Below are 71,411 nucleotides of genomic sequence, written 5' to 3' on the forward strand. Positions count from 1 at the left end.
GGTGAGAAGCCTGGCACAGGGCAAGAGCTTAAATCACTTTGAAATTGCTTAAAAGTGTAATTTTATTTCTTTTTAGTGCATTGCTTGAGGGATCATCCTCTTCCACCTGCACCATGTGCCTTATGTTGTCCCAGCACCAAGAAAGCTCCTCCTGGGCACTGCTGCAGCCAGACAGAAGCCAAGGGAGGGCATGAGCAGGGGGGTCACAGGGCTTGTTTTTAAAGCTTCACTGAGCCACAGGGACTGGGAGGAGCAGCTAGGGCTGGGTGGTTTTGGCAGGGCAGCCCTGGCAGCACCATCTGCTTGGCAGGTTCCAGGGCTGGGACCAGCCTGGGGGGCCAGACCTTGTCCTGGGCACATCCCCGTGGCCATGCTGGCAGCTGACCTGGCCCAGGCCACCTCTCAGCAGCTGTGCCCACATGCCCAGTCATTTGCATGACAAATTCGAACCTTTTTAATGGGAAAACATCACACTGGGGCTATCAGGGGGAGCTTTGGCTCGTGTGGGCTAGGGCACATGCAGCCCCTCTGCTGTCACAGGGACATGTCACCATAAATACCAGTGCTGGGGTGCTGCACATCATCTGGGGGAGCCCAGCCAAGGTCTGGCATCAAGTCCTGGCATCACCTCCCTTCCCTACAGACAGCCCTGTACCCCAGGTGGCTGTGCCACAGCCTCCCCACCTGCCTGCCATGGAAGGGGATGGTTGGCAGTGAGATTTCTGCCCTTCCCAGGCACTCCCTCCCCTGGGGTGTCCCCTGTCACAGAGGCACAGCCAAGGGCTCTGCTGCCAGCGGCTGCTGAATCTGCTGGTGATAAGGAGCAGAGGGTGCCCAGCCCACACCTCTCAGTGTTCCCCCCCATCCCACCTTATCTGGGGGACACTTGGGGAGCACCACAAGCCAGTGGGACATCCCCAGGATGGCACCAGGGACATGGGAGGGCACTGCCAGCCCCCACAACCCATCTCCCACGGCTAACAAGCACCAAAACTTTACACTGAGAGGGAAAGGCTGAGCACAGGATTTATTTGCATAGTAACTGGGCTGCTGTTGGCTCTTACCCTTTAAAACAGAGTTGACAGCAAAATGTTTTTACCCCCTCGCATACAGGGAATGCTAACAGCATCCTTTTTTTTTTTTCTCTCTCTCTCTCTCTCTTCTGGCTGAAACTTGTTTTTCCCTCCTTTGTGCCTCTCTGAATCCTGCCAGCGTAGAGATTCCCTTGTTCAGAGAGTAAAAAAAGAAAGGGAGGAAAAAAAAGAAAAAAATAGAAAAAGAAAAAAACTTAAGCCTGGGATTAAAAACCATCACTAAAATAGTTTGAATAACAAAGTCAACTGACTGGCCGGGAAGCTGGTGAATGCCTGTCACGTATCTCCCTTCGGCTGGGCACAGTCATGTGTTGCACTAGATAGTTCCTGGAAAAGCTTCTGCTCAGCCTGATAGACCTGTGGCTGCTGATAGTGCTGCACACACTCCTGGAGGGCTGTGGGAAACTTCCTGATGGGGGATAAACTGGGGGAATGAGTAAATAAATCTCTCTTGGGTACCAGAGGCATTCGATTCTTGGGATGTGAGGTTTCTCCAGCAGCAGCACCCCAGACCAGCAGCACCCTCTGTCCTCACTGATGTCTTTAGCAAGGGGATTTATGGTGGATTTGTGGGGGTTTTTTCCCCTCCACAAATTTTTGCATAGTTTCAGCTGCATAAATAATCAAAAAGTGGGACCTTGCCTGAGCTAAAAGCAGAGGGTTTGTTCCTCCCCCCCAAGGCAGAGCCAGCTCAGCCATGTCAGGCACATCATGTGGGGCCATGCAGCCAGGAGGGTGACACTGGGGGGGTTTGTACCTAAAACCAAACCCAAAGAGCTCTGAGTTTATCTCTTTGCTGACTGCAGCAGCACAAACCTGGAAACACAGAGAAGTGACAAGGCACAGCGGCAGGAATGATGGCTCAGATAAAGCCACACAGTGTGGGAGAGCAATTAAAGACTGATTTATTAGCTGGGTGCCCATGCTCAGGAGGCTGATGGAGCAGTTGGAGGTGGAAAAGTTGGTATTGGAAAAGTCAGAGATGGAGGATTGTCAGAGGATGAAGCGATGAGCACCCGAAATGGCAGGAGCCAAATTTTAAAAGCATTTGCCCACGTAAAACTGGAGACCATGGCCTTTTGTAAAACAGCCAGGAGCATGTCTTGGTTTGAAAAAAGCACTGAGCATTTCATTACATGTTTAACACTCAAAAGAACTTTTAAAATCAGACTCATCTCACTGGAGAGCCTCCTTTTCAACCTCTAACTCTGGATAAACGTGGGGCATCAGTGTGTGCAGACATCCCCAGCCATTTGGGATCTCCTGTGGCATCCACTGGTGTGTCTGCATGAGCTGCTGACTTGGGAGCACCTTAAACAACCCCTGAGCTCTGCAAAATGAAAGTGAAATGAAATAAATAAGTCATGCCATTAGTCTCCTGTGAGCTGGCTTTAAAATTAGCAGGTTTTAGACATAAACATGGTAGAACGAGCCCTCGGGGGAAGAAAAGCCCTCCAAAAACCACATCCTACCTTATTTTCAACAGTGCATGCTACTCTTTATTTCATGCCACTTTAGTAAGGTAAACTAATTTGGTTTCCTGTTTCCAATGAATTTTATATGCAGAAAAAACATTTATGTTAGATATATTATAAATCTGATGGGGAACATACATGTATGAAGGAACACATGGTTTTTATCAGTAGCTGTGTGCATTCGTGTATGTTTGTTAAAGAAAACACATGAAATGCTTTATTTCAACTAGCAGTTTAGCTTTTATTTCACAAATCCTGGCTCCTGAAGATTCCAGGTGAACCACAGATTAAAAGATAATTTCAAATGAGGAGCATAACATAACATCAACACAACCCAATTTGATGGCTGGAGGCACAAGATAGTCTGGGGCAAAACCATGTCCTGGGCTGAGCTCAAGTTTCACCAGAGTGGGAAAACCAGCAAAAATATCCCATGCTGATGTGAGAGCCGTGGCTGGAGATGGGGCAGCACTCAGGGGCATCCCCCATCCTCTTGCCACTGCTGCAACATGTGCTCAGGCCCTTTGCCTCTGTCTGTCTGTCCTTCTGCATTCCCCTCTGTCCTCTTCAATCAGCCACGAGCACTTCAGCCTCAGCCTGCTCGGCCCAGAATACAGATATTTTGGGTATCTGCAATCTGGACGAAAGCTCCAGTCCTGCCAGGAACTCTGCACAGGCTTGAATGGAAAAAAAATAAAAATATCCCACAGAGCTGGGTAAAGGCTGCCAGGCTGCCCCGGCCCCTGTCCTGCAGGCAGGGAGCAACCCCAGCCCCTCTGCAGCCGCCAGCCGAGACTGAGGCTGCGGGAAAGATAATAAATTAAATCCAAATGTTTATTCCATTGGCACTGTCTGGGCCATGTGCCTCGTGAGCTGAAGAGTGCAGGAATATTTTCTTGTTGCTGTCGAATAAACTGCTAGAAATGGTCGCTGTGCAGAGATCCCGGAGGAGGAAGGGCTGAGAGCTGCTTGGATGGAGGGATGGATGGATGGAGGGATGGATGGAGGGATGGATGGTGGATGGATGGATGGATGGATGGATGGAGGGATGGAGGGATGGATGGATGATGGAAGGATGGATGGATGGGATCCTTGGAATTCATGGATGGAGGATGGATGGATGGATAGATGATGGATGGATGGATGGATGGATGGATGGATAGATGATGGATAGATGGATGGATGGATAGATGATGGAGGGATGGATGGATGGTTGGATGGATGGATGATGGATGGATGGATGGATGGATGGATGGATGGATGGATGGATGAAGAGATGGGTGGATGAAGAGATGGGTGGATGAAGGGATGGGTGGATGAAGGGATGGGTGGATGGATGGATGGATGGATGGATGGATGGGTGAATCCATGGATGGATGGATGAATCCATGGATGGATGGATCCGTGGATACACACACACAGGAATTGGGTCCACGTTCAGAGGCTGGGCCAGGAGCTTTGTGCACAGGCAGTGGTTTTGGGGGCAGCTGTGGGGGTCTCTGTGCAAGTGAGGTCCTGGAGATTGTTGGCATGTGAGGACCTTGGATTTCCCCTCTCCTCCCTTGCACTCACACAGAATCAACTCTTCCCATCCCCATCAGACACGCTGAGCTCTGGCTGTGCAAGGCCCTGAGCTCCAGCCCAGCCCCAGCCCTGTGGGTGTGTGCAGTGTGTCCTGGCTGCTGCAGGTCACTGTGCAGAGATGCCTAAAACCTCCAGCCCAACCCACCAGCACCACCCCAGCCTGGTGCTTACAACAGGCTTACTCATTTCTCCAGTGAGTAAGAGCGAAAGGAGAGCCCCAGGGGGCAGGGATGGGGACTGATAAGAGTCAGCTCCCTAATCTGCAGCCCCAGCAGCCAAAAGGGTGAGGGTGATAACTCCCAGAGCTCCCAGCTCCCAGCAGAGCAGGGTGCTGCTGTCGGTTTGAGTGCTTGCAGAGCTGCACCTCCTCACCCACAGGGTTTGTCTGCAGTGTCCCAGCCCAGCCCAGCACCTCCAGCCATGAGCCAGAGGGAGCTGGAGGTGGTGGCAACCACAGGGCTCACAGCCTGGCCCACTCACCTCCCCTGCTCTCGATGCCTTGTGCTGCTGGGATGCAGCCATGGGGAAAGGGGATCATTCATCTGATCCATCAGACCTGTTCAGGAAGATCCAAAGCTTAGAAACTGGAGGTGGGGGAGGGCCCAGCTGAGGTCCATCCTCATGCTCTGGGTGACACCAGGAAGCCAGGAGCACAGCAAAGCCTGGCGCTCCTCTGATTCAGGCCTGGGCTGGGATTTTGGCTCAGACACCTGGTTTTTGCTGGCTGGGTCAGACCCTGCCTGTCCTTGCCCATCTCCTGTGGCACACACCCACCCTGGTGCTTCCCAGGCTCTGTGTCACCTGTCCCCAGCTCCCAGGGATCAGCTCCACTGTCCCCTCACCAGCCCCATGTGCCAAACTGCACATGATAAGCTCTGCTCCCCAGCACATTTTTGTCAGAGAGTAGCGAGATAAAAATCTTAAAATAGCTCACCATGACATTGGTCAGTCTGTGCCACCACATTTCCCACATGCTGCTGTCCTCCATCCTCCCTCCCTGCCTTCAGTATGGAGTATCCCTGCAGGAAGATTCCTGAAACACAAAGCAGGACATGCAGAGCTGCTCCTGTCCTGGAGCATCAAGGTCTCCAGGCAGCATAGCACAGGGCACAGCATGGCACTGAGCATGGCATGGGTGTGACATGGCATGAGTGTGACATGGCACTGAGTGTGACATGGCACTGCCAGCACTGCAGGGCAAGGCTCTACATCAGTTTTTGGGGTGTCCCCACTGCCCAGCCCCGCTGCAGGGCCCCCAGCCCATCCCTGGCTGGCTGCAGGGAGCACCATGCCCTCTCAGAGCCTTTGGCTGCAGCCAAACACCACTTGGCCGAGTCCCCAGCACAGGAACAAAAGCAGAGAGCCCCAGAGACAGGCCAGGGAGCTGGGGGAGGGTGCAGCTCCCTGCACAGCTCCTCTCCAGCGCTGCAAACCAACGGGGCAGAAAAGTGAGCCATCCCTCCCTGCCTTTGTCCCTCCTGGTGCTGCCAAGGGCCTCTTTGGGCTGCTGTGTGCCTTTCAGGGTGCACTGGTGGCTCTCTCAGGCTGGGTGCCAACACCTTCTCCTGGAAAGGCCATTCCAGCTCTTTCCATGCAGGGTGAACCTGCTTCTTTAACCCTTCTTGTGCCAGCTGGCCAGCACCGTGCCCTGGCCGTGGTCCCTGGGCTCTCACAGTGCTGCCAAGCGAGTGGCATTCAAAGCTTTAGCCTTTCCCAGCTTTTAGGCAGAGGCTCCAGCTCTCCCTTATTCTGTGTTTAGTTCTGGGCAGCCAATGTCACGTCATATTTAAAGGCGCAGCTTCAATTCGTATCTATCTTGATTTATTTTTTTTTAATGAAAAACAAGATTAAAAATAGCCATCAGAGAAAACAAACACTGCGATGCCCACACAGATTTTTCAAACCATTTCAAAAATGCCCATGAGAGCAACTGCTTTTAAGTGTTGAAGAATCACAGTGGAGGCTTTGCAGTGCAGATATGCACTGAGGAAATGAAGTATTTTATACAGAGGGGAAAACATGGTCCAGGTGTTGCTGCACCACAAGCCCCAGCCCCTTCCACTGCACCTGGCTCACACCTGGCTGGGGCAGGTGGCCCTGCAGAGACAGGTTTGGGCTACCAGGGAAGTCCTGCCAGCATCACCTGGCCCTGCCAAGGAAAATCATTCCGTTTGCTCTGCCCTGCACCTGGGAGGTGCTCATGAACCTCCCCAGCTCAGTGTCACCTTCAGTCTCACCCAGTCACAGCACAGGCTGTAATGGCCCATCAGGCTCATTCTTTTATTTACAGTACTAATCCTTTATTCATGATATGAGTAGTAAAAGCAGCTGAGCTTTTACTCCACAGCTTTCACTGCAGCTCAGCTCACGGCCCTGGAACAAGGATTTTTGCTCCCTCCCAGTGGTGCAGATGATGGTGGGGGACAGTGACATGTGGCCAGAAACCCCCAGCACGGTGGCTCATCCCCTACCACATGTGGCACAAGTGTGAATCCAGAGCCTCCCAGAATGGCCAAGTGTCTCTGGCTCCCCTGTGTGCCACAGGTGTGGGGACAGGCCAGTCCTGAGCTCACAGGGATGTCACCTGTGCCAAATGGGTCCTTAGCTGAGGAGGCAGCAGAGCCCACATTGACTTGAACCCAACTCTGCAGGCTGGATGGGGCTTTTGGGGGTTGTTTGGACTTGCTGAGGGTTTTCCCCTCCCTCAGTGACACCAGCAAAGCCCCAGGGACCCCTGTGCTTTGGGGAGCACAGCTCACAGCCCTGGTGGGTTTGGGACACGTTTGCTGTGAGGAAACCCCATGCAGGAACCCCTGGAAGTGACCTCAGGTGACACAGGGAGGTTCCCTCAGCAGGGCACAGATTGTGCCAGCGCCCAGCAGCCGAAGCACATGGCACAGGTTTGGCTGCTCTCCCCAGGGAATGGCAGTGTGGCATCACTGTCCCCATGGGAAAGGCTCAGCTTTGTCCCCCCGGTGCCCCTGGGCGCTATGTAAATACTGACAGGATTTTCTTAGCAGCACGAAATGCACATCTGCTCATGCAAAGCTGCGGGAGGTGGTGGCTCAGGAAGGTCCCTGCCATGCACGGGTGCCTGCCTGCATGGGCCAGCCCCCCAGCTCGACCTTTGGGCCTGAAAGAGCTTTCTTCCTGCATCCAAAACAGCCTCCCCTGCTCCTCTCCTTGCCCAGAGAGCCCAGGCTGAGCCACAGCCCTCAGCAAGGTAGGCAGCAAAGAATAACCTCAGTGTGTCACCCAGGAGAGTCCCCAGCCCTGCAGCCCTGCTGTGCCCAGCAGGCTCACGGAGATAAGGCTGCAGGATGATCAGTTCATGCTGTCATCAAGACTGCATAAATCCTGCCTGCTTCCAACACCGTTTTTCCCTTTAATTGTTCTATCTCCACGCGCCTGTGCACGCCCAGCTCTTGCCAGAAAAGCCAAGTGCTGATCATTGTCAGATGGTTCACACAGAGGTTTCTGTTCTGTTTTGTTTTTTCAAGGATCCAAGACGATAGGGGGATGGAGAGAACTTTTGTCCTCTGCTTAAAATAATTCGAGCTTTCCACTGTCTACGTCAGGCTCAAGCAGATATTTGCATAACAAATGAGCTTCTCCCCACATTTCAGCCCGGGGTGACCCCTGCAGCTCTTGCAGGAGGTGGCTCCATCTCCTTCTTTATCCTTCTTTAGCTATCTCCTTCTTTATCTCCTTCTTTATCCATCATCTCCATCATCTCCATCATCTCCATCATCTCCATCATCTCCATCATCTCCATCATCTCCATCATCTCCATCTCCCATCCCAGCCCTGAATCTGGGGAAGGAAGGGCATGGAGAAGGTTGTAAGTTTTTGGTGCTTTTGTCAATCAAGACTCCAAGCAGCCTCTGGAACATTTCACCAGCAAAACATTTGCTTGGTGACCAACAAATAATTCCAGGCATCTTTTATCTTGCTGTAAAAATGCCACAAAACAGCTGATTAGTGGAGGTTTCTCTCCAAGCTAAAACCTGTTGACAGCAAGACCAAACACCGACTTTCCCGTTATCAGCAGAAATGGACTCTCTGTGCTGGGCATTCTCCAGGCAGTGATGGACAAGCACAAGGCACAGCTCTGAGAGCCTCTCTGGGTTCAGGAAAACCAAGAAAAGCCCTGAAAGTGTCACAGAATTTTTGTTTCACCCCTGAGACAGATTAACACCTTGCTAGTTCAGATGTATAAATTCTGCTATTGCTATTGAAACCATTTTCCTTGCAGAATGTTCCAGTGAGCACCTGCTGCAATGGCTGAGGTCACGATTTCCAGCCCAGAAAAAAAGATAAAACTGCTGCCAGGAATTTTCCAGTTCCCATTCTCCTTCTGGGAGGGAGAAAGTGGGGGAGTAAAGCTTACATACCTTCATGAAGTCCTGAGAGGCATCAGGAGTGTTTTCATGAGAAACTGGATGGAAGCAAATGCTATCAGAGTCCAAATGCTCCATTAATTATAGCAGAATATCATTCTGGGGAGAAGGGAAGTCCCAGCAGTCCTGCTACAGCCTTCTTAGACAATGACTGAAAAAACGTTGCCATTAGTCATTTTGGAATGATTTTTTGTAAGGGTTAGATCTCTTTTGCATGACAACACATTGTGGGTACACAATTAAAAAATGAATCCATGACCAGTCAGAAACAATCATCCCTCCCTCTTTCTTCTAGAGTGAACTCTGAAATCTGGCTTTTTTACATAACTGTAATTATAGAGCAAACCTCCAGAAAGCCTTTGCAAGATTAAACATCCCCAGGTCCTTTCTGGGCAGCCTGCTGCTCTCAGTGAGTCACTGCAGCCCCCACAGCTCCAGGTGGAGGTCACACATCCCTCCTCCAGCCTGTGTTTCCCACATGGGAGATGCTGCCCACAGTTTCCCAGTCCCACCAGGGCAGGGCTGAGCCTGGCTGGCAGCAGGAACAAGGCTCTGCCTGGAAACCAGGCAGCAAATGCTTAATACAAAGTTAGAGATTCAACCAGCCTGGGCTGTGTCTTCCCACAGCAAACTCAGAGCATCGCAAAGTGAGGTGAAAGGTAAAATCCCAGAGGAATTCTCCTGAGCCATTTTTCTTGCCTCTGTCAATTTGAGGCTGGTTTTGGTGGCCCCAGGAGGCTAGACCCACGTGTACCCTTCCTCCTGAGTGCTGCAGGGCTGTTTGTACCCCCTGAAGGAGCAGAGACCTCCAGCAATCCTTGGTGGCTTGGCAGTGCTGCCCTCAGCCCTGGGAATCGAATTGGGTTTGAATCGGGGCTGTCCTGGCACAGGAAACAAACCTCACATGTCCCCGAGCTCCCCTGACCCCCCTGCTGTCTGATGGGTGTGTCAAACATCAGCCTGAGATGCTGCTCTGGGCACAAAATTACCTGCAGACCCCTCAGTCCCAGCAGCAGCTCCCCTGGACACTGGCAGGAGACACCAGCACAGCCCTGAGCAGGGCAGGACAGCCCCCTGAGCAGGGCAGGACAGCCCCCTGAGCAGGGCAGGACAGCCCCCTGAGCTCCCCAGGGCTCACAGTCCAACCTGCTGGGCTGCTCTGGGGTTTGTTCCACTCCATCAAAGCCTCAGAGATGCCATATGGCTCCCGGGGATGTTCCTCTGCAGGGTTTGGTTTGCAGCACGGCAGTTCTGCCTGGCAGAGGCAGCAGAGCAGCTCCCCCCACCCTGTTCCTCAGTGCCCAGGGGTGACAAATGGCTCTGATGGCACCAGGGTGTCCCCAGACCACTCCAGTGCCCAAAGTGTGGGAAATGCATTCCTGCTCCTCACAGTGCTGTCCCAGGGACTGCTGTGTCCCAGAGGAATGGGGCAGGGGAGGCTCTGCCTGGGTTTTGGAGAGTCTTCTTGTGGGTTGGAGGGACAGATGGGGACAGCAGTGGGGGCCAGGATGCTTCTTCTGGTGTCTGCTAGGGAGAGAGCAGCCCAGGAGCTGCCTGAGCTGCCTGAGCTGCTGCACAAGCCCCAGGGATGGAGAGGCCAGGAGAAGTTTGCCCTCAGGCTAAAAGAGCCTCCACTTCCTTCTCTCACTTCCATCTCTCCCTGCCTGCCTCCATCTACGTGTTCTGAGAAGCTCATTCCCAAGAACTGCTCTCATCCTGGCTCCAGCAGGTGCAAACATCACCAGGTTCCTTGTCTTCTCTTCTGGAGAGCTGGGGAAACTGAGGCACACCCAGCACCAGGAAAACACTGCAGGCTGTTCTCATCTTTGGGAGGGACAGAAGGGACCACTGCACCCTTGGTTTGACCTGGTACCTCCCACAAGCAGCTCCCTGTCCTCCTCAGTGTCCCCTCCCTGCCTGCCAGTGCCACCAGGTGACAAATTCCTGCTCCCCACAGGTACAGTCGCTGTTCCAACGGCCACTGGCTAAAAACAGAGCAAAAACAGCAACAAAAGACCAACAAATAGTTGACTCTGTTCCCAGGCAAATAAAAAGAACGGGTTTGGATCGTCACTGCTGGCCCTTTGTTTACTGAATGCAGTCATGAAAATGGCCAGGAAAGAAAAAAATATATTCTGCGATAGGGAGGATTTATTGTGGGCAAAGCAGGCTGGGACATGCCCCAGGGCAGGAGGGTCAGGCTCCGTGTGGATCTGCTGGTGACAGGAAATAAACGTGCCCAAAAGCACTTAAAAAAAACCTGAAAGCACCAGCCCTGATTGCAGCAGTTAGAAGTGATATATTCTTGGCATGGAAACAAAAAGCAAATTCATAGCAGGTTTGGAGCTGATCTTACTGGCTTACATGGGATTTTATACTTAGGTGATTCTATTGTTGGCTGGAGCTACCTGATTTATGCCTGAATAAGGTCCTGATCCTGCAAACATTTACTGATGTACTTTAGTTTTACCTTTGCCCCAAGACATCCTACTAATTTCCCTGCAGTGAGGGTAGTGCCTGCCTGCAGAGCTGGGGCCTTTGCAAGAGGAAAATTTGTGTGGGAATGCCTGAAATGAAAAGGAGATTGTGCAGTGAGACATGAACTCCCCCAGGCTGTGGTCATCCCATAGAGAGGCACTGCCAGCCCCAGGCAGGACACCCAAAATTGCCTGTGTCCCCCTCTGACCCACGAGGTTTGGGAAGCAGTGGGGAACATCCTTAGCATGAACCTGCAGCTGCATCGAGCTCTGAATATCTGCAACACAAAAAGCAGCAATGAGTTTACTCTCATGCCACCCCTCTCCAGGGCAGACCCTCCAGACAGGCTGCTAAACCCAGCAGACACTATTCAGACTGGTTGTTTCCATTCAAGAAAGTGACATTTATTGTCAAAAACACCATGTTTGCCCTGCAAGGTAAAAGAGATGGATGATGGATTCATCCATCAAATGCCATCCTTTGAAACTGCTGGGTTTGCTTCAAAGTGAGCAGGAGAATAAAACCTGTCTCAGGTGAGAGGAGGAGGCCAAGGAGAAGCTGTGAGCTCATCCAGGGCAGTGGCCAAAATTTTTAAACTTGTATATTTTCCAACACGGCCAGCGAGATGTCCCCATGGCCATGTGTCCGGCCGTGTGTCCAGCCGTGTGTCCAGCCGTGTGTCCGGCCGTGTGTCCGGCCGTGTGTCCAGCCGTGTGTCCAGCCGTGTGTCCGGCCGTGTGTCCAGCCACGCTGCTGCTCACATGCCCCTCACATGCTGCTAAAACCAGGCAAACGAAATCAAAAGGAGCTGCGAGTCCCGGAGCAGCTGCTTTCCTCACTGCCGCTGCCAAGCCTCCCCGAGAGCGGCTATTCCTCTTAATTTGCTTTACAATGGGCTCGGCGGGCAGTTGGGTGTCTGCCGCAGCGGGCACGGAGCTGAGCAGCCCGGGGGGAGCGTGGGGAGCCAGGAGCAGCACCTGGAGCGAACCCTGAGGGGGCTGAGGAGGCTGGAGAGGCACCCAGACGATCCCCCTCCTGTACACATCCCTGCTGGCTCCTGGGGGACACTTGGCCAAGACGCATCAGCACCAGACCCAACCCAGAAATCTCCACCAGCGAAGCTCAGATGTTGCTTGTGGGCACTGCAGCTCTCACAGGTGAGCTGTGAGATCTCTGTCCCCCAAAACACACCTGGCACAGGGTGACAGCAGCAGTGGTGTGTCCAGAGCCTTCCCCCAGTGCTGCTGTGCACCCCAAAGCTCTGGGGTTTATGTCCAGCGAGCTCCAGGACACTGCCATGACCACACCGAGGTTCTGCACCGTGCCTGATGAGGCAGCAGGATGGGGCTGGAGACATCTCCCAAGGGCATTTCCCGAGCAGCTCCTCCAAAATGGGCTTTGTTTTTGCTGTAGCAGCCTGGAGAAATGAATAGTGCCTGCCCAGGAAGATTTAAATATACATAAAATTAGAAGGAGAAAGTGTTAACTAAAATTTCATACTTCTGCAAGGCAGACGGTTCGTTAGCAGTACTTTAATGAGGCTCTAACCTCACTGTAATGCTTTTATTAATGCTCAGTGCTTACTGAGTGCCAACTGCTTGGCTCCTCTCCGACAGCCCTGCTGCTCCACAAAGAGAGGGGCTGAGGGGTCCTTTGATGCAAAACGTGAGCACATTTCCCCCTCAGCCAGGACAAACGACAGTTGGTGAGATGAGACAGCCCCAAACCCAGCAGATGGTGCCCAGAGCAGGCAGAGCTGCGAGAGCAGGGTGGGCAGGAGGGACACGGGAGGGGACAGGGGAGGAGAGGAGAGGAGAGGAGAGGAGAGGAGAGGAGAGGAGAGGAGAGGAGAGGAGAGGAGAGGAGAGGAGAGGAGAGGAGAGGAGAGGAGAGGAGAGGAGAGGAGAGGAGAGGAGAGGAGAGGAGAGGAGGTGCCAGTTCTGCCACTGACGCTGCTCCTGTTGGCTGCAGCTGGGTCAGTGTGAGGATCAGGCAATGGGCAATGATAGAACATCAAGGATGGATGTGACAAGGTGACAAAGGCAGGCACGGGGAGGTGCAGGGTCCAGGAGGCAGGTCCTGGTGGCTGAGCACTCGTCCTGCTCCCCCTGCTCTACTGCTGCAGACATCTCATGTGCTTTGAGGCCAAAGCTGTGTCCAGATCTCTCCAGAGACCTGCACTGGTCAAACCTGAGTCCTTAACCCAACAAACTTCCAGCACCCAAGGCACCCATACCCAAAATCCCCAGTGGGACTGTGGAGGGAGAACCTGTGCCTCTGAGGTGCTCCCAACACTACTGTGGAGCTGATCTGAGTGAAGGAAACCCAGGGAAGGATGGAGTAGCTCCTCCAGCCCCTCTGCCCTGCCATGCCCTTGTCCATGCTGGCTGCAGAGGGCAGGAAGGGACACCAGCTCAGGGGTGATGCCCACCCAGAATAGAGCACCCTGAGCACACCTTTCAGCCATGGCTGTGGGCAGAGGGACCAGGATCACCCCAGCAGCTGCTGGGACACTCCCCACACCTCCTGGGAGCCGAGGTGAGCATATGCCGTATGCTTCTCCTCCTGCTCCCTGAAACCCTCTGAATAGAGGGATTAAAAATCACCCATGGCAGCCTGAGCCAGCAGAGCCAAGGCTCTGGCTGATATTCCAGTACAGCAGAGAGCAGGTGGGCTGCTGGGTGAGCAGGAATGGGAACAGCTTGTGGCAGCCTCGCCCTGGCTCTGCCTGCAGGGCCAACCCTCCCAGGAATGTGCCACAGGGAATCCCATGCTGGTTCTGGGATCTCAGAGCCACGAGAGCAAGGAGCTGGGCTGGGGTCAGCTGGGGTCAGCTGGGGTCACACCGTTGTCCACCCATGGCTGCAGAGCCAACCTGTGAGCCCTGGGCAGAGAAAAGATCAGCATCATCTCGTAGTCAACTGAAACTGGCTTTCATTTTAGTCCCAAAAAAAAAGAGAGAAGATTATTCAGAGCAAAGAGGCTGAAGCCAGCAGGTTGTCAGGGCACAGGGATGGGTGAAGCACAGGGCAGAGACAGGAATGACCAGGGAGAAAAACTGTCCTCAGTGCCTTCTGCCCAGCCTGCAAGGCAAAACCACCAAACTAGAGAGTTTCTGAACCCAAAAATTCAGAACATATTTTTTCCTCCATGTAAACGGTCAGATTCAAAGCCAAACATGGAAATATCTCAGGATGCTCTTGTGCATTTTTCCTGTTAAAGTTTCTCTGAAATCTGGCCTGGTTCTTGTGAAGGAAGAAAAAAGAACAGAGGAAAAAAAAAAGAAACAGATATTTTCAAGTAAAATTAGTTAGATGCAGCCATTTTTAAAGTGACTGCTATAGGCAACTGGGAAATTGGTAAAATAAAAATGTTTTGTCAAATGTATTTTGCCAAAACGTGGTGTGGTTGTTTTGTTTGGTTGGTTGGTTGTTTTTTTAATAAGACTTTGACTCAATGATCTAAATTTATCAGAATTCAAATTAAAGCAGAATCTAGAGATGAAAATGAAACACAGAAAATAAAACAGGGCACAACGGAATGGCAAATGCTGTGAAATTTTCAGCTGGAATTTACAGCAGAGTCTAAAGCCCACTCACACCACACAGTAAATACTTGTTCCAAGCACAATAAAACAGTCCCAGAATAAATCTGTAGTTTACTGGCCTCATCCAAAGCTTCCCTGCTCTGACAGTGAGACCCTGCAGGTCTCTGGGCATCACTTTGCACATGCAAGCAACTGTGCCAGCCTGAAAAACAACCTTCTGGATCCCATGGTTCCTGTGGCAAATGATGAGAAACTTGGTATTTTAAATGGATTTTATCCAGGGCATAAAGCAGAACCTTTTTGTCTTAATGCAAAATGGGAAAACAGCATCAAAAACCTGAGCCCAGCTGTAAACAAGATGCACGTTGGCTCATCACCCTGGCAAGGCTAATTGCCCTCAAGTTTAATCAAGGTGGAAGGAGGGGATTTGGAAGCACCACATCCATGGCACACTTCCCTGCTTTGTCACATCACACTAAACACTCGATAAAAGCTCCCTTTGAAGAGGAGCCAAGCTCAAGCTCCTCCTCACTCAGTGCGGTGATACTGCTCTGGCTGTGCTGAGCTGGGCTTCCACTTGGGCAAAGGATTTGTGGGAGGCAGAAAAAGAGTAGGAGTGAGCAGAGCAGCTCAAAGAAAACTAAAAAAAAAAACCAAAAAAACAAACAAAAAAACCCCCCAAAAAAATAGAGGGCTATAATTAATCAATAATTAATTATTGTGGTTTGCCTCTATTTTTTGCTGGTGGTGGGACAAACAGATTACTGTATTGGTAAAATATATCCTTCTCTATGTGTCATTAAATATTCAAAAATCATTTGCCACCTCCCCAAAATCATGAGATGGGTAAGAAAATAAATAGAATAGAAAACCTAACAGTAACAAAGGTTTTTCTCTTGTGCCTTTGCTTCTGAGTTGTTGGCCTGCCAAGCTGATTTCAATAGAAACTTGGTTAAAGGAATATAAAAAGGGGAAGGTGAGACTTTCCCATGATTACACCAGAAGTTTAGTTTCCCAGGAAAGCAAATCTGTATTGCGATGAGATCACTTCCAGCTGACGAATCCAAAGTTTGTTTTTAGAAGGCTAAAAACAACAACAAAAAAATAAGATTAAGAAAAACACCCCAGCACCCAAATGCAGATCACTTGGACATTGGGTAGTTGGGCTTGAGTGGGTAAGATGCCATCCTCATGCCATCCCCCCTGCTTCCCAGTTAGGGCAAAGGGATACTGGTTTGGTTTGGTTTGGTTTCCTTTGGGAATTCAGCTTGGGCAGAGGTGTGAGTGGTGACAGATCTGCTGCTCCGCCAGCCAGGCCATTTCCCAGTGCCAACCCTGGGATTTGTCCTCTGATGTGACCTCACCAAGCCAAGAGCAGGAGGGGCTGGGGGGCAATTCCTCTGCAGGGTTTCCTCCTGTCAGGCACAGAGGAGCTGCTGCTGGCAGGGCAAGGTGGGCACTTGCTGCTCTCCTCCTGCATCCCCAGGGCTGATGGAAGCATCCTCCTTGTCCTCCTCCTCCTGCCCATGCCAGCAGCCCCACCCTGGAGCACAAACAGCCTCTGCTCACCAGCCCTGCTCCCCTCCAGCCCATGCCCAGCTCCTCCAGGTGTTGTTTGCTCTCCCAGCACAGCACTTGTTCAGAGAGAACTCACGACAAAAGCTCAGCATCGTTGCTGTTGGTTCTCAGCCCCAGCCTGGCTTTGTTGAGGTCACCAAGTGAGTGGCAGGCGGTTGGTTCTTCTACTTGTTTTCTGCTGGATGGGGACATCAAATATTTGCTTTCTGAACTATTTGCAGCAGGTTCACTACAATTAACAGCATTGATTGAAATGCTCAGAAAGGCTGGGAGAATGCTCCTGTGCCTTCACTCTTCCCTGAGCTTTGCTAAAGTGACACAGGAATTCTTGGACTTCGTTGCCTTGCCATGGAGTGCATCTCACGATGGATTAACCTTTAGTTTCACTGGAAGATGCCCACAGGAGTGGATGTGGATTCCTGGTTTCTGATCCATACCAGACCACTCCTAGGGAACAGCTTTCACTCACACAAGTGCAAATGCAGAGCAGTGAAAGGACTCACCAAACCAACCTTATTGCAGCAGAACAATTCAGGCCCTGCATTTCAGGAACAGCAGAACTGCCTGAGGTCATGTGCTAATTACAGACTACTCCTATCATTCTAGTTTACATTGCAAGACACCATCCAAACAACCAACCAACCAGAGGAAGAGTGACTTATCTTGGATGAGAGGAAGCTCCAGCTATGATCAAGCGTGGATGTTGCACTCAAGGCAAATTTAGGGAAGACTGAGCCAAGTCCTCCTCTGTATGATCTACACAGAGTGTTCAGTACCTGTTGTCACTAGTAGAATCGAGTGATGTCCTCTTTTGAGACCTCCAGAAGTGCTGAGCTCCAGATAAGTTTTCCCTCCCTCAAAACACACTCACATAATGGTTATGCTTCAAAAACAGACCAGGAATTTTGGAGACAAAATTCTCTGCTGCTGAGACATCCAAAGGCCTTCATGCTCCAAGGTTCTCACAACATCTCCAGATGCAGCAGAGGCAGAGGGAGAAGGGTTTCCTTCCAGGCAGGAACCACTGCTGCAATAGGAATTCAAAGCCACAGCTCAGCATTAGTTTGCAAGGAGGAGACACCTACACAAACCACCAGATTGCTTGGGACTGGGTGCTGCATCCCAGCATCTGCTGGTGGAGTGCCACTGCCTGCAGGGTGGAACACGGGATGGCAGAGGACAGGTCCATCCAACCTGGCAGGTCTGGGATGGAGCCTCTGGCCAGTGGGTTCAAGCCATGGCAATCTCTTCCTCAGCTCTTGCTGTTCTTCATATCCTCTCCTGGAAGGCTGACAGCAGACAATCACTTAGGAGTGGATTTTTAGCTCAGTGCCATGGAGCACTGATAGGATCAGACCCACAGAGCACGCAGGGAATGACTCAGTGCAAAATACCTTTTATTCTGCAATCTTCCTAGGTAGACAATATACTTTTGGCTTCACGCACTACGCAGTTTCTCTCTTTTCCTTATTTTTTCTTTTTTTTTTTTTGCGTCTTGTAAAGACTTTGCTATGTCAGAATCTGTCAAACAACTCCTTGTGCCACGTTTTCACAAGAATCCTACTTGCTGGCCAGTGCCAAGCTGCCTTTTAAACAATACTGAGTGAAGCATTGCATTGCACTGCCTGTGCTCTGCTCTCGCATGCCATATTTAGACAAAAGCCAGGGAATTCCCTGCCCTAGATGAGGGCTTGAATGAGTGTGCTCTTCTCCCACCTCGACTAAAAATGTATGTGTTCACACCAGCCAGGCCTTCTACCCAGCTTTATTTTTAATTCATCCTGCACTTGGGTTTATATACCTAAAAATCTGAAGTGGGGGAGAAGAAAAAGAAAATTTAAAGAAAACAAAACTCAACAAGTGAGCGTGACCACAGACACAGGGTTAGTCCTGCTGGGTGCATTCCCAAAGAGACCAAAACCAGTGGGAAAAAACCCACCCAAACCTCACACTGACACACGTGAGAAGAACATGCAAACCTCACCCCATGCACAGCTGGCAACAGCTGGATCATGGCCCCAGGTGGCCTTTAGTGCGTTGGCCCAGGGCAAGCAAACAGCTGACACTGCTGCAGGCTGTCAGGGGGCTCTGGCAGTGCACCTTGTGGCCACCTGATCCCTGAGGAGCAAAGCAAAGCCCCAGGGGCAGGAGGAGGGCAGGGTGAGCAGAGCAGGGAGCTGTGCCATGGCTGCACACACAGCCCTGCACATCCCCATCCCCACGGGCAAAAGCCACAGCGCTGGGCTCTCCTGACGCTGCACAAGTCAATGGGGCTGCAGAGCCTTCTGGAGCGCTATTGAAGGGCTGCATTCCAGAGCACTGTGCTAATCGCTCCCCGCCAGCCCTCCAGCATCACTCCGCTCACTGGTGTTTAAATTCTTTGCCATACTGTTGTCCACAGCCCGTGGGCCCCCCGGATTTTTTGACATGTGGTCCTTCCTCTCGCTGCCAAGTCTGCAGGGAGAGGATGTCAGCCTCGCAGCACCAAAACAGATGCTGTCCATGCACTGACCCTGCTGGAAAAGCTTCAGACTGAAGGCTTGCCTGTCCTCCTCCTCTGCCCCACAAACACTGAAAATAGTCATTATGGCTGCCCCAAGAACCTGCTCAGGAGAAAATTTGAATTCTGAAGTTGAGAGTCAGAGCATTGTCAAGTACAGTGCACATGGCCTGAAACATGAAATACTCTGAAAAACAAGGCAGAATTTGCACTCGATTCTTGTTTTCATATACATACATAAATATATATATATATATCTCCATATATATTTATATATAATCCACTACAGCTCTCTCAAATCTATCTATTCTGCTGGTAGTGATGATTGGGGATGATCTTACTGCAGACAGGATGCAGACAGGCACATTTTAACTGCTGTCATTTAATTCTGCTCAGTGTGGCTTGAGCTGACATCTTAACTGAGACATCACTCAAGCCTTGACTAGCCTGGTGCTCCTGGTGTTATTGCTGCTGCCAGGAGCATTCTGGGGACAGGGAGAGAGGAAAGAAATGATATGGACAGAGCTGTGGAGTTATGAAATGCACCCTTAGGATCATATGTTCAAAAGCACTCAGTTCCCATTTAGGAACCTAAATGAAGCTGGCAGGGTTTCAGAAGTGCTCAGCATCTATCAGCTCCTACTGAGAACATGCTGAGCTCTTCTTAAAATTGTCAGAGAAAAACAATTCAAAGATAAGAGCCAGCTTGTGGCTTACAATTAACATCATTGTATGGGTCTTCAGAGCAGCTTGGCAAGAACAAGAATAGCTGCTTTCACAGAAGATACTGAGGATGAATCCACATCTCCAAGCACAGGCCCATGAGCATTCACCCCACTGGCTGTCTCCTCAAAGAGCTCTGCACCCAAGGAGAATTTCCACTTTGTGTCAGTGATGCTTTTACAGCTGTGAGTAAGTGTGAGTTTGCTCCTGACCACGGCAGGACCAGCCACATCTGAGGAGATGAGAAGGACCAGTATGAGTGCTTAAAAACTCAGAACATAACCCACAGGGCTGCAGGCAGGGAAACTGTGAAAACATCTGGAGAAATGCACTAATTTGGTCCTAACATATATTAGGTTTTGACATATAACTAGTGGCAATACTAAATGTCAGTTGGTACCTTCTCTCTTTGAACCCCAAAGTGCTCTTTGTTCAGTGAATGAGGAAGATCTCTTCTCCCATGGGAACCTTCAACAGACAGAAAGATTTGACAAATCTCTCCAAACACTTCCAGAGGCTTCAATCCAGCAAAGAACTTAATCACTGCAGCAGTCCCACTTGCCCCCTTGGAACCACTGAGCTATCTAAGAGAATGGCTGTGAATTCAAATCCTCCCAGTGCTCACAGCTCCTCCAGCCTTGAACTAGCTGAACCTTGGTACCACACCAAAAAAAAACCCAAATCAAGCACAGCAGCTCGTGCCAGGCTCCAGCTCACCCAAGGAGGTGTTATAATGCATGAAGGGGACTGGGAATGAATTCTTCTCACCAAGATCCTCTTTTTCACAGTGTCCTTCATCTTACATTGGGATTCCAGCAGCTATCTTCCAGGTAGGAGTATCCTTATCCTTACTTTCCTTGGTTATCCTTACTTTCCAGGTATTTCAGGGGTTACAGTGTCTGTCCGCCCCTTAGCCTGCTACGTTGCTTGGTCTAATTCCAAGAAAAACTCCAGAGATTCTTCTGGGGACAGCAGGAACTCAAGAATCTCCTGAACCTTGCTGCCAAGGGGTCCCTTGACTCACCTTGGTGTGGGAGGTGGAACATAATTTAATGTTCTTCCCTAGATGAGGATGCTACACCTCAGTCAGAGCAGCCAGAGGACACCAACACTCACACTATTAGGACAACACAACTTTTTTTTTTCCTCTTTTAGCTTAGGAGAATTTTTGTGTTTTCTCGGTAATGGATCAAAATCCCTCCTGTTGAAGGTGGGGGAAAAAGTATTGATTCCAGAGGAGCTCCTGCTCCCAGCTCAAGGACCCAGGAGAGAGATTAAACATCATGCAATCAAGCACTGCCAGACTTTACAAACTCTGACCATATTGATTTATTTCCTGACATCTCGACACGAAAGCAGAACAGCAGAAGAAAGCATAGCACTGTTTTCCACTCTGACTAAAACCAGTAGTCCAAAACACGCATGAATTTAATTTGTCACTCCTCAAATGTAACAACTCATTATGATTCATTACTCCCAAGTATTCTAGCTCATTTTCTACAGCTAATTAACCTTGTAAGCAACAATTCACCCAACAGAGGATCACTCTATTGCCATGGGGAAGGCTGCACTCTGCTAACTCCTGAAGGAGAGCAGAGGTGCTTGCCATGGTTTGGCCAAGGGGTGCTGCTGCCCTTTCTCTCCTGAATTTGCTGAGCAGGGACAGCCTGAGAAAATTAATTTAGAAAAAAATGGAGAATTCTCCATTCCAGTGAGCAACATAAGCCCAATTCAAACAGTCTCCTTGGGAGCAGGGAAGGGCTGGTTGGCCATTGCTGCAGCCACTGAAGGGTAACAAATTCTTGTCCTTTGCACAGCTAAGCTGAGAGAGGAGGGTGACAAGGAAGGTAAAGATACCAATACTCAATCTGGAGCAGTGAGGGGAATGGTGAATGGTGCAGCTCCCTGGGATGATGTCCTGTCCTAGGGAAGCCAATGGCTCACACAACTGTGTGGAGTTTGGACAAGACCTTTGAGTCTTTCTCTTGGTCCCTTTTATACCCTGCTCAGATTTAAACATCCTCTCAACTTCTCGTATATATTTAGACCAAAGAAAAACACCATTAAAATGCCAGGGAGGCTTTCAAGACAATTGTTATATTAAACTAGCTTCAATCCTAAACTCTGCTCCTGTGAAATTTCTCACTGGACAGCCCACTTTAATCCTGAATTACTAATTAAGTGCTGCTGTCACTGTCAGATGATTGCTGTTTTCACAGGTCAACCGCAGCAGGAAAGGGAATTTTAACAAAACACTGCCTGACCCCAGGGATTTACAGGCAGCAACTTTTGCATTAGGCACTGTGGTATAAAGCCACACAATCTTCACTGCAAAAGTCTTCTTCATGAAGCACCAGGGCCAAGGGCTGAGCACTGCTGCTGGTTTTGAAGCACCAAATGCCATTTCCCTGGGTCTCCCACAGAGGCTTCACCAGAGACAGTGGGACAGCAGCAGCCTGAGCGTCACCCAGTGAAACCCTAGAGCTGTGGCCATTTTTAGAACCTGCCTGCCTGAAGATATGCTGCATTATCTGGGCAACACGTAAGGGAACAAGATGAACTGCAGCTCCCCCAGCCACTTATTTACCTTCTGTTTAAACAGAGCCTCTGCCTCTCCCAGCCCGTGCAGCCACTTGCTCAGCACCTCACAGGGCTGCTGCTCTATTTTTAAAGGCATGCTGCTGGCTTTCATCTGAAGCTGCCTGGTTTTTTTTTTTCTTTTTAGCTCCTGTACTCTTTAAACTTATTTAAAACATGCTGGCAGATAAAGGTAGTGAGGGGAGATACAGCAAATGTACCGTGGTTGGCATTGTGAGTTGAGATTAAGGCGAGGGACACAACCCAAACAAAATGAAAATGAACGTCTAAACTCAATGATTAGGGCCAGACAGCAGCAGTCCTTGCTAAGGGGACTGTTTCCCATATATTTAGAGTGGGATTGTTTGAATCAAGGCTATAGGACTTGTTCTGGCAGCAAACACACCGGGGTGCTCGCAGCAGGGAGGAGCAGTGAGTGGCAGCTGAGAGGAGTCCTGTCAGGGAATGTGGTCCCTGAAATGCAGTTTGAAACAGTCTGGGGCTTGCCAGGGAGTTCAAGGCTCTGCTGGTCCCATTTCTGAGCCAACACTGCAGTCAGAGCCCTTGCACAGTCACACAGGTGGAGGAAGAACTAAGAGCAGCACCAAGGGAAGGTGGAAAGGTGCCAGAAACACACGGTGTGAAAATCAAGTGTCCCATCCATGGTTGTGACCCCACAGGATGCCCCAAACACCCTTGAACAGAGAGGCTGCTTCAACCTCGACCTAAAACCCTCAGCAGCTCTCAGCAGTAATTAGAATAAAACTGTTGAGGCCATAAACACTGACAGGTGGTAAATAAGGAAGATGGTTGACTACACTGATACATCACCAACAAGATGAGAAACCACTTCCAAAAGTTCACATTTTGAGAGCTGGGAGATTTCCTTTGGTCTGGATTTTTCTGAGCTGATGTTGAGGTGCCAGGCTCTGTCACCACTGCCCTGAGCATCCTGCTGATGCTCCTGGTGCTCCAGACACACACCTGGAATAAATCTGCTGCCCTCTGCTCCATTTCAGCATCAGGACATCTCCTGAACTGGTTGAAACGAGGACTCTCTAACTCTCCCATCAGATGCTGATGGGCCTTTTTGTGCCAGGAAAACGGATGTGTGCAACAACAGCAAAAGTGCCTGGAAGCGTCCCAAAGCCTGAGTAAAATGGGGGAATGTTGAGTGGCACCAGACAAAAGGAGCAGTGATTTAATCTCCACAGATGGGGAGGAGGGAGCAGTGTCAGGAAAAGCAGGAGGATGAGATTAGCTAGGCAATAAAATGAAAATGAGCAAGAGGTGGAGAGAACTGTGCCGAGATAAGAGGAGGTGGATTACAGGGCTGGCAGATGGAGGGGGAGCAGGCAGCCAAGCGGTGAACAAAAAACAGGTAATAAATCTGGGAAAATTGTCATCAACAATGTTAAATACCATTTCCAGCCCATTTTCTCTGAGGAAGCAAGTGGTTATGGCAGAGGGATGTGCTGTGCCATCTCCTCAGGGTGCAGTGATCCTCCCTCCAGCCCCAACCACTGCAAACAACCAGCAAGGTGTGATGGTTGGCCTCTCAACTCCTTCCTGACACATGGATAATGCAGCCCTTTAACACAAAAGGTGAAAAAAATTGCTTCTTTCTGGAGGGCCTGCCCATCCATTTGGCTCAGCCTCATTCAGGAAAGCGACACCTCATCTCCTGTGCTGCTGAAAGGAGCATTTCCTGCAGCCTTGCTGCAGCACATTAGGCTGGGTATCTCAGTTCCGGCTGATAAGGCAGCTTTTATCAAGAGACTTTCATTAATGCAGTTTAACTGGCCACAGACAATTGATAACAAGGAGACATTTGACCACTATTTAAGTCATTAAGCCCTTGACCACCATGTTTTTAGAAGATAATCTCTGGAATATCTTAATCTGTGTCATTTTAGAGAAGCCACGCTGCAGCTTTCCAGATCTGTGAATCCTCCAGGCTTCCATTACCCAAGGAGGGTCAGTGCCTGCTGGCAACACATCTATCTCAAGAGGTTACTTCAAATCATTTATTTGTCGTTGCACTTTAAATCTGGGAGAGGAAATTAATGGACAAGGAGAAGTAATTACCTTGTGAGCCTGAGACCTCTTCAGGGCAGGGACAGCTTTTTGCTCTGCACCAGGGCAGTGCCTGGCCCAACAGGGTTTGTGCAAAAGGACAGCAGTGGTGGCTCATATGTCATTGAAAACATCTGTGTGGAATAATAAATATCTGTTTTCAGCTGAAAATTTCCCACCCAAGTGTGGGGTGAGGTCAGATTAACCCTGTCCCTGCTGAGCTGGGTTACATGCCTGCCCCTTCTTTATTCCCAAATGTTTACCTCTTCCCCCTCTGCCCCTTTAGCTCATTTAATGTCTCTCCAACACGCAGCACAACCAGGAGAGGAGACAAGCAGGTCAAAGGTGCTGTCTGGGGAGAGGGTGAGGTCAAGGGGAAGGCAGAGACAACCTATGTTAGGAGTTCTTCATTCCAGACCCTTCTGGAAAATCCCATTCCACCCTATCAGGGACAAGAAACATTTCTACCATGCTGAAATGAGTGCATTTAAGAGCATTTTTTTCCTAGGAAAGCCGTGTGGTTAGGCAGCTCTTGGATAGACTGTGGGCATTAAGTGCAGGAAATTCAATACTCTCTGCTATATACCAGAGGTCAGGCTAAGGGTCCCTTCGGATCTAAACCATAAATTTAGCAAACCATCACCAAAAAAGCCCCTCCAAAACCCCCTCCACTCTTCCACTCAGCTCCTAGAAAACTTTCAAACAAGATCTTATTGCCAAATGCTAGCAAAGAGGTCAAAACCATCGGGATCTGTGTCTGACTCCAGTTTTTATGGCATTTTGCTCCCTGCCCAGCCCCAGCCAGCCAGGAAGGCTCTGGAAAGAACGTTCCCTAAAGAAACCCAGAGCTGTATCCTGATGGCCTGGGGCTCCCAGCTCCACAGGCACTTGCTCCTCATCTGACCCCAGAAGCTGCTGTATTTCACATGCTGTTCCAAGCTGGGATGTGGGATAGCTCATCCTGCTGGAAATCATCACTAAAAACACTGTCTGGACACAAAACTCTCGTGTGCCCAGAGGGGAGGAGCAACTCCCAGCCAGCCGGGAGAAATGGGAATTCAACAAATGGCTGGGCTGAAGGTGATGCAGGAGGGCAGCCCAGAACAGGGGCTCTGGAGGGAGGATTTACAGGAGGATGTCAACATCAGACCAAGAAATTGCCCAGCGCTGACTTGCCCAGCTGGGGTATGTCCAACCCCAAAATCCAGCCCAGGAGGCTGCATGTGCTGCAGCTGAGATCAGTGGGTCAGGTCCTGGCAGCAGGTGTGAGGAGGAGCTGATTTCCAGCCCAGGATTAGCAGCAGGATGTACAGCACATACTCCCTGCAAAAGTGTGATCATATCAAAGCTCCATCTGTACTCAGGCTGGAGCTCAGAGCTATTAATGACTACTGGGGGAGAGCTAACATTTTTTTCTTATTACCAGTCAAATAAGCTTCCCACACCTTGAAAACTAATAATTCTTTTTTCTTTGAAGGTATATGTAGACATACCTTTTTCTTTTAATATAGATAATATACACCCATCTAGGGAGAGGGACATTTGCACAGATTTTAAAAAGCAGAATATTTAAAATGCTCTGTTTATCCTTTTTTTTTCAGAGGAGCTCAACTGTTCTCTGCTTGGATGCAAAGACACATATTTCCACCCTAGGTATTTTTGGTCAGCAGGAAAAGATAAATAGATAGTGTATTAAAAACGTCACACTTTCAGCTGGCTTCATCTAACTTTGGTCAAGAATTTAAAGCTTTGCACTGAACACCAGCACATTTCAAGCTTCAGCTGTAATTCTCTTCTCCTGACAAGAATTTGCTGCTAACAGAGCCTATCTATGACATGGGAACCAACAGGCTGAAGCTGAACCCAAGGCTGTCAAACTCCCTTCACTTATTAGTTATGAAAAGGGAAAAAACAGTGGTGTCACATGGAAACATGAGAGCTGCAGTGACACCGCCTTTCATTCGGTGTCAGCACTAAAACCAGGCTATAGATTATTTGGAAAGTAATAAACACCCATCTCATGATTCTATTCTGGGCTGGTCCTGTGACAAAAAAGGAAAATAAGAAAAAACCCTAAACCATCAAAACAAAAGCAGAAGCTGAGAGCCCCTGAGCAGTTGGCCCAGGGTGTGAGGGCAGTGCCCACTGTGAGCAGGACCCTGCTGCCCAGTGCCAGCCCCTGGGCTGGGGACACAGTGACTGACATGGGGACAACTGCTGCAGGGAGAGGAGCTGCTCCCAGCCCCAGAGCATGCAGCAGCTTCCAGCTCCCTTTGCCCTTCCTTATTTGTTTTAATTTTAAGGTCAATATCCAGCTGCCCTGCTGCTTTGCCCTCCCAGCTCAGAGATGTTTCCCAAAGAGGTGAGCTGGTGTTGTCCCACAGCCATCCCAGGAGGACATCCATTCCCAGGACACATGTGACTCCCCTGACTCCCACCCCGAGGTCAGTGCAGATGCTCCAAATGACTTTTCCTAATCTCCAGCGCGTCAAACCCTATTAGTTGATTTTGTTAAATCTCTCTCCAAACATCTCTGAAGTAACACTTGGTGCTGCAGGATCCCGAAATAGCCACTCAGTATGAGCTTTTGGCAGCCAGCAGAGAGGCTGGATGAGACCCTGGAGAACTGGATTAAGAAGGAAGCTCACACCCAACCTACTTGTCCTTTTGACTTGCTCAGCCTCTTCCCAGCCCCACACATCCCCAAACCTCTTTTACCTTGGGAAGTCTGCAAACATCCCTGCTCCTCCAGCTGCCTTGAGCTCCAAACTGGGCCCAGGACAAAAATCCTGCTTACAAAAATTCCAGTTGTCAAAGATCTGCACTGATGGTGCAGCTGCAGGAAGCTCCCACCAGCACCCAGATCATTACTCTTCCTGTTACAACAAGCCTTTATTTCTGCTGCCTGGGAGGTGAGATATCCACGAGACAGAGGTGCAAAGCCCTGCCACTGTTAATTATTAAAAGCATTTATCACTGAATCTCTAGTGATCTCCACCATCACAGGTGGCAGATCTTGGGTGAGCCATAAAATTTCCATGAGAGGACTTGTAGGGGGGGAAAGGGCTGGAGGAAATCACAGTGCATTTAAAGTGTAATGTGAATTCATATCAGTGACTGTTTTGACACAGCTTTAACCTCTGACTACAGAGGTTTGCAATTTAAAAGACATCTGGTAACGGACTCTTTTGCAAGGTAGACAATTTAAAAGACATCTGGTAACTGATGATTTTTCAAAGCCAGAAGTCCATTACATACATTCAAATGAGCTTGGGGAAAAAAAAAAAAAAAAAGCACAGGCACATCTGGTGTCACGAACAAGAGCTGGGAAAAATCCCCATTCTCTGCTGCAGTGCTGCTGGTTTTGCCAATGGTGAAAAGCAGCACAGCTCTGACCCCAGAGGCTGCAGGGATGACCCCAGATGGGCAGTCTGGAGCTGGACTTTGGACACAGCAGCTCTATGGCTTGGTCCTCAACCCAGCCTTCCTCCTGCTGCCAGGTCAGCAGCCTGGGCCACATTTCCTCACCCCGAATATCACCTTTCTTCACCCACATAAATAGAATTATTTACATCTTTTCCATAGAAGAAAAATCATGAAATTCAGCCCTGAGTCAAAATATCTGGTTTGGCCCTGGATGTGTTGAGAGCTTGGGTCACACACCAGAGCTGGAGCACAGAAAACTCTGCCTGTGTAAGTACCAGGGAATTCTGCCAAAAAAGACCAGGGATTTTTTTCTGTAGTCAGCCTTTGGAGAATGCTTTCTTTGACCATAAAAAAATAAAAACTATACAGAAAAAATCCATCTCTTGCAAGCTTATGAAAGCATGGCCATGAGCCACGAAGGCTAATGGGCTCCCCAACAGTGTCCCCCACCATAACTCAAATAAATGGCAGGAACACACTCTAAGAAGAAGTTCCTCACTCCCTCATCTCTTTCTTAATTTTTTTTGTTTGTTTGTTTTGAATAAAGCCATTAGACCCTTGGAAAAGCAGCCATTACAAACTGTGTGGACAGAGTTTTCCAAACAGCTGCTGAGGGTGCTGAGCAGCCCCCAGCAGAACCAGAAAGAAGATTTTCCACAGAAAAGTTTTCCATGTTCTCTCCTGCACAGACCAAAACCCTGAGAGGGAAAACCTCTGCCTTTGAAAAGGAAAAAAGGTCTGTTCCAGACTCAGATGAGCAAGGTGTGAGCTCCATCCTTCTCCCATCCCTCCCAAAGGGGATAAAACTTCCCTCAAATTGACCAGAAGTTTTGCCCATCCCACCATGCCCTTGCTGATGGAGATGTCACCAGGACCAGCCATTCTAGAGAGCTGCTCTGAGCACTCTGGACTGCAAAACAACCTTGGGCTTTCCTCCTTCCCAGGAACAAACCTCTCAGGCAGAAAATCCCCTTTCCCTCTAACAGCCAATCCCAACACCTAACCAAAAACATCATCAAATTAAAGACACTGTGAGTTGTCTCCTGAGCAGATCTTGCCAGGAGAATGACCCAAAATCCCATTCACCAGGGGTTATTTTTCTTCTGTCGTGTTTAATGGGAATTCTCTGTCTTGAGCAAGGGGAGGCTCAGCCCTGAGCTCCTCATCTGTCTCTGTTTCCAGGGTTCATCCTATCTGGAGAGTTTCCTGCAGCCAGGCTGGCTTTATTCCAACAAGTGGGAATGAGCTTCCCGAGCTTCCATCACCCCTCCTATCACTCCCTGCCTTAAACACGTTTGACCTTTTGATTGATTTGAACTTTGGGCAGCATTAAAGCACTTGTTCTGGCAGATGAGCTCAGTTCCCCAGCTCTCTGCTGTGTGTAACGGGGCACTTGGTGCTACACTGCTTTTAAATCATGGCATTTTCCCAGCTGTGAGGACAGGGAGAGAAACAAAACTCACCAGAGGTTGTCCCCTGACATCAGGCTGGGCCAGGCTGGTGTCACACGGTTTCAGCTTCCAGCTCCTGCCTCGTGGTTACTTCTGGTTGCACACTTTGCAAAGAAAAAAAAACACTTTTAAATAGTCTAGAAAAAGTTCTTATCTCAATCTTCCTCTCCTCTCCATCACCCCCTCCTGATTTCCTGAAGCCATCCATGAAAAATCCCTGAAAATGCCTCCTGCAAAGGATTGTTGTGTCACTGCTGACCTTGGGCAGAGGTTTTTAATAACTAACAATGACAAACAAAACCTCGGGAGTAAGACGTTTCCATGGCATTTAAAATAGACTTGGAAGGGAAGATATTTTGTCCAAACATATAAATATTCCTCAAGCTGTCACAGGCCAGAATTTATAACATCACTCTATATGTCAGGCTTGGAAAGGAAAAAAATCCCAACTGGAAATGGATTACAAAGAGCAAGTAGAAAGAAATGCAAAAACCAACCACAGGGGGAAAACCACGCTGGAGCAAACCCAAATCTTTTCATCAGTGTAGAAGCATTTTATGTTAACGTGAAGAGGAGTTTATTCTTTTATTACTGCAGGATTTTTTTCCCTGCCATCTCTGCAGGACTCAACATAGACAAATAAAAGCCTTGTCAGTGACTTCATTGCTCTCAGTTTTCTATAAAGGAGTTGGACACACACTAATGGGCACTTCTTTGTGGCAAACAGCAGTTAATAATGGGCATTTTTCCCCCTGCTTGCAGAAGAATGATGGTGGGTTGAAAATAAGATCTGATAATGCTTGCTTTTTTACAGTTATGGCTGTAAAAATGAAAAGAAGATATCTTAATTGTGAAAGGGAAATTTATACATAAACCTAAACATTGAGAAAGTTTTTCTTCAGAGGGTCATCCTCCCATCCTCTCCTGTGTTGGTCATTTCTGTGATTGTGATCTCTCAGATTATCAGGACATATCCAGAGGGGAAGACCCCAGATATCATCACTTCTAAGGATGGTGAGATCATTACTTAATGGTGATGCATCCTCTGTCAAATAAAACCTTTTTCCTGGTGTGCAGATTGATCTTTAGCTGGAATAAATTCTGGAAATCTGGAATATGCTGGTCACAGCATTCCACTTGAGAAGGACAATCCTGGGGCTAATTTCCTAATTATGAATTTCCTAATTATGAATTTCCTGTATTGCCCCAAAGCTCTGCAGCTGCCATATTCCTTTCCTTCCTGCCAGCTCTTGTAAAGAACCTGGTGTTACTTCCCCAAAACATCATTTCTTCAGGGAAATATGGCTGAACCTCAGGTCTGAGGGGTGTGATGGTCAGGGTGCAGCAGTGCTCACCCACAGCATCACTGGGTCACAGCTCAGAGCATCCCAAAGCACTTCCAGGAGGGACTCAGCTCTGCCACACTGACTGCATGGGAGTACAAAGGGAGGGAGGAAGGCTGGAGAGCAAGAGCATCACTTTTCAGAGCTCATCATTCAACACTCACACACACAAAATCCCCTGGAGCCTTGCAAGGCCCTGAACATCCGCCAGCAGGGAGCGGAGAAAACAAACAATACTTTTTTTAAAATTTAATTTTTAAAACAAGCACACAAATATGAGCGTCCATAGATTTTAGATAGCAACATTCTGTCCTTCCCAACCCACTCACGTTTGAGAAGTTAAACAAAGCAAATTATCTTGTAAAATATTAATTAAAGCAAGCATTATATTGGCTCCCATGAACCACTTGGTGCTCAATATTTGCAGTGTCACCATGGTGAGGAGCTGCACCTAATGACAGTGCCTGGGTTATAAAGAGCTCAGCCATTGCTACTGCCTTCCCAAACTATAAACCTGTCATCTGGGCTAGGACAGCTCAGAGAGCAGAAAGTGAGGCTTCAAAGTCACCATCACCATCTTAAGTTAATCCACAGCTCGTGCCAGATGTAAAAGTTTAGGTGACAAACACTGAAATAACTGCAACAGGAAAGCATTGGCTGCTAAATGCACACTGACTGAGATAAAATCGAAGTGAACATGAGGCCTTTCACAGAAACACCAGCCAATGAATTAATGGGATATAATATGAGGTGTGAAAGCTTTAATGATCACAGGAACAAGAAAACAAAGTAATTTTAAAGTTCACTACTGTGCCCTCTGCAGAGATTTTACACAGCCCAGTTTCAAGGCTCTAGGTCACTGGGGAAGGTCTTACAGATGATATTTCTTGCAAAAGGCTCTGCAGAATGTGCTCCTACATTCCCACAGAGCCAGTGGCTGCTGACAAATATTCAGTGTCCGATGAAAAGCTGTGCCTCATGTCTAGCAAAAATGTAATAATAGCTGTAATTTTAGTAAATTTGGATCCAAGTACAAGGTACGGGGAGATGATCAATTCACACACAGCCTCTGCCACCTGGTAGCCAAAGCCTTTTGCACAAAGTGCCTCATGTGGCCACTCAGACACTGAGTACTTATATATTAAATGAGTCACAAACCAGACAATTCAAAACTGTTGAGCACAACATCTGGACCAGCCACTGCCAAGGCTGCTGTTTTATCTGGTTGCCTCTGCAGGGCTGGCGTTGGGAGGAGGTTTTTGGTCCCTTGCCCTGCTCTGCAACGAGACTGAGCCATTCCCTGGCACTCAGAGGAACCACACAGCAGAGCAAACCTCATCCCTCCTCCTCCCCTGCTCCCAGCCCGCTGATTATCTCAGATCATCAGTGTTGTGGATGACCGAATAAACAGGATTATCCTCTCCCAGTGCCTGTTAAGTCACAACTGTATGGCGATCCTATTAGTGGACAGCAATGGTGTGGATATAGCCAAGCAGGAGATTAGCTTTTGCTTGCTCTGTGGAGCTGAAAACAGCACCGGGAAATTTTTAATCTCCATGAAGGGGACACTAGAGCTCACCGAAAGAAAATCAAATTCATCTTTATTATCCTTCTCAATCAGCTGCCTCGCTCAAAAAAAAAAAAAAAAAATTAAAAATTACCCCGATTGACAAAGTCATAACCTCCTTTCACCAATGTGGCACCGGATTTGGGATGCCAATGAAAAACATCTTACATTTACAGCCCTTTTTCATCCCAGCTGATCCCAAAATGCTTTACAAGTGCTGCATGCAAATGGCACGTGGGATTAGCAGCACTTTGCAGTGCTCTGCCTGTTCCCACTGAGGTTGGAGGGAACAGAAGTGGGACTTGCTGCTGAGTAAAATGTGAACCAGGCTGGAAAACAGCCAGGACACTGAGATCAAGACTCGCATTCATCTGGAAGCTGCTGGCACAATGGTGCTATTGATCAGGACTTTGGGTTCACGTCTTGTCCAAAACAATGTAGAAACCTACAGTGGGGCGTGAAATGATGCCATTTTCAACCTGTTGGTAATTCGTCATTATTTATTTTTCGAGAGCTCAAAGACAAAGGTATTGAGAGAACAAGCAACAGGGGAAATGCCCATATCTGAATTAAAATCTTCATACATAAACTATCCAGATTTTAACACGGAGCAGCATGCAAAGCCAGGCAGATCCCAACCCTCTCATATACATGCACACAGAAAAATAAATTCCTTCAAAAGAAGCTTTGAAGGGCATAATTAAGCATGAAAGTTACCATATATTAAATTATACATCTAGTAAAAAAGAGTCATTAGCCCAACAAATGGGCTGTTAATGATTTCAGGTTTGCCTAAGGCCACGAGCTAATAAACTAGTGATTAACCAGAATTTCTGGGCTGCTGCTGCTGCTGCTGATGGTGTCACAGCACTCGCCCAGGGCTTGGGAACTGCAGAAAAACCACAACCAATGAAAAAACCACACAGGATTTGGGCCACAGAAACTACCAAAACTCAGGTTCTGCTCTGAGGCATCATGAGGCCCAACCCTCATCCAGATTCCTCACTTCCACCATCCACTGGGATTGCAAAATTTGGGATTTGCCAGGTCCAAATTGAACCAGATGGGGTAACTAGGGGAGTCCTTCCAAGAGGAACTCTCCATGGTGTGTCCCAGCACAGACCATGCCCAGCAGAGCTGTCAGGAGGGTGTCACTGTCACTGTCACTGTCACTGTCACTGTCACTGCCACACCTCCCTGCTGCTCCTCACCTTCTCCACCTCTCTTCTCTGAGGTCACACTTGGGTGCCCCTGGCAGTCACTTATATGGAGAGTAACCTCACAAGAGCTTCTTGCAGACATTTCTTAGCAAGTGGTAATAAAAGGAAACTAAACCAGTCCATTTGGTCAGCCAGCTCTCCCCAAAGCACATGAACTCACCTTCCTCCTCCCAGTTGGAAGAGCTGAGGATGTGGGAACCAAAACTTGCACAGAACAGTCCTTTCCAAGGCTGGGAGCAGCAGGAGCAGGGAGGATGGTGCTCACCCACTGCTGCCAGGGTGACACCAGAGTTTATGGAGGTGTGACTTGCACAGGGCAAGTGCTTTGGAATGAAAACCCACAAAGCAAGGGGACGTTTATCAACAAAATTTCAGACAGATTAAACACTCCTTTCACAATTAAGATTTCTTCTTGTAATTTGTACAGCCATAGGTGTAAAAAAGCAAGCATTAGCAGATCTTTTCAACTCATCATTCTTCTTCAATTGATGGGTAGTGCTGCCTGTCTCTGCCTTAAAATTCTGAGTAATGACATCCTCTGAAAAATGTTTCATTTATCTAGCTCTCCAGACTTACAACGTTACCTGGTGCACTGTGTTGCTAAAGGCTTCATCTGACACAAAGTCCTTACTCTTCAAATAAATGAGATAAACACAGCACCCTCCAGGAAGGTCTAAAAGCAAAATGAGAGATTTGCTTGATTTAAGGAAGATGTTCCTCAAGTATTTTTTAATGTTTTTAACTAACTAGTAGTTAGATGACTTTTTTTTTTAATACAAAAGAAAGAAAACTTTTTCCTCCTTAAGTATTCTTGCAATTAAGATTTATACCTCCACATAAGAAATAAAAAAATTAATTGGATCCTGTTTCAGTAGAGACCATGGCAGAAACTCCCACTGGCTGCAGTTACCAATAGAACAAGCCCCATGTACAGACTTTGGATATAAGTTTTTCTGAAACTTTTTATTAAATACTGCAGTGTTCACAAATATTTTCTTGTTTTCTAGTTTCCTACTGTGACATTTACAGCACAATCTCAGACATGATGTTGAACTATTTTTAGAAAAATCTACATTACTATGTCATGTAAGTCATATGCATTTTACTTAATTTTTCATATAAATGCTGTATTTTTTTGCTTATTATTCCTACAAAAAGAACATAGATGGATTTCAGCAGCATTTGCATAGACTTCAGATTAATTATAGCAGTTATTGACTTTCCCTGAAATTCAGACACTTCTGAAAATAAGCTTTTTGGCACCCACTAAGGAACACACTGAACATCTCCTTCAGTTGCAAGCCCTCAAAATAAAAAGAATACTCATGAAGTTCTTACATTTATCTCTAAGAATTTGATCTGAGATCTCATTTAGCTCTCCTTGTAAATATCTTCAGAGCTGGTCCAGCTCTTGCTGAAGTCAGAATAGCTTCAGTGCAATCAGCAGGAGCATCACAGTGTATAACTGGACAAGACAGCAATTAAACATAAGAAATTAATTATTCCTTTTACAAGGCTCACCTTTCCTGCCAGGGTTGAACAACTGAGGTCATTTACAGAGCATCTCCACAAGATCCAGCAGCTCTAAACTCCTCCAGCACACACAGCCCTGCCCTTCAGCCACAGCTCTTCATATTTAAAATGACCTTTCCAAATTTGTTTGGGTTTTAATATATTAAAAACTCTTTCCCACTGAAGTGGGCAGATTTTCCAGTGAACTCCAGCACTTAACCCTGCAGCATTCTACTATTTCGAGATCAGAGCATGGGCTTCGAAATTTGTCCTGAGCAACAAATATCTGCATGAGGTTGTGATGACGTTGCACCAAGAGTTGTCCTGGAATAGAAATCAATCCAAGCAACAATATTTGGCTCTGGATAGAAATTTTCCCAGAAGTTCAGGAGTAATTGCCTCCTTTCTGCTAAGACTCACAGTAATTCTGTCTGGGCTCCTGTGAGTGGCTCCTGAGGCCAGCATGCTCTATAACCTGTCAAAATCAAATATTCCATCATGAATAGTTATATTATACCCTTCCCAATAATTTTAGTTCCAAAGATGACTTTCTGATGGGAGATAATCCTGAAACGGTTTTACCTTCTGCACAAACAGACTTTGTGAGGTCTGCAGCATTTACCTTCACAAAGAACTACAACAGATTTGCATAATTTCTTACTGAAACCAGTTTGGTTTGCTACAAAAAAAAGTCCAGCAGGAGTGTTTTATTACCACAGCTGACCACAAGATGGAAATCCTTTTCCATAAGATGTCTTCTGATTAGGAAAAGTACTAATAAAAAAAAAATGCAGCCTCTTTCCAGGAAAATGTTTTAGAGGAAGCAAGGGAGGATTCTCATCCCATCAGCAACCTGTTTTGGAGGTCTCATCTATTTTATTTCGATCAAACCTCAAGCCTTTTCCTGAGTAGTTTTCCCTTTTCCAGGAAGGGCAGTTCCACTCAGAAATCATTCTGATGGAAAACCCTCTCTAATCACTGCACCAGCAGCTCGGATTCACCAGGAAAGCACCATGGATGTGCTCACTGTCACATTTGGAAATGTGAAGGATAAAGTAAACTCTTCCCTCATACCACCACTGGTTATTTTTAGAGTTAAAAGCCCTCTGAGGAACAGCTCCAGCCACCTAAAGCCTGGCATGGCAGGGCTCTGGGAGCTCAGTGGGGTTTTATCCAACCTGCTGCACTGCTCCCTGCACAGCCAAAGCCACTGGCCTGGGATATAAACGCTAAATGTCATTTATTTTTGCTGTTGCTTATTTACAAAAATGTGCAGAGACTTGCACTGGGATGGCACTGGGCATAAACAGAACCAAAAGGCCATTTCTGTCCCCAGGGGCAGGGAAGGGTTAGGGAAGAGGGCAGAGGGGGGAAGATGTGTCCCTCTCCCACCTCCAAATCTCTGTGGGATTTTCTGCAGCTCAGGAGGGCAGTGATGCTGCAGAACCCTCGTGTGCACCCAGCCAGGCTCCCTCCAGCTGCTTCTGAACAAACTATTACCAGGGAAGAGATGAAAGAGGAGCTCCTGTGATTCTCATTATCTGATCGTGTTTTCCACTCTAAATCTAATAGAGACAGCGAGCAGGGAGCTGCACTCTGGACAGACAAGACATTTGCATCTGTTTTGCTGATTACAGGAGTCGAACATTTTCCTTTAAACATCAATGGGTTGCAATTGCTATTCAAATTATATGGAAATTGCTACTTTATACTGAAATGTCCCTTAAGCAACAAAGGAAAAGATTAGCACAGAGCTTTGGTTTTTATCTTTTATCTTCTTTTCATTTTGCTAAAACACCACGGTGGCAGTGGAGAACTCTTTGATGGCTCATGAACAAACACCTGTATCTTTGAACATTTTATTTATACCAAGTTGCAGAATATTTGAAGCCTTTTGTGCAACTATCATGACAACAATTTCTAACTAAATTATCATTCTTTATCTGAGACACTGAATTAACTTCATTTTCACAAGAAAGATATACACACACAGGCTATATGGATAATTATTCAAATTAAGGGACCACCACGAATTTGTTATTATTTTCAGATTCAGATGAAGCTAATCAACTGGATGCCTTCATGGAGCATGTCTTGCTCCCACATAGCCAAGAAATATTTCTGCTGTGGTAAACCTCACTCAGGACTGAATCCTACCTGTTTCTAGCAATATTTAGCAGAGTCACTGCCTCTGAGAATCAGACCACAATGGGAATTTTTCCCACTAAAGCTCTCATAGCTAAAATCAGTTGTGTTCCAACAGTTTTCAGGATTGATCCTTTAATCCCTGCCCAGCTCTGGGCCATTTTAAGATATCCTAAAGCAGAAGTCTTTCAGCCAACTTCAATGGTAAAGTTCACCCTGGGCAGAAGAGCTAAAGGATACATAGAGACACTTTATCAGACTCTCCCAAATCTATTTATCTTACAGAATGTTGATAAAAAACGTTCTATAGATTTTGAGAGTTAGTGCAAGTTAATTGATATGGCAGAGAAACACGACTAAGCTGGTGTCACTGGCTTTTGATGGACCTTTTGGAGACCTATCAAGGAAGGGTTTTAGGAGGAACACCATCCTTGTCCCCTCTCAGCAGGGCTATCCTGAATCTGAAGAAAAAAGTGAAAGCACATTACAAACAAAATTTTTTAAAAAAAAATCCAATGTGTCAATGCAGACACATTGACAGACTTAATTTGTACAACAGTCTCTCTAAAGAGACTAACTCACAATGTTTCCATTCTGATGTCAAAGATTTGAGGTTTAGGGGAGCTGAAGGGTGGGAAATGATCAAATCTTGACCAAATAATATACATTGCTGTTCTTGAAATTAATTATTTTAGAAACTAAAACACTGAACTCCATCTGTGGGGTTTTGGATTCCTCAAGAACCTAGCACAGATCTGGTGATAAACTTTCAATTCTTCATAAGGAGGTCCAGAAGAGAAATACAACAGAATGAGCAAACACAGCAACTCCTTTCTTTCAAGAGCAAGTTTCAGTGCATCACCCACAACAGACAGCAGTGCCCAGTCTAGAGCTGCCAACATCATCCAGGGACACAAATCCTGCTCTTACCCATGTGCCCCTCCAATCCCACTGCCTTTAGTGGTTTTTTTCTCACAAGTGTAAAAAGGACAACATGACTTCCAAACATTCCCCCAGCATTCATCACCCTAAAACCACCACAACACATCCCCACAGGAGCTCTGATAACCACACTCCCCCTTTAGGTTTTGTTAGTCCCACATGAATATTCATGGCCATTTCCCTGCCGTGTCCCCCGGTTTGCACAGGGCACAGGTTGTTTCAGCAGCTGAAAGCCATTAGCATCTGACAGCTGCTGAAAGAACTTGTCAGGAACAAATCGGTGGTGCTGAGCACTGTGGAGAAGGCAGGTGATGATCACAGCATCACCACGAGCTGCATCTTCCCTGGCAGCCGCAGGGACAAGGATGGCCCTTGGTGCCCTGCTCAGACCTGCCTGGTGCAGGGGAGATTTAATTATCATCACCCCAGAATGGGCAGTTTGTGGGAGGAGAAGCTCTGCTGGCAGTCATTGCACTGCAAATCGGAGCTCTGGCTCTGGAGCAGCAGATGCTGCCTCCCTTCAGCATCTCCACACCCAGCATATGTTCAAATGGAACTCCAGAACTCGGAAACAAAGGCAGCAGGATGGTGTTTGCAGAGCCACAGTGTGCTCAGGGAGGGAAGGGGGATTGGCACAGGGAAAATCTGGAGGGAAATCTGGGAGCAGAGAGAGGACATCCAGCAGACAGGGCATGGACAGACACCCAGAGGGGCCAGGGAGGAAAATATTCCTAATCCTTCAACCTACCAACATCCTCTGCTCCGAGATCTGCTTCATGGGTTTGACTCTAAGGGAGGGAGAGTAGGATGAGCCAACGAATTGTAATTGTGCTCAGAGGAAAAAGAGATTAAATCTGTGCCCTGGGAGGGCAAAGTCCATGATTTTCCACCCCAAGTGGGCAGCCATGGGAAGGTGGACAAAGTCCTCCTCATGTTTAACCCCTCCAGGTGGAACAGGTTACACACATGGAGAAGATGTTGCTCAATTTTTGTTCAAGCCATGGCACCTTGTTTTGCCAAAACCAAAATAAAAGCATGTGTTGGGGTGGTGAAACACAACAGAAGAGGGACAGCATGAGATAACCCTTCTGAGATGCTGGAAATGCTTGTCTTCATATCCCACTGATGAACACAATTACTCCACTCAAGGCAATTACATAAGTTATTTAAAAAATAATTATGTAAAAGCAGGAAATGTCAATGTGCACATTACTTCCTTTCAAACCATTTTCTTGGCAATCAACCCATCTGCTCTACCTCAATCTTTCTTCCAAAAGGGAATTAATGTTCATCTTCATAAACTTAACCTTTGAGGAAGTTCTGAAATTACTTTACCTACCCAGCATCACCTTCCTTGTGATGCTGATGCTTTCACCACACTTCATTCTATCAGCATTCTTTTTTTGCTTCTAAATCCACGTGAATAATTACCATTGTAAACACACTCACACACCAGTTTTCAAAAGGAAAAAAATAAAAAAAGCCATACTCAATAGCAATATAAATTTGGGTTGTAAATTACCACAGAGCACAGTCACATTATAAACAATGATGTCCATGCACAGCTCCTTTGATGCCCAGCCAGAATCAGATCTTTTCAACAATTTCTTATTAAGGATAAATTACAAAACAACCCAAGCATGTTCAAGTGAGAGGGCCTTGATGGGAATGGTGTCCAGGTGCCAGGGTTTCTTTGTTTGATGTTGATAGAGCCTTTCAAACCTTGCAGCCTTTTCTCTGAACACGTATGAACTCTCAGAATCTGAGTTTTTAGTAAAAACCTCCTTCCTGGATGGTGTCCACCTGAGGAGAGGATCACACCTTTTGATTTTGCCTGGGCTCACAAGAAGGGATGGCACAAGAGGTCACTGTGTGTGTGTTATGTGTTGGGAGCAACTTTCCAGTGTCACATCCCCAGCTGGAAGGAAGGAGGTGACCCTGGGGACAATCCAGGTGGATCCTAAGGCCAGCCCATGGAGCAGCTGCCAACAGTGCATTGGGAGAACATTTCTGAGGGAGCCAGGAAAGAGCCAGGCATCCCTGGGAAGGCAGATGGACAGTCTGGAGGCTCTGATCCACCTCCTCACAGCAGCTCAGCTCCTCCTGAGCACAGAGGGAATCCGGCCTTGCTCTCCCAGCAGTTTTTCCCATGTTCTCTGTACATGGTTACTGTTATAAGCACCATCATGGTGGATGTTTGTGCAAATCATTAGCTTTGAACCTTCTTGGTATTTTATACATCTTTGTTACTATTCTTAATTTCACTTGTATTTTTGGAAGTGCACCCTACTCTCCTGGAAGCAGATGCACAAAGTGGCTTTAATTCACAAACCTGGAAGCCAATAAGAGCAGCAACCATTTATGCCTAAAATCATCAGTGAAGAGCTGACCCCCATTATCCACTCCCAGGGCTCACCAAATGCTCACTGCTGCATGTTTGCCCAATGAATTTTTAAAGCAGGCACCGTTTAAAATATGCACAATTAATATTAACAAAGAGCTGTCGTTGTCAGTGCGAGTGGCTGGGACAAGTGCTGCCTTCTGCCTGCTGTGCAGTGACCTTTGGGTGTATTTTTAGGCACTGTCCTATAAGTAATGCATCTTGTACAAATTACTTCTCTCCAGATATAAAGCAACCTCAACCATAAGAGGGAGAGAGCCACATGGGGGGAGTTGGTGTTTCTTAAAATTGGGAGAAACAGAAAATTATCAGATTTTGTAAGAGGATTTTTAAATGGAATAATTTTCTGTCTCATACAGGATCATGGGCCATGGATAAGGCCATTCACAATGGACTGAAGTGTAATGTGATTCTATTTTTGAGTAAAAGAAAGCTGCAGCAATCAGTTCCTTGTAAGAAACAGAATTAATAGAATAAACTATATATTTAATTAGAAGTATTTGTTTTTCGCAGGGAGGACAAAGATTAATTTAGGTAACTACCAAAAATTTTCAACCTTCATAACTTTAAGCTAAAAGCTAAAGTTAGAAGAAACTTGAGGAAAATATTGTTGGAAGTGATTGATCTCCAAGCAACAGGAAAAATCAAACTGCACTGTGTTCTGTGGTATATAAGTGGTTCACACAGTTATGTATCAATATATGTTGATAATGAAAAGGTCTAGGAAATTCAATGAAAGATTAGGACAATATAAGATAAGCTTGTGAAGAAAACAAAATAAGCTGTATTTAGCTGCCAAATAAAAATAAAAGTGTTTGTCTGTGTGGTTACTCCAGAGACAAAAAATTAATGTACCCATTTCTACCCACTTAAAATTAGAAAAATCAAGTGTCAGAGATGAATCCTCAGCATCTGAAAGATGAAATATGATCTGAGTTGTCTTTTTAATTTATGTAGTCAAGATTTCTGAAATTAAAAAAAAAGGGGGGGAATAAAAGTCAACGTGGAATTACTTCTGATGCAGAGAAAGAAACAGGGTGTGATTGCATAAAGGATCACTTACTTTAGGTGACATTTCCAATTTTCCTCCCTGGTACGTCACCAGTAAGTTCCTTATGAAACTCTTTTTTTTTAAAGTCAAACACAAAGGCCACATAGCAACAAAATGGCTTCGTTTAACTGACACCAAACTGTGGAGAAATAAAAAAAACCTGAACAATTCCCATTAAATCAGACTGGGAGGTGTAGTCTGTGGCAGTTTTTCACTCAAGCCTTGGATATAAATTCCTCTGGTGTAATGGTGCCACCAGCAGATAACAGTCAGAACTGGTTTTAGTTGTAAAACCTACACAGATTCAAATTTCTTTTTCAGGTAGATTATTTGAATTTCAGGTAGATTATTTGAATTTCCAAGAACATATCCTTTAATTTTTTTAAAACAATATTTTGATAAGAACCTGGAGCTAAAAATTGGTTCTAAATGTGAGTTATCAGTAGATAAAACCTTGGATTCATAATCCTCAGTGGAAGTTCCTCTGTGATTTCTAAATTCAGGGAAGTGTTTGGGGCAATGTGGGGGTTTTTCCCACAGTAAAAATCAGTGATTTTTTCATGCCCAAACAATTGACAAACAAACATTGGAGCAGCAACAACATTAAACTGTGAGAACTGAATGACTGGAACTCTTCAGTTTTGTCTCTATGAGCACTGACCTGATAAAAACTGAATATCTGAGTGGAGATATCCTTTTGCCCACAGAGATCCAGGATTCATCACTTTTGTTGCAGAGGGGGAATTGAGAGGACTTGTTCCTGCAGCCACTGCAGTGTTGACATTCCCAACACTACTGTCACCTTTCTATCTATAGCACCTTCATTCCGTTTCAAATTGGTCACTTCTCACCCGTGTTTACTCAATGGGCTTAGGAATTTGGAATATAATTACACTGGGAAGAGCTCCATGCCATGCAGGTATGGATTTCCTTCCAGACAAGAACTGGGAGTTAGATCATTGAACTAAACTCAACTGCTCCAGGAGTTATTCCAGACTGAAATATAAACAGGGCAATATGAGAACCAGATCAGTTCTCAGCAAGATCGTTCAACACAAGTCTTCCCCTGGCTGATTTACAGATTTGCAATACAGGGGTATTCATAGGAAACACACATATCCTGCAATCCTTTACAGCCACAGCCTCTCCCTGCGCTGCTCTCAAGTTTAGTGGAGCTAATCTGGAGCACTCCTGGCCGCCCTGCAGGGCCCCCAGTGCTCAAACCCACGGCTGAAAGTCACTGTCCCCTGTTGTGCACTCCCACTACTGCACCTGCATATTTTATTTCTCACACAAAAGGTCAAAAGCTTGCCAGCAGGCTGCCTGCCTCCTCACACACACAATGCGTGCAGGAAAATAACTCCAAGGAGCTGCTTGCTGCAATTTCCTGCAATTTAAGACTATTTATTTTTAAAACTTTTGCTGCCAGCCTCCCCATCTGACTGTCAGCCTCTCGCTGAATTTCACCATCAGAACACAGTAATTTATTAGAGATCAAATCCAACCAGTTATTTGACTGTCTTGGTTTTAAATACTGCTCAGGCTTTTTAGGCTTTTTAGCTCTGAATCCTTCGGGCTCTCTATAATTAATGTTCCTTGAGCAGAGGCAGTGAGGGGCTGGCTGAGCACAGCCCCTGTTAACCCTTTGCTGGCACCACCACCAACCCACAGAGAGGCAAAGGGGTCACCACTAATGATCCATCCCATTATTTCTACTTCTGGCATTTGGAAATTTATCTTTCCTAGAAGTGGGATGAGTACAGCCACCCTCTACCCACATGATTAGAAACTGGTCTGTGCCTGCAAATGCTAATTAACAGATGGGGGGTCACACCCACACATATGGCATTTGGGGAACTTCCACGAAGGTTTTGTGGCAGCTGAAGGGATTTGAGATGAGAGGAGGAGGATGATCAAGTGGAAGGCTGGATATCTGTAGTGGCAGGTGGGTAGATGGTGGCTGCAGTGGTGGTGCAGCAAGAAATGAGGATGTGAGAAGCAGGGATAAGCCAGAAATTGAGCCATTTTTGTGGAAAGGGACATGGAACTCCTGGTGGCCAAAAACTCCTATGAGTGAGCAGGGAGCTGCTGTGGCAGAGAGCCAAGAAGAGCCTGGGCTGAACCAACAAGGACATCAGCAGCAGAGATAAAACCATCATCCCACTCAATCCAACACTTGTCAGGCCTCACCTGGAATACTGTGGTCAGTTTTGGTCCCTGCTAAGTCAAAAAGATGTGGGAAAGGCTGGAGAGAGTCCAGAGAAGGACCACAAAGATGGTCAAAGACCTGGGAACCTGCTGAGGAAAGGCTGAGGGAATTTGGGTTGTTCAGCCTTGAGAAAAGAAGGCTTATGGAGATCTCCTCACCATTTCCAAGCTATAGAGAAGATGGAAATTCCCTCTTTGCAGAGTCCCATGGAAAAGACAAGTGGCAATGGGTACAAGTTACTCCTGGGGAGATTCCACTTGGACACCAGTGGGAAATTTTTCACAATGAGAAAAATCAGCCATTGGAAAAATCTCCCCAGGGGAGTGATGGATTCCCCTCTGCTGGGCCATCCTCTCAAGGCTGTGCTTTTGCCTAGAAAGGTTGGACGAGATGATCTTTTCCAACCTGGTGTTCTACGGCTCTGTGAAAAATATTTATGAGTAAATATTGAATTTATTCCTACATTGAAAGATAATCTCCTGTGCTCTTTAGGTCAATATTATCATAGCCCAGAGAGGTCAAATAGCAGATAGTTGGCAAGAAGTAAAAACCACTGCACAGTAAAAGGACGTCGACAGTGAACTCATTTTCCTTTAAATTTTAGCATCTTGTTACCATACTTTTCTTCCTCCAGCTATGTGACCTATAGCCATGAATGGCAAAACATTATAACCTAGAATAGGAAAACAACAATATTAATCAAGGCCTACTCTCAGATATATATTTTTCTTAGTGAGTATTTCATAGTTAGGAGGGCTGAATTTGACCTCGAAACATTCCAATAATCTGTCGTAAAACAAATTCACAGGAAAATGACTATATTTGATATTTGCTTATTAGAAATTGCAACTGCAATTGGAATTCTGAAGGGGCTGCCCTAAGAAAGCCTTGTCCTTTTCTGGGTGAACTATTTAAGGCAGTATCCTTGACTGCACTTCCAGCATTTTAGCTAATTTGACCATGTTTTTCTTCTACCCAAAGCACTCCCAGCAAAAATAGCTGCCAGAGCTCCTGTGCAGCAGTTGACTCAAGAACTCTGGATTTTGCAGTTCTCTGCTGCTGTATTTTGAGAAGATTTTTTTCCCAAGTCTCTTATCAAATAGCTTTTAGTAGTGACAGATATGTTTGGTGTAAGCCTGTTAGTTTCCCACAAGCAAGAGCTTTGGGAAGATTTTAAAGAGTATCTTTGAATTATAGACACTGAATGAACCATAAATAAATACCAAGATCTATGGTAGGCACAAAGTACTGTTCTGTGTCTTGATGAATGAGTAGCAAAAGGCATAAACCAAATGACCATAATATCAGATCATAGTTGTGTTATTGAACTAACGTGAAAAATGTAAAATTCTATTCTGAACCACGCATTTGTTGTTGCAAAGGAATTTCCACCAAAAAAGCATTTTTACACACTGCATGTGTATTCTGCTGGACTAAACGGAGCCTGAAACCTATAAACAATTTGTACTAATCTAATTATAAATGTACTAATCTGTGTTGGCACAAGACCATGCTGCTACCTACTTATTTCACAATAGTAAAGACAACTTTAAATTAATACTTGCATGAGAGGTATATGATGTAAAACCACAGCCTTTATCAGTGTGGAAAACCCCAGCAATTTCACTGAATAAAAAAGAAACCTGACTGCATAAACTGCAACAGGAGAGCAAAGCTTTGTTGTTAGCCTGCACTGGGGTGTAGTTTAGAGACAGCTCTTCCCTATCACACTGGTTGGAGTTGGTACAGAAAAATCCAGGAAGGAGGAAATAACAGCCGATTAAAAACCACTAAAGCAGCTTCCAGAAAATGTTCTTCTGCCCTGCCTTTGTGTCAGTGTGGGTCTAGAGGAACATGCCTGAACCTGCAAAGCAGCCCAGAGAGCATCAGAGAGGAACCAACCTTTGTTCAGAGCCACTCCAGGTCAGCCCTGCCCTCCTTCAGCCTGTCAGCTTCTGGGAAGCACACAAAGCTGATACAGGGCAGTCAGCCTGAGAGGGAAGGGAAATGCCTGTTCATAAGCAGGTAGGTAGTGCTGGATGCTCACTCACCTTCTCACCAGTGGCTGGTTAATCACAATCCTTTGTGGAGTTTTGACAGAAAACGAACACTGGAACTTCTTGCAAAAACAAACATTTCTCCTCCAATCCCTTGGGCCTCTGATAAAAGGAAAATTCCCCTATGGGCAAAAAACCAGTCTATTAAAATAGGAAGTGTTGTGTGTTATACACAACATTCAAACAGTTTGGGGTAAAGAAACACAACCTGATTATTGTATTTGAGTTAGCTCCTGCCAGTGCAATTCCTTCTTACTGAACACAACCTCTATTTAATATTTCTTATTCTTCACATACTAAAGTCCTAAGTGCCAAGGGCTGACTGATTGATGATGGTGTTATTTCCCCAGTTGCACTCACCAAAACAACCACAAAGCTTTTGGATTTCTGGGCCTTGTGAAGGGATGGAAAAAAAGCTAATTTTGTGGCAGGGCTGCTGCTTTTGTCCTGTCAGTTACTGTTCGCTTTCCAACAGAAAAGCTTTTTTATATTAAATTATAAAGAAGTCACTGGACAAACTCAAGAAAAATGAGTCAATCACTGTAAGAAAAATATGAACTTTCAAGTTAAATATTATGAATTATGTGTACTTATTCATGCTGCTTATTGATATTTGTTGTGAAGTAACAACAGCTTGTGTATTCATCAAAGGATTTAACACTAAATTTTGTGTTTAAATCACAATTACTTCCCTGTTTCAGAATGGGACTATGTCCCATTCACCTGCCAACGGGAGAAAACATTGATTGAGGAAAAAAAATCCGAATAACTTTCTCCATTTTATCTCAAGAAGGAACTTCCTTGATTTAAGGCATAGGATGAAGTTCACTGCCAAGTATAGATTTACCAACAGCCACAGCCTGATGCATCCTCAGGGTGCAATTACAGCAATTATCTGGATGGATCTTCTCATCAGTGACCTTTGACTCATCCCCTACGAGCTGTCAGTCTTCATCACCAGATGGGGAAAGCAGTTTTATTGTTTCCATTCATCAGCTGCTCCTGGGAGGGAGGAACCCCTGGAGCACAGCCTGGCTGCCCACAGTGCTCAGCAGCCAACCTGGAGGGGCAGCCTGGCAGGAGCAGCAGCACCCTGGGCACTCCTGCATCCCTCACAGGCACTGCAAGGAAAACAGAAAAATATTATTTTGTATCCAAAGTGCGCTGTCTGATCTTAAAAAGTGGGATTTGTTGGTTGAGCATCACGTTTTGGAAGTTTGCCCCAAAAGAAGAGAGAGCTGTCTTGCTTTGCATCTCACTGGAATGAATTCACTGAACTAACAGAATTTGCTATAAACTTACACCTCTGCAAAGATGGAGCACAGTCTGACCTAAACGCTATTATGACATTTATTATCACACAATTTTTACTGAAGCAAAGCTCCTGCAAAAGTTTTGTCAGAAGGCATGTAAAATTAAACAATTTCAATTCACAGCCAGTAAAGCTAAATGATGAAGGGATAAACAACTCTGTTCAAACAGCAGGACATTTAAAATGGGGTTGGCAAACACCAACCATAAACAGTTTTACAGCTTTCACTTTGCAGTGAAACAGCTGATGAGTTCCTGGAACAAAAGGAAAAATCACCTTTGCCTTAAAGGGATGATAGGTTAGTTCTCTCAGCTTACAGCTCTTCCAGAAAAACGATGGCAGTTCCAAGGCTTAATTGTAATCACCATTCTCTGCTACCTTCTATTTAATTAGTTGGCAATAAAAGAAAGACTCTTTCTTATCAAAGCAATCAGCAGTGTCACTCCTTTGCATTCATCCCATTAGATAAAAAATGTTGTTCAGTGAACAGGGCAGGGATAGAACCAATGACAGTCAATCTGGGGGAAAAAAAACCAAACCCAAAAGCTAAAAATAAAATAGTTTAGAGAAGCAACTCAAACAGTCAACTACTGAAGGAGATCGAAACTAAATTCTTCATTGTCAAGTGCCAATTCAAACTGAAAACAGATTGAACCAAAAGTGTCCAAAAATGCTTTCCCATTTTGTAATGCTCACACCCCTAACGCCAGACAGAGCCCAGCTGTTTCTGTGACTGACTTCAAACAATAGCTGGGCTGTTTAAAAGTTTAAAAGCTGCTTAAAACAGGGAATGATGTTTGCCTGAAGACATACTGTATTAATGCAAATTGCTTTCAAATGCACGTTCGGTTTCTTGAACGAAACAATACTCGATATTAAATTAAGTGGAAGTTACTGCTGGAGCCATAGATAACCTGTCAGCCATAATTCAGTCACCCATTGGGGACTGCATGGAGTGAGTTTGCATTTGGGGGAAACACAGCAAAAAGGACCTCTGTTTGTATCAAAGGAAAGTGTTTTTCATTTCACCCTTCCTACTGTAGAAAGGCCTTAGGACTATGGAGTCTGTGTCTGCTTTTTGGACCTTCCAATTACCACCAGATGAAACTCTGTGTTTGCTCCTTCCAAGATGCTGCACACCACTCATGCCCATGGCTGTTAGCCATGCTGCCACTCTGCCTTCCTATCAGCTTGAGCACTGACCTTTAAGAAGTTATAAATGTTATTTCAGCTTTAATATTCCGATTTTAATGTCTCTGGAAGTGATTAACAGCGCTGGTTCTATGTCTTTAGGTCCTTGCCTGTTTGCTCACCACCTTCTGCTAATGTAACTTAATCATCACATGCTGCAACACCCCAGGTTTCTATTTCTGGTTCAGTGAGACTGAAGTAGTAATAAGCAGAGGATAGTGTCTCAGCAGTGGGTTTCATTGCTCCTGAAGGCAAGAGGATTAAATCAGAGATTCATTTTGTTCTGTGTGGCATCTTATTCATCTGTACAATGGAGACAACATAGCTATGGCTGAGAGACAGAGAGGCTTCCTCACAACAACAACAATTACACTCCCATCTGTTAATTTTTTGTCAGTTATCCTTGCAGTATAGCTGTGAGATTGTTAAATAACCAAATTCGTGTAACTAACGAAAAAGTAATCGCGGCGAAGATCCTCAGGAATGTGCCGACAGACAGCAGACATGTTTCCCTGATCCAGACTCAGTAGTCAGCAAAAAGATTTGAAAGACAGGAAAGAGACTAGTTTGGATACAAAGGAGAGGATGGCGGGAACGTTACGATGACAATTCAAGAACATTTCTTGGAACAGTCACAAAAATGGAAATCAGCTGGAAATCCACCATTTCCTCATGTACTCTACAAGAATAATGCTCAGACAGAGAGTAAAGACCATCTCATGGTAATATGTTACATCACAGCAAGAAAAGTCCTTGTGGTGGACACTGTGTACCATTTCCACACTGTTGGGTCAACATGCTGGAAAGCTCCTCCTTTATCAAGGGGCCAACTCACTCCTCACAGTCTGTGTAACCACTTCATGTCATCTTAAAGGACTTTTTAAATTTGCCTAACAAATCTATTGCCTGTTAAAACACCTAAATTCTCCTCAAGTGAAGATTTTTTAGATAAGCAGCTTAAATCATCAACAAACAAAAACTTTACTGATATGTTGAAAGGATTTATCAGTGATAGAAAATACACTAACATGCCCTAGCACAGACTCCTTGCACCTGCCATGCACTGGTGGCACTGACCTGACCTTCCGTGGAGCCAAGGCAGAGCAGAAGGGAAAACACAAACGCAGCACAGGCATGTGCAGGGCTGAAGAGGTGACAGTAATGGCCATGGAGGGACCAGCTGAGCCTGTGCCAGCCCCACCGGGAGCAAATTCCCATTTCAAGTATGACTGTTGTGCATTTCCCTCTCTCCCGGTCGGGGTGACAACACTTTGTAGTGACATTAGGACTTAATAACCTGCTAAGGGTGGAGGGAAAAGCTGTTTTTATATGGCCTTGGAGTGCCCAAGGTGATGGAGGGAGGAGCGAGGGAAACTGAGGCAGCAACTCCAGCACCTCGGAGCTGCTGCCCTTGGGAACCCATGGACCGGCACGGTGCTGCCACCTGCGGGCAGCGCCGGGAATGACCGCGGCACCGGGAATGACCACAGCGCCGGGAATGACCACAGCCGGGAATGACCGCGGCACCGGGAATGACCACAGCACCGGGAATGACCACTGCACTGGGAATGACCACTGCACTGGGAATGACCACAGTCGGGAATGACCACAGCCGGGAATGACCACAGCGCCGGGAATGACCACAGCGCCGGGAATGACCGCTGCACCGGGAATGACCGCTGCACCGGGAATGACCATGCACCGGGAATGACCACTGCACCGGGAATGACCACTGCACTGGGAATGACCAGGGCACCGGGAATGACCACTCCTGGATCCAGCTCTACCCATGAATTCTCCCTGCAAAAACACCAGAGCCAACTTCCAGTCTCGCTTCCTTCTCCCCATCCCCTTGGCAGAGTCCAGGATTCTTTTGAGATCAATTCTTCCAAATTTCAGGATGCAATTCATTCCAATTGACACATCCTTTCTGTAACGTCTCATGTCACATTTCAGCATCACTGAAGCCACTCCTGCCTCAAGTCTGTTTTATTACAGAGCCTAAATAGTAAAAAAAAAAAAAAAAAAAAGTACCCAAAGGCCTGGTTTTACTCTCTCTCTTCATTTTATGTGCTGGGTTTGTGCAAAACTAAATTTCCTCACACATTAACTATTTCAAGTATAGAAAATTTCAGCTTGCAGAGGAAACTCGGAATGCCAGTTTCCTCTTCTTTCCCAAATAACTGAATTATCTCAGAACACTGTTACATAATAGTATAGAACACTTCAGTATTGTCTGTTTCAGACATGAAAAATTCCCATGTATTTTAGATTTAACATCTCTTCAGAATATATATTGCCTTAAAAATTATTAATACATACCTACTGGTCTAAAATATGTGAGTAATACAATGAAATTAAATTATCTTTGTAAAATATAAATCAGAGTAGTGATGCAAATATTTGCATTTGCATAGTTATGCAAATTCTTAATCATGAAGAACAATCACTGCTGTTAAAAAGCATGAGGCCACTAGGAATGGCTCCTGAGGAGGTCAAAGCATTCTTTCTTGATTTCCAAAATGACACATTTTAGCTTCTAACTACTGAAATAACAACTCTGAAAGTTCAGAGATAAAAATATCTTTTATTATTACATTTACATTCCACTTTCTGTAGTCTGATTTTTAGATGTCAGCACAGAATGAGTCAGCTTTGTTATTAACAATTCAAATGAACAATATATATTCAGCAAATTGATCAAGGAATTTAAACAACTTCTAAAATTAATTTTAACAAAGATATCTGCTTCTTAGAATTTATAACACAAATGGAAACAGCACAACAAGAATAAAGTTAACAATATTATTTAAGCAATTATCATGAACAAAAGTATTCTTAAGTCCTGTCATTGGTAAGATCAAACAAACGAAAATTTTACCAGTATGTAAACAGATGCAGAGCAATAAATAGATGAACTTTATAAACACTCAAGTAACAGCATTGTAATAGAAAAGACAAAACCAATGAGGAATTTTGATGAATTCAAGCCCTCTGACTTCTCAGAGTTTGCTATGAAAATGAAGGAGGTTTCTGTTACAAAAGTGGTAATTCCTGCTCATGTATTTTGCTGAGCTGACTGATGAAGGTCTTGATGAGGCCTTTGGTGTGGTCTCTGTAAATGGGATTATTTGCTGTAAAACAGCAATTATCTATTGCTAATACCAACATCCTCCCTGATCTCCTCACTGTGAGCACAGAGATATTGGGGACACTGGGTGGCAGTGAAAGCTCCTGGCACTGGTTTGGGTCACAGAACAGCTGCTGAATTAAAGAAGTTAACCTAGAACAGACATGTAGACACATTACCAAGTATAGGTTAAATTTCAATAAACTGGCAAAAAATTAAGGTTTCATTTTTAACAGACTATTCAGAGTAAGAAAGGTTAACAGTCGCAGTTGCTGTCAGCCTGCAGCTCACCTGGAGTGCACAGCACAGGAATTCTCTGCCCCAACCACATCAGCAGAACCAGCAACCACAGCTTGTCCAATGTGCAAACCCAAACCATTTAATTCTGGTTGAATTCTACACCATAATGAAGCTAAACACAGATGTTAATCTGGAAATTGGGATGAGGATTTCCGATTTCCCATTTCAATTAAATTTACTTGTTACACACCCAATATCATTAATACATTTTAGTTATGCTGGTGCTTATTTAGAATGAAATGTAGCAGAAGAATAGCAGCATTAAAGATTAATATTTTAAAAGTATTTAAGATTTCATGAGCAGGTTTCCAGGTATTAATTATAAATGACAAAAAAAAAGTGTGAATAGTGCATAAATGGCAATTGTGATCACTGTAAAGAATCATAAAAATTAATAGTACTAACTGTAATGACTCTAGTAATTATTAAGAGTTAAACCCAGTAGTTCTTATAACCTAAGGAAAGTTAGAGAATTGTATTTAACAGTTAAATTTCTTTCTGATTCTTAAGTATACTACAAACATGGACTTTTCTAAGTAATACAATTGTGCTGCATTGGAGACCTAATTAAAATCAAAGTCGTGGGTGTGTTTTGGATCTGGAGCTAAATGGAGGATCACAATCCTACATGGGAACACTTGCAAGGCTATTTAAAGGAAAAGGAGGAATAAATAAAGCAGATACCACCTGCATTCAAAAAAGAGTCAGCTTGAAGTCACACAAGGTTCTGAATTCCCAGAATGTGGGGATCCTCCACACTTTTCTGACACCCTGTTCCTGCTTCATTTTTGTCACACAGCTCTGTCTGCCCAGCTGATAAAAACTCAGACAAAAGATTAGTTTCTAATTACCAGTAGTGTGAGGCATAAGAACCAGTGCTTTTTCACCAAATTGTGTCATGCATTCTATTGCATCGTGAATTCTATCAGAAACGAAAGTGTTTGCAGAAAGGAGATTTAGTAACTGTTCCTTGTGTTAAAAAATCATTGCCTTTCATGTGCTCACCTCAGCAAAGTATAGACACTGACATTCAGGCAGCTCTCAGTGATACAATTACTGAGGGATAAACTGGCCTTAGATCAGTGTGCAATTCTGTGAGTAAAGCTGGAAAAAAAATGAATACAAGGGGAAACAACTCACCCATTCTTCAATAAATGGCTCTAAAATCAGCTATTTTTTTCTGTTCTATTATTACATGTAATAAACCAGGTGAAGGTTCCCTCTAACTTTTGCACTTTGCAATGGTATTTAGGTTATGTGGTAGAAACTGCAGCAAGAAGAAACACAAGCACAGAAGGCTTCAACATTGTCCAACCAGCATATTTTCTACCATTCTAACTGGAGGTAGTTCACACTTTGAACTGCTCAGTTACAGCTTCTGAGAGCAGGGAAGACCATTCTGATTGTGCATTATTTGTCCATCATGTTGAGGATCCATTTCATGAGTTGATTCTGTTTTGTGTTCCCTCGGAGTTGCTGTTTCTATCCCATCAAAAATAGGAACAATCTCACAGGTACAATGTGCATTTTTCACAGTAGAGACATCTTGGGATGATTTCAGGGCAACTTGGAAAAAAAAATTAAATATTGGGATGATTAATGAGAAAGGCAAGCAAATATTTCAATAAATTTAACAAATATGCAGTTTAATTTTGTGGAGGAAATGCTGCCAATATGTAACAACAGCACATCTTTTATCCTACACTTTACTTGGGGAATGAATATAACTTCTGTTGAATATTACATTACAAGCCATGTTACTGAGTTTGGTATTCTCATCAGAGAAAAACCAAGTATTATTTAACTGGAAATTTAATTATCATATGCATCCTTTTTCTTTTTTAATTATTAGCAACAGCAAATCATTGACAGCCCCAGTCTCACAAGTCATCATTTGCAAAGCCACACTGAGGATCCCACAGGGCCCTTCAAGTTGTGCAAGAAGTGGACAGTGATATAAAAATACTTGCAAATGTCAGTTTTGGGGAAAAACCTTCTGAAAAAGAACAGAAATTTCTAGGTTTTGTGTGAGTCAATTATTGAACGGAATATTTGCATGAACAGCATCTGAAGACACATTATGATAGCTCTAGAAAAATCAAGCTTTCAGATGAAGGTATTTACAAGCTCTCAAAAAGAAATTGTTTGCATGTAGGAAAACATTAATAAACAGCAAAATCTAATTACTGCAAAAACATCAACACTGCAGCTGTAACACTTCTCTCTAACCATACCATTACAGCCTCACCAGTGAAAACAGAAGTGTCAATGCTAATGTAAACTCAGCTGCTGATATATATTCATTAGATTCAGAAAAGCTCCAACATTTCTTCTTCTCACTCTGTCAAATTTTCTCTCGGCGCAGATACAATCTGATAGACCAAAAGGTGAGGTTTAGGGACACCTAGGCCTGAGGTGTATCTCCTTTCTTGTCTCTTACTCCACAAAAATTATCTGAAAGCATTGCTAGGAGGGGATTTTAGGAACTTGATTGCAGGAGCAGGGAACAGCCCAGAATGGTACCCAGCTCACATGACAAGAGCTTCTGACACACCATAAAGCCTATTCTGAAGTATTCTTCCATTATTAGCTTCACTGTGAAACAGTAATTAAGCAGCAGGGAAGATTCACTGCCTTAGCCTTTTAGTCTTGATTCTAATTTACATGATTAAATTCTAACTTAGTCACTGATTACCTTCTGGCTTAACACGCTTCGGGTTCTCATGGATTTTATTTTTGCCTTTGCTTCCTTTTCTGGGTGTAGCAGTTTTTGCCCTCACCAATCCACAGCTTTCAGCATGCTTACACATATTACTCTGTTAGCATAATGAAGAACAAATATATCAATCAAATCTGAATCTATGTAAGCAATTTAACACACACAAAGCAAATGCAGCTCTGACAGACAAATTTTGGAACACTAAGTGGAAGACCGACTTAGTTAACAACTTCTATAAAACTCCTGAAGATTTTCCAGTACATGATTTAAAATTCTGCTTTAAAAGAACAGTGCCATTTGGAGGGCATAAAATAAAATTTATCATTTTTCAGTTCCCAGATAAGCAGTAAAGTTTTACACGTAAAATCAGTATGTGGAAAAAGGGTCACATTTATTTTAAAGTGTGCACAGTAAACCCAACATGAGAGTATGTTCTCATTGCAAATGATTTTGAAGTTAATAATAATTTCTTACTTTCCTTGCTGAATTCTTCTAGCAATCCTAAATGTACTCTTTAAAATAAAACTTTCAGTTCAGACTGAATTTATTCTTCATCACAGCTGAAAATCACATTTCAGGCTCAAATACTGTATTTTGTTCTTTATCACAACACCCCTGAAAGTGATTGCTCTTACTTTATACTTTTAAATAGTTCATCTACAAAAGATTTATCAGAAGATAGTCTCCTCCTTTTCAGCATTTCAGTTTCCCTGTTTATTTGTGAATGGTTTATCCAGGAAATAAGCACAGCTACACTCTTTCAGTTGGACTGCAGTCACAAAAATTGTTATTTTCTCAAGCCAGCTGTACCTAGCAACACCATCAACCGAGTCAGCAGTATGTTCAGGAACTGAAATACCTGGTTACATGTGCAGCTGCACTGAGCACATTTGAATCTTTTCTCATTCCTGTGAGTCTTCCTGTGCTGAAGGAAAGCGTAGCGCTCGTGAAAAACTGCTTCACAGTCCCTGCACTTCACTGCCTCCTCCATGTAGGAATGAAGATTCCTCAAGTGGACACCTGAACAGTTATGCAAAACAATTCATTTCAATGGCAGGTTTTTTTATTTCCACAGTTCTGGACAAGAGTTGGGCTGTGTGTAGCCCTGAGCAATGCAAACCTTGTAGAGGAAAACACAAAAGAACCTTCTGTGCTCTCTGCAGTAGGGGTAAAACAGACAAATTAGTTTAAGATTAAACTAAAGTTGCAGCAAGAAGTTGTAACTTCCCAGAGAAATCAAGCAGTTATAAGCCTGAATCTTACTGATTTCAGTGGAAATCATTTAACAAATAAAATACTTTCAAAATTCCAGTTTTAATGTGGCTTTTTCATGTATTTATGGGAACTTAATATTTCATATAGGTTTTGTTGTTACTGGTCAGCTCTATTGCCTCCAACACTTCTGAAAAACAGAAGGTCACAGTGCCACAGGTACCAAGTAATTAAAAACAAGAAAAAGCCAAATCTTTGCTACTTTGCATTTTAAACAAATTAAAACATCAACCACAAGATGTCACCACATCTCCTTGCAGGAGGAGCTTACCTGTAAAACAATGAATGCATTTTACTTAAAATATACTGTGATAATATGAGGTCAGATATAACATTGGCGAAATTTTGTGAAAATTTCACCTTTACTTCTCTCCACATTTCATGTTCAGTGTTTTCCTTTAGACTCACCCAGATCACTTTTTCGGGAAAGAAAGGTACTGCAATGTGGACATTGGTATTTGGGCACATTTTCTCCATGCTTCTGCAACATATGGATTTTCATGGTACCACTTTGAGTGAATCTGGCTTGGCAAATGTAACATTCATAGCGTTTTTCACCTATTAAAAAGAAATTAAAATAACATATGCTTTGAAATGTTGATTATTTGATACAAATGCAAATTCCCCACGGAACTCAACATCCATGTTCTAACAGCAACAGTTTCCAGACCAACCAAAAGTTAGTATTAGTTGACAGTGCACAAAAGGCCAAACAAGTCTCCAGAAGTTTACATAACTAATTGCCACACAAAATCTTGGCTTTCTGAGTCCACAAGTCAAACTGACGAAGCATAAAGCCATTCATATAATGTTAAATTATTAATCAGGAATTATTTTAATAATCATCTATTTTGCCTTGAATACTTCATGTACAAAAATGCAGAATTATCCTCAAATATGCAAGGAGAGAAAGTCAACAGCTGTTGATAAAAGTGACACATCACCACCCACTAATAATGGTGGGAAGGGAAATGAGGAAATTATTTTCTTGCCTTTCTTCCCCAAAAAGCCACATCAGGTGTGAGTATCATTAAAAATTACATCAACATGGGCAAATGACACAAATTTGAACCAACTTCAGACTGGTTTTGTGGAACAAATCCCTGCCAGTAGTGGGTAACACTCCTGAACTCTTCCAGTTGGACTCCAGTGGTTGACAGAGCTATGACAGGAACACACTGCTTTTGATGTGAAAGCAATTTAATTCTTTGTTGACCAAATTAGTTGCTGGCACACTGGGGTCACAGCAATATCCATGTTCTGAACAGATATTTAAAAATCTCTCGTCAGATACATCTCCATGTAAAATCAACTAACTGAGAAATAGAAGTGACAACTTGACCCATGGAAAACAGAATATTTTTCTAATATAAAAGAAGTTTAGGAGGAGCATCAAGACTAACTATTAGCACTGCTAGGATGCCAACAGCCAAATCCAGAACTCTGAAAGAGAACATTTTTCAGGTGTGTTTTACTCAAAATCCCAAATAAAAAAAGGGCTAATTTTGAAGCTGCAATTAGATCACTCCAACCCTATGAATATTAAGGAGCTGAGGCCCTAGACTTGGTCATTAGCCCAGAGTTTTACCTGTGTGAGTTAACATGTGCCTTTTCAGTTTATAGGCATCTTTGCTGGCATAGCTGCACAGGTCACAGGGGTAAGGTCGCTCTCCCGTGTGCGAGCGAACATGTCGCCTCATTTTGCTGGCCTCAGAGAAAAAGAAGAGATTTTCTAAAGTAACATCTACATTAGAGACACAATTAATGAAAATAGAAGAAATTTTACCTACTACACCCGTTGTAATTTAAAATATTGAATTAGGACTCTCATGCTTGTGTTTTTTCCTGCACAGTCAGTGGTTTTAGCAACACCTCTGCACTCTCTCCCCAGATTGTCTTACTTCCATGTTTAGTGTCGACATTAGCAAGAGGAGAAATTTTGTAATAGGAACATAAAAGATAGAATTTCAAAAGAAGATACCTAAAAAACCTAAATAATTGTAGAAATATTAATTTGGCACAATTTATTTACGAATACTACATGGACAGAGTTAAGGGTTAATTCAAGGAATTCAGATTACTTGTTCCTTTTCTGTGGCGTGATGGGGATGAAAAGATGTGCACACAAATGAAATGAAATTAAATGCATGGCACCACAAAGTTGTCGCCATCAGCCACCTCACAGTAACACTGCAGCAACATAACAGATAAACACAATCTATCAGTGTGTCCAAGGCCATCAGCAGAGTCTGAACCTCTCAAGGTTAAAAATCTGGGCAAAAATTCTGTGTGCGTTAAAATCTTGGCATGAGAAAGCCTACAAACCCTCCCAGAAGATTCAGCAAGGCTGTACTTACTTCTACACTGGAGTATTCACATATTGTGCACTTGAAAGGCTTCTCTAAAGTGTGTTTGTACCTCCTGTGTCGGGAGAGCTCCCCCCGAGTCACAAAGGCTGTGTCACACTCACTGCATTTATGGGGTTTGTTCCCTGCAAGAACACACCATTGCAATTTTATTTAACACCATAGCAATGTGATTTGTCTGCCTTAAATCAACATGGAGAATTGTTTAACAGAACCTTTTTTGATATTTTGATTTTTTAATATACAATAACTCATAGAATGGCTTGGGTTGGAAGGGACCTCAAAGCTCTTTTTTTTCCACCCCTGCCATGGGCAGGGACACCTTCCATTATCCCAAGTTGCTCCAAGCCCCATCCAACCTGTCCTTGGACTCTTCCAGGGATCCAGGAGCAGCCACAGCTTCTCTGGGCAACCTGTGCCAGGGCCTCCCAACCCTCTGAGTAAAGAATTTCATCCATATATATGTATGCCATAAGTTTATTATAAACACAGTTTATCACTTTGCTTCATATGTTTATATAGCAAAATGAAAACACCACAAAATTCTATTCTGCATGTAAGAATGAAGCACAACTGAAGCCACTATTCAGCTGACAAGAATTGTTAGAATGGTATTTAACAAAATAAACAAATACACACACAGAGAGCTCCTAACTACAGACGATATCTTTTCAGTGTGGAATGCCAAAGAAAATCAGAGAAACTTGTGAGCACAAAACGATCACAGAGCACTGCTCAAGGCAAAGCCATTTCCCTGCTAATTCAATTTTGCAGACAGTATGTAAAATGAGGTATTTTCCAGCATCAGGTACCTGTATGTGTGTTCACATGGTTGTGCAGCAGAGTTGCTGTACGGAAGGCCTTAGGGCAGAGGTGACACACATGACGTTTCTCATCTGAATGGGTTTTCAAATGACGCCGAAGACTTGATAATTTGACTGAGGTGAACGTGCAGAAAAAACAGCTGAAACATTCTTTTACTCCTGCTGGAACAAAGACACATTTCTGCTGTAAATATCACAAAATAATGATTTTACTTTTTAAAAAAATATTACCAATCTCTAAAGAGTCCCTCTAGTCTGGGTAAAAATACTTCAAACTTCTACATCAAAGGCCTTCATTAGGACTTAAGTGATTTGCCCCCAGAATTGTGCTATTTGTTAGTGATACAGTTTAGAATCTAATCCCCCAAAACCTCACTCCTACCCTAGCTCTCACCTCCAAGACAGGATGAGATTTCCTCTCTCAATACCATCAGTAAGATTTACAACCTGTGCAACAAACTTCTTGATAACAACTGTGTAATTAGCACTAAGTAAGTTTATTCAAAGATTTGGAAATGGCAGGTTAAGGTATTCCTAGCTTTCTGGTACTCCTGAATCTGTAAAGTGTATATAAAAAAAAGATGATGTTAAAGCCTCTTTAAAATTACTGGTTGGATTTCAGGGGACAAAATTGGTTATTTGAAGAAGTCATGGAATAAAATTCATGGCACAACAGTACAGGATTTCTTTTCAGAGTAACAAGTTATGATTAAATGTGCAATACTTTCAGTTATGAAGAAGATTTGAAACTGTGAAATGGCAAATACGTCATATTTGAAGAGTCTTTCCAGAACAGTTGTCTCAGCTCCCAAGTGTGCTCTCTGTAATGATTTTCATGCTGAGACCAAAATGCATTTTATACAATGCTTTATACCACACAGAGATGTGCAGATAACACTTCACTTCAGTCACAGCAAACAAAACCACGTTATTGTCATTTATTCATTGTGGATTCATGCCCACACAAAGGATCATTGTTAGCTTTGTTAAAGCTGCTCAAATGTGCTTCCTTGAAAGGCTGTAACTAAAACAGGGGACGTTAACAATTTGTACAATATCCACAGAGAACCTCAGCCAAGATACCTTAACATCCAGATACAACACACACATTTACAGACTCAACATCACTGATGTCATCCAATTTTTACAGTACACACTCGCAGTTTCTAGGGAAACAGATGCTTATCTGTTCCCTTCTGAGTCAGTCCTTAACTTCTGTAACATACTTTTAGGTTTCTAAAATCTTAAATCAGCCATTTTCTGTTGCTCTTATTTAGGTTCTGGGAGAGGCTTTGTTGACAGCTATTGATTGATTCTTGCCCACCATTCTCTGCTGGCAACGTGGAACCACTCTAAGCTCAACCATAAACCCTCAAACTAGCACATTTTGAAGCTGAGTGAGTGAATCAAGAGACTAAATAAATTACCAGGTTCATTCAAAGGCATTTATACAATATTAACTTTGAAATCTCCCTGGAGGTTTCAAACACCACACACTGTTCAAAAGACCATTAATTTCTAAACACCATCCAAAATGTCTCTCCTGAACACAAGGCAGATCACATCAGCCTGAAAAGGTCTTCTAGTACTTAGGGCTGAAATTTATTTTTATTTTCTTCCAAATTTAACAGGATATTAGGACTTAACCTAATCTAAACAATTACCACTGTGAGTACTTAATGTAAAATTTCAACCTCAGTTCAAAATCTCACTTAACATGCCTCATCTAAAAATGAGCTACAAAGATTATTAACTTTTTACCTTTTTCCTGATGTGGAGCACAAGCCTCAAATTTTAGATTCTTGAGATTTCTTACAACTGTTTGTTCTGATGCAGTTGGATATTCCTGCTCTTTGCTTTCATTGAACAGCTCTGACAAATCCTCACCCCCTTTGCAGCTCTGACTCTTTGTTTCCCCAACAGTGGAAAAAACTTCCTTTCCTTCCTCCTCTTCAGATGGGCTCAGTTGCTGGATGTTATTTTCAAATGCAATGGCACCATTATCTCTGTCAATCTATTTTAAAAAAGAATATGTTTTACAACTTTCTCAATCAAAGGCAGTCGCTAGTGGCAAATCAACCGAGCAGTCAACAAGCTACCAGTTCATTCTGATTTTCAGTCTTATATGTGATGGACAAAACTGCAACAAAAATTTGCATTTAGCATACAGCAGCCTAACTGGGAAGTGAGCAATTACTAAAATTGTGCCCTATCTCTTCAAAATTTGATATAAAATTTCAGAGCATCATTTTAAGATTGCAGCACTGAGAACACAGAAACTTGTAGCATTATTTTTGAAAGAAAATACTTAAAATTTCATTGCAGTACATTTACCTTTTAAAAGAAAACTAGAAATAACCTCTGTTTTTTTAACAAATTTAGGACTTCTGCAGACTAATTGTAATGCCTTCTTCATCATATAGCAATTAACCAGGTTGTTATACTTCTTGCAATAGCTAAACTTAAATATGACCTACCTCAGAAATTATCCAGTAGTGCATAAATTTTATAAGAAAAAAAAGTATTTTATTGCAAAACCAATATAATAGCTAGCACAGAACAAATACCAGTATTTGCTTGTCCTTTTTAATAAAATTAATTTCAAATGGGACTGTATTACACATCCAGCTTTAACAACTACTGCAGTATTGAACTAATTCAATTAAGAAGGGAAATTGTGTAATTCCACTTAGGAGATCAAGTCTGTTAAACCAAATAGTACCAAACTGGTGAACTTTAAAAACTTGCCCGAATTTCAACAGTTAAATATAATCTCGATAATCTGGGTCTCTTCCAACCCAGAATATTCTGTGAATCCAGAAAGCCTAAACTTTTAGTTTGTTATTTTATAAATAGGTTGAGATTATACAAAGATGTACAAAGGACAGGACACTTAAGCCCAACAAATCTGAATAAATAATACTAATACTTAAGTCAGAACCAAAGCAGTGTGATAATAGAAGTTTACAGGGAACAACATATCTCTACTTTCACCTTATCCAGAACTTGTACCTCCATCAGGAGTGTGTCTGGTGGTTTCTCTGTCGCCTCGCTTTCTGCACTCTTTTCTTGCCCTTCTTCTTGCAAAATATGGATCTGCGCCAGCTCCAAGTCGTGGAACACATGGATTCCCTCCTGCAGGGCCAGAGCCATGCCGGGGCAGCTGTGCACCACGGGCTGGCCAGCCCCAGCAGCACCTCCAGGCTCCCTCCACTGCTCCTCACCCTCACACACTCTGAGTGCAGGGAGGTGTTTTTCACCCTGCTCAGGAGAATTGGGAAAACAGGTGTCCAGTCTGAGCTGTGGTCTGCTCCTCTCCTCCGCTCGGGTCAGCCAGGCCAGGCCTAGGCCCCACAGGCTGCTGAGCGAACCTGTTCCAGGTTAAACACCAGGACAAACCACAGAGCTCTAGGATCAGCCCCAAACCCTTGCCTGCCCTAACCCTCAGCACCCACTGCTCCTCACCCAGGGCTCCTCAGCCCCAAGGTCCCTCACAGCAGTGGCACTGAGGCCACTGTGCCCAGGCTGCCCCTTGAGGGCAGGCAGCAGACGAGGCCCTGCTGTGCACCTCGGCATGGCGGCCCTGGGCCTCCCTGTGCTGCTCCCTCAGCAGTGGCTGGAGTAGGAGCCCACTCATGCATAGCAGCTTGTGCTGAACAACTGCTTCTCACCTGTTAATTCCCCACAAAACACAAATCCCTGACCCTGCAGACATTTCCCTCCCAATGCAAGGGGTGCCTGGTGCTCCTTGCTCCCTGCGCCCAGCAGCTGCCGTTTTCTCACCCTCTGAGCAAAAAGGAAGATCTCTCATCCTTATTTGTACGCCCTTAACCTTCTGGACCTACAGAGAGACCACGGGGCTGAGATCAATTGGTTTCTCCACTTGCAAAATATCTAAAGCACTTGCCATGCTTCTGCGACGGAAAGCCTCCAGTGGGGAGCTGTGCTGGAGAGCTGCTGAAGGGCTGCCTGGTGCTGCTGCCACACAAGTGTTGTACAAAATTGGCTCAAGTGGCTTTGCAGAGGCAGTGCAGCAATATGTAAGCATCGTTACACTGTACTTTAGGCCAGGGTTGGTTATTCAATGAGAACAAGTTGAAAGACTTCTCTAAAGGCAGGGTGAAAATGTCTTTGAGGTAAACTTCCACAATTTGAGCGACTGGATGTTTAATCTTGTGTACCCTTCTAGACTAGTAATTTCCTGCCATCAACCATTTTATGAAACCCACTTGCTATGAATACTCTATTATATGCTAGTGCAGGGGACAGATTTGGAGCTTTACCTCTAAATATTAGCTCAGTGCACTGCAGGGTGGAGTACATTGCACAGGGGCTGCAGCCCATTGTGGCCTGGAAACTGTTAATCTGAGTTACTGAACACTAATCAAAGCCCCAAACCAAGCAGTGGCTTTCCTTGTCTGTGGAAGTAACACAGTAGAACTGGCATTTGTGAAATATCTGTAGCACAGACAGCAGCCCACACCACTTGCCTTCAAGCTGTACTGTCAGATGATGTATGGTTATTGTACCTTATCCTCACAGACAGCAACTGAAAATCCCATAAATACCCTTGACAACAACTACTCCTATCCACCGTTCTGTAAAATCTTAAATGCAAAAATAATACAAAATTTTTACATTTTACAGCTGCAAGTTAGTCATAACTATTCTGCTACTCAGAATCAACACAAATCCAAAGCACTTATTTAAGGTTGAGTACGTATTCCAGCAATTTAGGGCTGATAGTTTCGTTAAACACCACATTATTCATCATCCACGAATCTGCAGGCTCTCAAAACGAAAGAATGGGATGCAGGGTACACAATATATTCACATAATTAGGCTGCCAGTAACTGTGGCCAGAGATTTTACTTCTTACACATCTCTGAATCTTTTCAAGTTGCTACATATCCTGTGCAATTAGGATAGTTGAAGGGCACTGTAGGAAAAAAGTTGTTATAATAATAGACCATCCTTTAGGTTATTTTAATGAGGTTTTCTGCACTTCAACAGTCATCAGCTTCTAAGAGCTGTCCTGCCTTGCACTTCTGCATTATTAATACCAGCACCATCCATGCAGCTACAGTAAAGGTCTGTCATTATTTCCATTATTAACCGATATTTCCAAGGATTTATAACTCAAACGCAGAATAACCCTTCAGCTCATTTTTTGCTGAATTTAAAGGAACCACTTGGATCAGCAATCTGCAAATTCAACCACTTTCTGAGTAGGTTTTGACACACTAGAGGTTAACAACTCCATAATGGCCATTATGGTGTGCTGTGTGTACAGTCTCCAGTTACTGCTGCTGCTGCATCGTCTATCTGTAGCTGCAATCAAGCTTCTACCCACTCCTCTGGGAGTCTGGTTCTTTCTAACATATGAACAGCCTGCATGAAAAGTCTGTCACAAAAAGAATAGAGGGCCATTTTATATTTTAAGTCATAATTATACTTCGGGGGGTAAACGTTCAATATGAATTATTGTTTGTTAGGAGTATTTTATGAAGAGCGTAAGGAATTTAATGTAGGCACAATTTCTTGTGCTAAAGTAACATAATATAAAGAAAAAAAAATCAGCCACAAAATTGCAGATAAATTGCTGATAAGAATCTACCACTGCATGAAAGTGAATACATGGACAACTAAAATCCTCAATCAACAGAGTAAATTCTACCCTTGACTGCACTAACGAAACACAGCAAACTTTGTCCTGATTTGTGGTTTTCCACCCAAGTATAAAAAAGTTGAATACTGGGTTATCTGTTCAGATTGTCAGTCTTAAATCTGTATAATGACTTTTACAATATTTAAGATTTTTAACGCGTGTTAGGTGGAGCTGACTTTTTAAAAATCTCCATTACCATGTACATAAAGCATATTTGACTTAAAATGTAGTTCAAGGTTTGCTTCCCTTACTGTGTTTCAGAAACTCACTTTGGATGACGTCAGAGGTTGTTTATCCAGCCTCAACGGTGATGACTTGCACCTCCATCACAGGTTCTAAACTGCAGTCCTCCCATGCCAATGGAAGGATTGCCATCAATTTAACTGGGCTTGGAATTAGGCCCAGAATAGATAACTGTGTGAAGCAATGACACTGGGATTTATTGACACATTTTTGACCTGTCCACAAAACAGAGAGTAAATCAGGACAGCTGCAGTGTACTTAAAAGAGAAAAACAAAAACAAGAACAACAAAAAAAGAGGAATAAGAAAGAGACTAAAGCAAAAAACCCAAACCAAATAGGCTCAAATTTAACCTCCAATGCTCATAATTGTTACATTTATGACACTCCCTCTTGTAGCTGAAACCTCCATTCTTCTCCAGAACATGACTCCTGTTAGTCTATGAGAAAACCCAGTCTTTGTTGTGACTTATTTTGACAGCTTTAATATCATTTTCCACCTGGCATCTGGAAAGTTTTCCATTTTCACTTTCCACCAATGTCTCACTTTAGTTTCCAAGTATGTGTCGCGTTCACACCGCACCTGTCAGCGGTGTGTGTGCCTTAGCACCGGGCTGCAAACATGCTCGCCTTCCTGTGCTCCTACCCCAGGGACAATCATACCTTCAGCACCTCTTTTGCAGTGAGATATTGCCCCTCTTAATAATGACAGCGCCAGATAACCCCCTTCACACCATCACCTGCTTCAGAGAAAGTGAATATATGTTTATAATGTTCCGATTCATCTGGCTCCTTGAAATATTGCTCAGGTCTTGAAGCTGTCATTAAATGGTTGAAATCTTTTTGCTGTATATTCTGGTGCTCCTCGTTCCTTTGGTGTCCCACTTTCAGAAATATGAAGCATTTCTTCAGAGACCACCAAAAACCTTAATAAAAAAAAAAAAAGCATGTCAGTTAATGAGTGAGATAAATAAGTTACATTCTTTTTGATGCTGTTGTAAGCAACTGAAACTTGCAGATTCAGAATTAAGTCAGTGCTTCAGTGCTGGCCTGGAATATTCCCAGGAGAAAACAGACAGTTTGATCACTTGGAAAGAAGAATATTATTAATTTTTTTTTCCCCCAGACCTCCGGTTCTGAAATGGAAGCTACAGTTTATTTTAGCAGACATCATTTAAGATTCAGATCTGACTTGGATTTCTTGCCTGCCCTAAAGAGCACAGTTCTCTGCTCCCTATTGCTACAATCATATAAAAGCTAACCAGACCTCAGACCCAGGAACATCAGAACATACAGTCCTACTTGTTTCCCTGCTGAATCCCCAAAGCAGAGGGAAGATGGGAGCACAGCAAAGCAAAGCCAGATGGAAATCTTGCTGGAGGGTATTGATTGACTAGTGTCTAGGCAGGCTATAAATTGCCACTTCTCATGCAAAGTGGAGGGTGAGCAGAGCTGCAGAGCTGTCTCAGGGCACAGTGCTTGGACTGTGCTGCTCATGCAGGATCAGCTAAATTCGGGTTGTGCCTAAGGCATGGGGAAAGGCAGGCTTTGCTCTCTCTCCAGTGCTCATCTTGACTTTGAGGAGACAAATCATCTTTTTAAATATGAGTGATTCTTGCAGCAGAACAAAAGCAGCTTCTATTAAGTTAAAAGACTTAATGCTTTCAAGTATTGTCTATGCTCTTAAAATCCTGCTCCATACTGTAAATGATTATAATTATATAGCATGACAAAAAACCAAGACATAATAGTGTACAGATGTAGGATATACAAAAGGGGAAATATTTAACACAAGCTTATTGGAGCTGAAAGTACAAGGGATGATTGATTGCTTAGACATAAGTCAGGGAAGTGGTCTAAAAATTATTAACCATAATTGCAATTTGTCTATTAAATGTTTCATCTAACATTATGATATATTTAGAAACATTCCTGCCACCCAGTAAAACACAGTTTGCTGCTTGTGGCAAACAGCAGAGCTGCGTGCCTGAATCTGTTTGGAAGGATATTTATTGGGAAGCATATTACTTCTTCCATTTCAAAAGACATTAGTGTGGTTATACAGTTAACTACACCTCAGTGACTTCCACTGTTTTTACAGAATACTCTTTAATCCGAGAGACAGCAAAGAAAGTTTTATTTAAAACTCCCCTTAGTTAGTTATTGGAGGTTTCTGTTGCTGTTTGTGTGAAGGTCAAAGAGTTAAAAGTTGAAAAAACAGAACGTTTTCCTCTTGTTTTGACTAAACTGGGGGAAACGTGCTGGAGCTGTGCAGAATTTGATTGCCAAACACAAAGAGAAGATACACAGTGCGAAAAGATAGTAAAGGTTTAACCCAGCTGATGTAAGAAACAAACTCCAAGGATGCCCATGTTTCCTTCCTTTATCGCATTGTTAATCTTTAATCAGGAAAACAGTTCTGAGAACAGATCTTTGTGCACAGCTGAACAGACAACAAAACTTGGAAGTTAATAGGATCACCGAAGAGTGAGACAATTAAATGATTGTCCTAATAAATCTGTGAGTGAGATGTACAACCCAAAGGAGTTCAAATTCTGCTTCCACGTGGATGTCCAGCAAGTACACGTTAAACCTTGCAAAATCAGCAGTAAGCAGGTAGTTGGTGGGTTCAGGAGAGCAGTGGGTTCCTGGGAACTTTTTTTTCCAGCTCAGATAACAAATCGTTTTGGGTGTTAAACTTCCTGAGGAGTCTGAATCAAGCTTCTTGATTCAAAAATCTAAAGAAAACAAGAACATTTAAAGGAACATTTAATGACTTGTGCATTAATGTCACTTCACTGAACAGCAGGTGATGCAGTCCATGATATTTATCAGCACAGATACCTTAAACCTTAGTCTTCTGCACTGCTACAATGTTGAATCATCACTTAAAGACCATGACCAGATAGCCCCATGTCTCTCCATCAGGAGCTGGTGATGGAAATATGGTATAGCAGGCTTAGCTGTACATCTTTTCTGCTCCTGTAAGAAGAAACAAAATCAGCCTTATGGTCCTTGTAATCTTAAACATCAAGATGACGCAGTGTCTAGAAAGAAAATGAGAATAGCTGGGTGCCATGTTTTGTGAATCATGATTATTACTCCATTCAGAGCTGCCTCTACAAACTGAAGGTTTCTTGATCTGTCATTCATACCCATCTTTTGTTTAAGATCTCCTGGCCAGAGCACATTTCTGCTTCACCCAAAACAACAAGGCACTGCCTCACTGCAGAGCAAATACCTGAACCCTACAAGGTTAAGAAATACGTGGGGTTTTTTTATCTTATTTGGAGAATGCAAATTGGTTGCTATTCATTTGTACATACCGGTTTAAGCACACATATAAGAAGCTCCTCTTTACATGAACAGTACTCATATGCATATGTATCATCCTGAATCAGTAAATTTGGAGGCAGTTACAGATGGTCAAAGATGCATATACAGCAGAGTCAGAATTCTGTTTTCCTAAAAGCGTAAGAAAAAAAGCATGATTTCCAGGGTCCGGTTGAACTCCTGATCCTTTTAGTGACTGTTGTTTGTAGAAATAATCATAATTGTGGCACTTGTCTGGTAGGAACCATTTACACTGACCAAACAAAAGTGCTTTTACATTGAAAAAAATCCCATTGTGCTTCACTGATGCTGCCTTATTCCTGTTAGAATGGTGCTAAGCATAAGTGTACAGTATGTAGGATTTCACCTGACCTGTTAACACTTACATAAGATTTTTCCAGTAAACAGAAATTTTACCGGGATTATTGGTTTTTGTGCAATGTTGATTTTCCTCCAGCCAGGTTCAAGAACCAAAAGGTATGTAGTGCTTGACATAGGCACATTTGCCTTTTGACCTTTAGATGTAGCTTAGTTTTCATTTCTGCATAATCAGCTTTTCTATCCTGTTGTTTGGCTTTTAGTGTTATAAAATGCTTGAAATATTTATCAAAGCTATTTTCCTGAGGAAAAAAAGGTATAGAACAAATCTCACTTGAAACAGAAAACAGAGTTCAGCTCAATTTGCTGCTTTTTTGTTGCTATTGAAGGAGAAAAGAGGTTATAGCAAATGTTTTTCATTTCAAGTAAAAACTTACTATTTGCATTTCAGTAACCAAGAGAGGACCCAGCAAGGACTACCTTTGGCACAGATAAAAATGTGAAGAGATAATGATCATGTCTAATTAGGTTTTAAACTCCTCTAGCTGGGAACTATCAACCAAACTAGGAGAATCTCAGAGCCATCTGGGCTTTGTGTGGCTGAGCAGAGCAGATGCCGAAAGGTAAAAGGAAATGCAAGCCTTATGCTGACTGTTTTTCACTCTGGTTAGTATGGTTTGTTCCCTTCTCTCCTGGCTGTGATTCTCGTGCTCATCCAGAAAAAAAACCAAAACAAAGCTGCAGTAACCATGTAAAAATCATAATTCTGTTGTGGCCAGGGTGCAGTCAGTCAAAGTCTTGGTGGCTCCAAACTCTCCACATGACTATGAGACCTTCTGCAGGAGATGAGTAGAGCTTCTAAACTAACAGGATTACACATACCGGGCCACTGGTCAGGTACCACATTATTCATATTCACACTGATCCCTGACAGGAGTTTTTTTTAAAAAAGGGCAATATTTCTCTGATGAAGAGTCCCCAGATTAGAGTCACAGCTCCAGAAATGGCTCCAGAAGAGCAACTGCTTATCAAAGTTAAAATTACATTAATCAATCCCATCTCCAGAGCTGAGCCTGTAAAAGTGAGCTTAAAAATAAAGTAATAATAATAACAATAATAACTATCTTATCTGCCAAAGCACAAAAAAAACAAGCAAGAACCCAGTGTGCCCTGCCCATGGTGTAATGTCAGCCTTGGCAGGTACTGTGGCACAACCAGGACTTGCCCTAAAACACAGCTCAGGTCTGAGCACTTGAGCTGATACCAAACTAAGCATCAAACATTGGTGACTGCTTTTAGAGACCTTAAGCATGCTTTGGTGCATGTTCCTGGCTGCTGAAATTTACTTCCATTTGTTTTGAGAAATGTCTGTTGTCAAGCTCAAAATGCTGGACAGGCTAATGGAAGTTCAGTCTAATCATGATAAATCTGTGGATTTTTTTCCACTCCTCCACCATCCGAACAAGCCACTTCATTTTGAAAAAAGACAAAATTAAAAATTACATCTGCTTTTGTAGAGATCCACAAACATCATATCTTACAACATGCCCAAGACAAATCCTGTGTGATTTGGGGTTGGAAAGAAGGAGGTGAGAAAGCACTGTGCCCCTGGTTTGCTGCTCCCTGTCGTTCCGGGTGGCAGAGGCTCAGTCTCACGGATCACACAGCACACGTGGAGAGGAGAGTGCAGCACGTGTGCCAGGGGCTCAGACCTCCTGCAGACGGGTCAGTGCCCAAGATCTGCCTGCAGGAAGGGGCTGTGAGGTGGAAATATCACACAGGGCTGCACAAGGCCTGCAATAAGCACTTAGCTCACTCACAGACTCCTTTGCAACTGCAGGCAATTTGCACGGCTCACGTTTTCTTCTGGAGATTACAGCAATCCCTGCCCTGCTGTCTGTGTGCTTGCAAGGGCTGCCCTTGGATCTGGGCTCTGTGGCACTCAGTCCAGCAGCTGCTGCAGTGTGCTCAGTGTCAGCTGAGCACAGCTCCACCACAGAAATTACAATCCAGAGGCAGTTCTCTTCCGTTAGTAGAACAGCACAGAGAATCTTAAAAAAAAATACAATTTTATAACAAAATACCCAAGTGACAAACTCTTTGGAGGTGACAATATGTAGGAGAATTAGAGATGGGAGGGAAGTAGAATTTCTGAGTATTATTATATGCCATTAACAAATATCAGGTCTCACTGTGAGTGCTTTGTTGTACCTTGTTTTGTAGCAATGAGTTAAGTTTTCTAATTACACTTTCTCTGATTGTCTAAAAACCTTTACATTTATTGAGTTCCAGCAAGTCTGTAAAACCTGGATGGCTCAAAAACTTCTGTTTTGAAAAACCTGAATAGTGTCCATCAAAGCAAACATCCAAAACCCCTCCTTTCAAGGCACTTGTTGAACACTGTCATCTTGAAATGTCAGATTCACGCACATTTAAATGATTTGACAGCTTCCAAGAAGGCACCTGATAAGCATCACATTCAAGTGTCAAGAAGCACAGAGAAAAAGTGCCAAAAAAAGTTCAATCAGAAGAAATCGTATCAGCTATTAGATGAGTATTATAATGCAGTTACTACTAAAAAAGATTTCTCATTTAAATGGAAAATAAACCTTACATTCAAGACAACTCTTTATTAAAAGGCCTTACCACCTCCCCTGTTTGTCACTCGTGAAATCTTCCAGAAATTCAATCCAGACAGCAGCACCCACTAGCACTGGGTGAACACCTCAAGACCACTGTAACTGAGCCATTGGAGGTGCTACATCTGGGGTTTTTTGTGTGGGAGACAGTGGGTGTTGGGAGAATTCACTCTCTTCACATAAAACCTTTAATGCCTTCTGTTGGCTGTCTAAAAGCTGAATCTCTAAATGAGAAGATTCTTGAAAAAAAAAAAATCCTGGCCCTGATTTGCATATGCTCCAGTTATTTCATTGCACCAAATACTATGTGTGTTTTATACAGGGGCTTGAGGCTTACTGTGTGTTTGTGATACGCTTTGAGATCCTCTGATGGGAGGTGTTACCTAAATACAAGTAATTTGATGCTGAAGTGTCTAGAATTCCCAGTGGACATCTGCACTCGAGCCCTGCTGCCATCACAAATGAAAAACATTTGGAATCCTTAATGTGATTTTTAATGGACATATGTTCATAACACAGTGCCACCAATTTGGCATATTTAGTGTCTTCTCAAGAGAAGCCCACAGTTTGTATAGCAAGATTGTGGGAGGTTAGGATTGCAGTGTTAGAAAATTTGCACAACACCTGCCTGACTGTAATTTAATTGGCAGAAATTAATGCTCTGGGTTTGGGGATTTTTTCTTCCTCTCAAAACCTAGAAACACTAGGACTGATCCTGCTGTATTACACTGTTGTATTTAAG

The 71,411-nt window shown here is 44.3% G+C and overlaps 1 protein-coding gene and 2 long non-coding RNA genes across 8 annotated transcripts; all 3 read right to left on the minus strand.

Moving 5' to 3' along the window:
- Positions 1–923: 923 nt before the first annotated feature.
- LOC146428543 (uncharacterized) lies at positions 924–9,642 on the minus strand. The gene is made up of 3 exons (XR_014855917.1): positions 8,548–9,642; positions 5,088–5,186; positions 924–2,424 (listed from the first exon to the last, which is right to left on the minus strand). It is a non-coding gene; the product is annotated as an uncharacterized LOC146428543 (long non-coding RNA).
- Positions 9,643–15,437: 5,795 nt separating this feature from the next.
- Positions 15,438–42,044, minus strand: LOC146428544 (uncharacterized). 4 transcript variants are annotated; one of them, XR_014855914.1, is made up of 4 exons: positions 34,378–34,500; positions 33,624–33,712; positions 28,922–29,013; positions 15,438–17,183 (listed from the first exon to the last, which is right to left on the minus strand). It is a non-coding gene; the product is annotated as an uncharacterized LOC146428544 (long non-coding RNA). The 4 variants fall into 4 exon arrangements; XR_014855912.1 differs by lacking the exons at positions 33,624–33,712; positions 34,378–34,500 and adding an exon at positions 41,752–42,044; XR_014855916.1 differs by lacking the exons at positions 33,624–33,712; positions 34,378–34,500 and adding an exon at positions 19,780–19,847 and having other exon boundaries at positions 28,922–29,131.
- Positions 42,045–50,426: 8,382 nt separating this feature from the next.
- Positions 50,427–69,107, minus strand: CTCFL (CCCTC-binding factor like). Of its 3 annotated transcripts, XM_085079490.1 has the most exons (14): positions 68,913–69,107; positions 67,706–67,844; positions 67,224–67,361; positions 66,915–67,117; positions 64,408–65,305; positions 61,465–61,731; positions 60,232–60,484; positions 58,459–58,632; positions 57,638–57,771; positions 56,869–56,989; positions 55,689–55,838; positions 54,868–55,028; positions 53,985–54,105; positions 50,427–52,855 (listed from the first exon to the last, which is right to left on the minus strand). In XM_085079490.1, exons 6-14 carry the CDS (start codon positions 61,621–61,623, stop codon positions 52,659–52,661), a joined length of 1,470 nt encoding a protein of 489 aa, XP_084935616.1. In that variant the 5' UTR covers positions 61,624–61,731; positions 64,408–65,305; positions 66,915–67,117; positions 67,224–67,361; positions 67,706–67,844; positions 68,913–69,107; the 3' UTR covers positions 50,427–52,658. The 3 variants fall into 3 exon arrangements, with proteins under 3 accessions (XP_084935616.1, XP_084935617.1, XP_084935618.1); XM_085079491.1 differs by lacking the exons at positions 64,408–65,305; positions 66,915–67,117; positions 67,224–67,361; positions 67,706–67,844; positions 68,913–69,107 and adding an exon at positions 62,254–64,368; XM_085079492.1 differs by lacking the exons at positions 64,408–65,305; positions 66,915–67,117; positions 67,224–67,361; positions 67,706–67,844; positions 68,913–69,107 and adding an exon at positions 62,142–62,259.
- Positions 69,108–71,411: the final 2,304 nt, after the last annotated feature.

The sequence above is a fragment of the Lichenostomus cassidix genome, chromosome 20 (assembly GCF_008360975.1).
Source record: "Lichenostomus cassidix isolate B80296 chromosome 20, HeHo_3.0, whole genome shotgun sequence".
NCBI classification, from domain to species: domain Eukaryota; kingdom Metazoa; phylum Chordata; class Aves; order Passeriformes; family Meliphagidae; genus Lichenostomus; species Lichenostomus cassidix.

What these genes read in the sequence shown, in the direction of transcription:
- CTCFL (XM_085079490.1), bottom strand. Translation starts at nt 61,623, where the DNA reads ATGGCTCTGGCCCTGCAGGAGGGAATCCATGTGTTCCACGACTTGGAG. An exon ending in GTGAATACTCCAGTGTAGAA is followed by an intron (nt 56,990 to 57,637) that starts GTAAGTACAGCC and finishes TTTTTCTCTGAG; the next exon opens with GCCAGCAAAATGAGGCGACA. An exon ending in GCAGCTGCACATGTAACCAG is followed by an intron (nt 54,106 to 54,867) that starts GTATTTCAGTTC and finishes TTATGCTAACAG; the next exon opens with AGTAATATGTGTAAGCATGC.